We start from the raw sequence: 62881 nt of genomic DNA, 5'->3' as shown, positions 1-62881 counted from the left end.
GAATGGAGCCGCTGTTCCATGAGCGGGCCCACGGAGGAAGCACCGAGGTAAACGAGGCGGCATTCGGGTTCGTGCCGGATGAAGCCATACGTCCAGCCGTGGCCTTCTCCGTGTTCCGCGGCGACAGAACGGGAGGAGTCGGGGAAATCCAAAGGTGGAGGCGTCTGCCTCATGGTAAACAACCGCTGGTGTAATGCCAACAACACCAGATTCCTCTCCCACTCCTGCTCGCCGAACCTGGAACAGCTGACCATACTATGCCGTCCATTCTATCTTCCCCGGGAATTCAGCACGGTCATCATTACAGCCGTTTATATCCCACCGCAAGCGGACACCTACGCAGCTCTGTCAGACATCCCGACGCGGCTGTGGTGGTGACTGGGGACTTTAACAGGGCCAACCTGAAAAAAGTTCTGCCGAATTTCCACCAACACATCACGTGTGCCACCAGGGGAGAAAGAACTTTGGACCATTGTTACACTCCTTACAAGAAACGGGATACAAGCCCGTCTCGCTCCCTGCTTTCGGGAAATCAGATCACACCGCGATCTCGCTGCTTCCTGTTTACAGGCCTCTGATCGCGCGGGATCTGGTGATGACGAGGAAAGTGAAGTGGTGGACGGACCAATCGGAGGCTGCGCTTCAGGACGCTCTGACTGACGTAGACTGGGACATGTTCCAAACAAGTTCAAGTGACGTCAGCGAGTTTACGGAGGTTGTAGTAAGTTTTGTAACTACGCTCGCGGACGAAATCGTTCCCACGGTGAAAGTTCGGATATTTCCAAACCAGAAACCATGGGTTGATAAATCCATCCGCTGCGTTCTGAATGCTCGCACGGCCGCTTACAACGACGGTCTTGTATCTGGAAATATGGACCATTACAAAGCGGCGTCGTACAATCTGCGGAGGGCGGTGAGGGACGCCAAACGGACGTACAGAGAGACAGTGGAGCTACAGATGGAGCGGGGGGACACCAGACGCTTGTGGGAGGGGCTGCGAACAATAACAAACTACAAGAGCAGCTCCTCCCCAGCCACGAGTGTGGACGCCTCCCTGGCCAACGAACTGAACTCCTTGTATGCGCGGTTCAAGTCTGGCAGCAACACCGCTAGCTCGCCGGCTAATTGGAGTTACACCGCTGGGGATGAGCGCGCACTCTCAGTGTCCGTGCACGAGGTCAGGAGGGCTTTGATGCGGGTGAACACCAGGAAAGCTGCGGGTCCAGATGGCTTATCTTGGCGAGTACTGAAGACCTGTGCTAACCAGCTAGCTCCGGTGTTCACCACAATATTCAACATCTCCCTGGCTGAATCAGTGGTCCCGTCCTGCTTCAAGAGGTCCACCGTCGTTCCTGTGCCGAAGATCGCCTCTCCTTCCTGCCTGAATGACTACCGTCCGGTGGCCCTCACCTCGGTGGTCATGAAGTGTTTCGAGAGGCTGATTAAGGATTACATCTGCGTCTCCCTTCCCCGCACCTTGGACCCGTTGCAGTTCGCGTACCGGCAAAACAGATCCACGGATGACGCGGTCTCCCAGGTACTGCACACCGCGCTCATGCACCTGGATGGCCAGAAGGGGGCCTATGTGAGAATGCTGTTCATCGATTATAGTTCAGCTTTCAACACCATTGTCCCCACCAGACTGGCTGTCAAGCTGAAGGAGCTCGGATTGAATGGTCCGCTGTGCACCTGGATCCTGGACTTCCTCACAGGCCGCCCCCAGGTGGTCAAGGTGGGGAAGCACATGTCCAGCTCCCTCACCCTGAATACAGGATCCCCCCAGGGCTGCGTCCTCAGCCCCCTACTGTACTCCCTGTACACCAATGACTGTGTGGACAGGTCCAGCTCCAACACCATCATCAAGTTTGCTGACGACACCGTGGTCGTGGGCCTGATCACCGACTGCGATGAGAAGGCCTACCGCGAGGAGGTGGCTGACCTGTCACTCTGGTGCCAGGACAACAGCCTACACCTGAACGTCAGCAAAACCAAGGAGCTGATTGTGGACTTTAGGCGTGGATCACAATCGAGGACGCACGCGCCCTTGTGGATTAATGGGACTTCTGTCGATAGGGTGAGCAGCTTCAGATATCTGGGAGTCCACATCACAGAGGACTTAACATGGACTGTACACACGGACACTCTGGTGAGAAAGGCGAGGCAGCGTCTGTACCACCTCAGGCAGCTGAGGAAATTCCGGGTCTCGGTGAGGATCCTCAAGTCCTTCTACTCTGGAGCAGTGGAGAGCATCCTGAGAGGCAACATCACTGCCTGGTTTGGGAGATGTACTGCTCAGGACAGGCAGGCCCTGCAGAGGGTGGTGCGTTCAGCTGAACGTACCACTGGAACTACCCTCCCCCGCTTGCAGGAGTTATACACCAGGAGGTGTAGTAGCAGAGCCCGTAGGATCATGAAGGATCCTCATCACCCCAACAACGGACTGTTTCAGCTGCTGCGGTCAGCGGCAAGCGCCTCCGCAGTCACACAGCGAGAACAGAGAGACTGAGACGGAGTTTTTTCCCGCAAGCCATTAGAACTGTCAATGCTGACCTCACCAGGGGTCCTAACTGAGCCATACACTAGGCTCCACTACCTACTGTACTGTATGTAGCATACTGTACCGCATACTGTGTCACTGTTCAGGGTTGTTCGTGATGCCGTATTGCTGCGCCGTACTGTTGTATACTGTGCTGTATTATCCCAAACACTACCTCACTCTATTCACATTCACATGCCACTTTAATTCACATGCCACTTTAATTGCACATATCTGTACATACATAGGCATATTCCCTCTATTTATTCCATTTTATTTCATTTTATTTTTATTGTATTTTATTCCATATATTTTTATCTTATTCTATAAGTATTCAACTTACTGTATAACGTTTTAGGAGTCAGTTAGTCGGTCTATTAGAAAGGAATTCTTTACTTTTTTTTCTTTTTTTCCTAGGACATATTGTGTGCTATCACCGGGTGCGTTGCATTACATTTCACTGCATATATGTATGAAAGTATGTATATGTATGTGACAAATAAAAAATCTTGAATCTTGAATCTTGAGAACCCAGAATTGCGATTGTGGCGCTGCCCCTTGCGGCCACCTGCACGAGCACCGCATGTCGATTACGCACATTTGAGTATTTTTCAAGCTTATAGAGCTTGTGCGTAATCATCGGGTGTCATAACATTTCACTGCATACATGTACGACCATATGTGTATGTATGTGACAAATAATCTCTTGAACTTGAACTTGAATCAGAGGCCGCGTTTCAGGACGATCTGACTGACGTTGACTGGGACATTTTCCAATCAAGTTCCAGTGACGTCAGTGAGTTTATGGAAGTAGCTACAAGCTTCATAGCTACGATAGCTGACAGCATCGTCCCCACGGTGAAAGTTCAGATATTTCCAAACCAGAAACCCTGGGTCAATAAATCCATCCGTGGCGCTCTGAATGATCGCATGGCCGCTTACAACAACGGCCTTGTATCGGCAACATGGACAATTACAAAGACAATTACAAATTGAGGAGGGTGGTGAAGGACACTAAGCAGACATACAGGGACACAGTGGAGCTACAGATGGAGCAACAGGACGCCAGACGCTTGTGGCAAGGGCTGCAGACTATTACCAACTTCAAGAGCAGCCCCTCCCAGCCATAAGTGTGGACGCCTTCCTTGCCAACGAACTGAACTCCTTTTATGCACGGTTTGAGGCTGGCAACAATACCGCTAGCTCGCTGGCTAATAGGAGTTACACCGCTGGGGATGACTCTCAGTGTCTGAGCATGACCTCAGGAGGGCTCTGATGTGTGTGAACTCAAGCAAGAACTTGTTCATAACTCATTCCTAGAACAAAATAAAAAAGCAATAAATTGATCTATCCATAATAGCCTATTATCGTATTCCAAAAGTCCAAGAGGTGTTAATCCAGTGAAATAATAAATTGGGCGGCTGGGCCACTCAAGAGCTGCTTTCATACATGAACATGACAATATCCGGATAATCAGGACCGGACATTGTCCAGAGTTGCCCTTTTACATGTGGAGCACACAACCGGAGATTGTCCATGTCAGACACGTTTACACTTACCTGTAAATACTCTGCTTGGTTCAACCTCTGGAGCAGGTTTTCATCAAGGATCTTTGGTCTTGGTCTTCAAATTCCCACAGAACACTTCAGAATGTCTACTGTACCCAGGTGTGAGATTAATCAATAAAATATTGAATACAAAACAACTTCTTGTTTGAGTTTAAGTTTATTTTAGATGTTTGCAGCCAACGGAGACACAATGCTCACAGAAAGGTGACGCGGAGTATCTCAGCCTTCTGAAGTATTCACGGCACCTATATACACAGACCTTTCTTCCACATAGATCGGACCAGACTACCACTCTCAAGACGGCCTTGAGAGCGTCATAAATTACATGAAAGGGAGCCTGTCACTATCGGAAGGAAGAGATACAGCAAGTTTTTATGTTCGTTCTCTGGCACTTCAGGCTGAGCATGACCTCAGAAGGGCTATCTCTATATAGGGCTATATCTCAGGCAAGTAAGGACCCTGTTAGTTAGAGTAGGGGCCATTCTTTTTTACTGGCACTTATTTCTCTGCCAGAGCTTAACTTAAAGTGCAAAACCGTGATATATGAGGAGATGAAAGAAAACAGGAGATAGGTATTAAAACATGAGGTATTTGACATTGTTGATTATACTGAAGCAGTATCTATGAATATTAAAGTAATATCTTTAATTCTAAAGTAATATCAGTATCTATGATTATGAAAACAATATCTGTAGTTCTAAAGTAATACAGGTACTCCTCACTTAACACTCCTCACTTAACACACCTATCTGTTTAGCAACTGTTCAGTTCTTACGACCAGCTCTCTGAGCAGTCTGTATTGTGTGCTGCGTACAATAGCGTGGTGTCTCAGCATCAAGCATCTCATCACGCATCACTGTTCTCAGTCTCAGTCTCGTTCCCACAGTCTGTCAGAATTCACTACACTAGCGTTTGCAATCGCCACGCCCCCTTACTGTGAAATAACACGGGTCCTCGCTTATTGACCAATTAATTGAATGACCTGGTCCTAGGAACGGCACTCGGCCGTTAAGTGAGGAGAACTGTATCTATAATTTTCCACAGCAGTACTTTGTTGCCTCCATCATACCATCGATCCTGACGAGTCTCCCAGTTCCTGCCACAGAAAACCCCCACAGTATGATGCTGCCACCACCATGGTTCACTGTTGGGATGGTTTTGGCAAGGTGATGAGCGGTGCCTGGTTTCTTCCATACATGCTGATGGGCATTCAGGCAAAAGAGTTCAATTTTGGTTGAATCAGACAAGAGAATCTTGTTTGTCATGGTCTGAGAGTCTTTTATGTGCCTTTTGGCTAACTCCAAGCAGGCTGTCATGTTCCTTTTACTGAGGAGTGGCTTCCATCTGGTGACTGGCCATTCTACTATAAAGACCTGATTGGTGGAGTGCTGCACAGATGGTTGTCTTTCTGGAAGATCCTCCCATCTCTACAAAATAACTCTACATCTCTGTCAGCATGTCCATCGGGTTTTTGGTCACCTCCCTGACCAAGACCCTTCATCCTCGATTGCTCAGTTTGGCCAGGCGGCCAGATCTATGAAGAGTGTTTTTGGTTCCAAAGTTCTTGCATTTAATAATGTTGGAGGCCACTGTGTTCCTGGGGACCTCCAATGCTGCAGACATTTTTATATCCTTCCCCAGATCTGTGCCTCGACCCAATCCTATCTTGCATGTCTACGGACAATTTTTTCGACCTCATGGCTTGGTTTTTTCTCTGACACGCACTGTCAACTGTGAAACCTTATATAGGTAGGTGTGTGCCTTTCCAAATCATGTACAATCAATTGAATTTAGCACAGGTGTTCTCCAATAAAGTTGTAGAAACAGCTCAAGGATGATCAATAGAAACAGGGTGCACCTAAGCTCAATTGTGAGTGTCCTAAAAAAGGGTGCAAAACGTAGGGTGCAGTCTGGAATGGGAGCCCAGCCTCGCAGTCAGGAGCGAGTGAGAGGTGAAAGTCCACAGCAGATTTTCGATACTTTGCTAATGACCTCAATCTCCTGCTGCGGCACCCACTTCTGGTTGCCAGAGCTGGCTCTCCCTACCTGCAGATGCCACCAAAACTACGCCCTACTACCACATACCCCTATCGCCTGGCCGACAGCCAACCCCTCCCACTCCAGTAGTACTGGAGAGTGCTGACTGTCCACTTTACCACAAGGCATTCCTTCTCCACAGTGCTGTAGTTTGTCTCCCTCTGGAGAGCTTGAGAGCTTCCTACTGATGTACAGCATAGTCGCTGGCCACAGTCCATCTCCTGGGTCAAGATGGCACCTACCCTCCATTCGAGGTTTCTGTCTGCAGGACAAAGGGAGCACAAAGTTAGGTTTAACCCTCAGCCAGCTGGCATGGCTCCGTCCACTGGACTGGATCTGAGGTAGCCCTTCGGGTGAGCGTTGTTAGGGGACAGTGCTGAAAAGTTTGGAATAAAGTGTCTGTAATACTGTGAGGGAAAAATGATTACGATCAACTATTTTGAGTGAGGACAAAGGCCTCTACCTCCAAAAGGGGGTTTGAAAACATTTGTCTGTCTTCCCAGGAACACCCCAGAGTTCATGTAAAGAGAAATGTCTTGCTCCTACAATGTCAATTCTAATATGAAAGAATCAGATCACACGTGGCCTGTTTACCTTCTATAGAGATGGGGGACACCTGGAAGTGCATTGTCATGCAACCCCCATTCAGCCAGGTCAAGGTTGCAAGTACCCGTTATTTACATTCTAGGAAGCCAGGAAGCCAGGAAGACAGTTAGGGGGAAGGCAGACTCGTCTGAGACCTCTGACCCAAACCACACCTTGTTTCTACTGTATAAAGCCTCCTGTCTTTCTCTGTGATATCAGATTGATCCCAGCGCTGCTTTGGAGCAGTACTGAATCTTTCTCTTTATTCTGCAGAATAAATAATCTTGGATATTCTCAGTTTTGTCTTCTTGTAGAGGGCAGATTAACCTCACCGATCATTGCGGAAGAATTTCCTTAACAATTTGGCGTTGTCGGCAGGATCTCTGCTTGCCTCTGTTGGACCTCTTCATGCCCAGGTTGTGTGCACAACGGCAGGCAGGAACTGACCGTGGAGACATCCGAGAATGGAGTCGTCTGGCATGACTGGCAGATCCAGCAGAGAGCAACACGAGATCTTGGAACAAATTAAGGTGAGGACTAACTGAGATATTGTCGATCGAGACGATCGAAGTAGAAGCTATTGTGAAAATAGCCCTGAGTAAATGATGGGTTTTTACTCAGAAACCATACCCCTCATATAGACGTATGGCCTGTTGCGTGCGGCGTAGTCAGGAAGGGTAGTGGATACATCGGTATAAGAAACCGTGGACGTGGCCAATATTGTATCAATCGAGATGATCGTGGTTTTTAATTTTATTTTATTTTTTTTTTGTTTGTTTATCTTGTTTTGTTTATATATATAATCCAGCTATGCGACTTGCTCTCTGGCTAGTTTTCAGTGGGTTTTGGATAGTTACGAGGAGAACGGAGTTCAAGGGCCCACTGTGTGACTCTAGTTGCAGTATAAAACACTTTCACATAAATCCTGTGTGATCAAAGTGGTGTCTGGCCGATTGATCACTCTGGAACACGTATGGAAGTTATGGAGGTTATAGACGTTATGGAAAGTACAGAAGTTATGGGAGTTATGAAGGTTACAATGAAGGTCATGGAGGTTATGGAGGCCATGGAGCTTATGAAAGTTATGGAGGTTATGGTGAAGGTTATGGAAGTAATGTAGGCTATGGAGGTTATGGAAGTTATGGTGAAGGTTAGGGAAGTCATGGGTGTTATGTAGTATTTCTAAGGTTAGGAGTATGGTGATTTTTGTTTTTTGAGAACTATTGTTGGTGCTTTGTTAATAGAATTTATGGAAAAGCATTCCAAAATTGGTTGGTTTATAAAGAGTCATTTATTGATTTTTTTTTTTTTTAATTTACTTTATTTTTCCCTTTTGTGTTTTTGTGTCAAAGTGATCTGCTGGTTGAGATAAGATAATCCTTTATCTATCCCACAGTGGGATAGTCTGCAGTGTTACAGCGGTAACAAATTGAATGGCACAAATACATTAGTAAATTGGTAATTCTATATCAAAGGATATGATAAATAACTAAATGGTATAGATTGAACACTATACATTAAATCATGATTTTGCATGAGTGAATTGTTAGTTTTGGTGTGATATACAACTGTGTTCGTATGTTTCAAATCCTTACAGGTTACTTTTTGTTTTTCTCAGTAGGGCTGGTGATTTTAAGTTGATCGAACGACATTATTAATACTATTCATTTTTATTTTTGTCTTCCTCTAGAAGTAATCTCGATTTGACATTGAATAAGGTAGATGTTGATATACAGTATAACATTTAACAACTAGTTTAACAAAGAGGAATAATTGTTTTGTTTTGTATACCGGAGAGGTAATAGATTTTGTACTTTGCTTACTAAAAATTTAAACGCTTGAATAAATGTCAAGTACGTTGGCCATTTAGATGTTATTTATTTATTATTATTATTATATATATATTTTTTAATTTGGACATTCAAATTTTTTAAGTTTAAACATGAAAATATCTTGTGATTCGAGTATTGTTGTAATTATATATTGATGAATTAACCAACCCATCTATTCAGTGTTTTATTTCTGCAGTTTTAAGCAGAAATCCACTGACTGCATTTTTGAGTTTTGACCAGTGCAGATGTAACAGCGTCTGATTGAGAAGACTTGAGGGACTGACAAAGAGATCAGATCAAAGAAAATTGCTCTACAAATGAGTAAAGGCCATAACATGTCCAGCATTCAAAGGTCCTTGTACATTATTGATGTTATTACTATTTGTATTTAACTGATTTGCAAATTTGATTACTTAATAGGCTCAATAGGAAAATTTGAGATGATATGCATGCAAGTATATACAAGGAGAGACCTTGATTGAATTGAGCTCTATATCCCATATCGAGCTCAATCGTTAAAATGTATAAAAGCATCAAATATTATAGAGTGCATTATACAACCAGAATAATTCTTGATTAGTTCTTATTTTAATATGACATTCTAGTTGTCTAGTCTAGTTGTTGAAACAACTTCAGAAGCTAAGTTAAGGAATCCAGTGTTAACACTCAGGAACACTCTTGTCAGAGCACCCTGGAGTGATTATCTCTATGACACTGCTTCTTACAGTGGTAGACTTTTCCTTTCATCTTATGATAATGTATGAGAACAATACATTAAGCACCTTAAGGGTTTTTCACACGAGACCAAAAGCCTGATATCCTGCTGAGAGACTTGCCTACTCCTGCATTTCCGAGAAGATCTGTAAAAAACCTTGTAAACGAGATCCAGTTTGGCCAACGTCAGGCTGAATAGAAAAAGAAAAAACTTGGGACATTTTCTGAACAACGAAAAAGCTTCTGTTATGGAAAATCAAATGCAAGCGTTGACTCCTGCTGATCCTCCCCTCCACCAACGAACATGAAGTGTTTGGCCTCCAAGTTCAGCAGACGCACAATTGGAAAATATGTTGTGCACAGTTGAGGAGCCTAATCAACTGTGCTTCTTTGGAACTGGATTCAATGATGTCACTGCATCAGACACGATGAAACTGAATGACTGCAATTGGAATTTCTTCTCCAGCTGAGAGCTGTGGAATGACTGAGCACCTGAAGTCCTGCTGGAAATGATATCTGTGTGATTACCATAAAGACTGCTTCTGTGTTTTCTCAGCCATTGTTTTCTCAATCTGTCTATCCTGATAATACACAGATTATTTCTAAGAAATACTACATTCTACTAAGAATATTGCCAAATTTAAATTAAATAATTTTCAAAAATTTTAGGAAAAGGTTTTGAATAGTTTGTAAATTCAATAATTAAGTAGAGACACAATTAGGCACAGATTATAGATGAAAGTGATTTTTTCATTGATTGACAAATATGTTATTAATAGCCCTTCAAGGTTTTAGATGGTCTCAATTTGAATGCTGGCTCTGTTATTGTCATATATTTGTTTTAAAAAGGTGTTAACTTGATTGGAATGCCAAATAACCTCTCCATTTTTTTTTCCTAATCAGACTGCAGAATGATGGGACTTATAGTTGATTACTCTCTGTCCAAAAGGTAAGACCAGCAGTTCAAAGCTTAGCACATAATTATGTAATTTTTAGGAGTTGAGTAACATAAATTAACCATGACAAATCGATAGTTGATCAAATGTTTTATCAACGTCAGTCAGGCTCCTATTATATTGATAATGTTAGGGTTCTATTAGATTGATGACTGCTGACATCCCAGGCTTATTGTTTGTGGTTATTAACTGTACCTATTAAATTAAAATGGGAATATAGTATTGAGTGCTAAATATTCAAATGTTTTAGTATGTGAATCACATTTTTTCTTTACCCTCTCTAGTTGCTTAACTCGTTGTTGAAGTTATGTGGAGCCTCCAGAATTTCTTTTCTTTTGCCACATTACGGATATTTTATTTTGACTGATTTTGAATTTATCACTGGCAGCACACTTATTAGAATATTGTAGTTTATTGATCTACTTGTGTCATAGATACACAGGAATTCCTAAAATACTTACAACAAGATGTTTACAGTTTCTATTTTTTATTTATTTATTTTTATTTTTTATTTTTTCCCCTTATAACTCCAGCCGGCACAAAAGAACGTTCATTATTTGAGTCATGACATTTATTTTATTTTATTTTATTTTGTCTCCTCAGGGTCGCACCCTGGCATGGCCTTTCTTGGCTGTTGTGGTTATTGTTGTTTTTGGATCATGGAACGAGGCAATGCTGGCCAAGCCATTACACGGTAGAACCTTTTGTTGTTTTTTCGAAGTTTTTTGCACCAGCTCCATGTTGGGTTTGCTGGATTACTTTAACTGTGGATGAATACGATGGTTTAATGTTAGCTGTGTTGTTGCAATCTTATGGAAATGAACTACGTCTTGTTGCATACTATGCTCGGAAACTCGGTGCTGGGGTCATTGGATTGATTACATGCTGTAGCCTTTATCTTGCTACGAAGCAAACCGGTTTGTTTCTCTCAGACATCTCCTCTCAATCATCGACATGTGCAACTTTCACTTTGCTTACTCCAACTTCTCTTCTTCACTCTTATGGAGATTCACATGATTACTTGACAGTGATAGCTCTTGTGGTTTTGCCCAGATCTTGCTACTGAAGTTCTTGAAAAGTTCAACGACAATTATTTTGAACTCATGAGTACAACAAAAGGAGGGTTTTTTGTTTTGGTTTGTTTGTCCGTCATCTGTTTTTTTGTATAAAACAGTCTGTCTATCTTTGTACAACAGGTTGTGTTTGTGTTTCTATCTGTGGTAAACTATTTTTTTGTTTTTATTTTTGATTGCATGAATATGTACAGGCAAGTGAGGTGTACCTGTTTGATGAGACATACAGAACATCTGTTTGATGTCATAAACCCCCCATTTTGATCTTCCTATTTGTGTTGTTTACATTACATACATGTACTTGACCCCATCTCTATAGGAAATGTTGGAGCCAATGCAGCCAACAAACCCGCCGTACCCAATTTATGCTCTGTCTAATGATGGTTGTCTCCTCCACAGATGAGGACACAGGCTCACTAACTTGTTTTCTTTTTCCTTTACTCAAAGGCATCCTGCACTAAATTATTGGAGTGGCAGAGCCGCTTGGTACAGTATGTACTGAGCTGTATTTTTTTCCCACAAGTTTTTATTTTTTTCCCCATTGTTTTACTTGTTTGACATATGGTAGGTACCATTTGTCAAAAAGGAGGGATATAGTTAGAGAATTAAGTAAACATAATGATTGTGCTTAGAACAATGCAGGAACCTCATGATGGACTTATCAAGCTGACGCTTTGTCATGATTAAAATATTGTTTGGTGATAATTGACATGTTTTCAGAATGGAATCCCAGTAAAGGTAAGCTCTACTGAGTTTTCATTCCTGCCATTAGTGATGATGGGAATGCGAGGACAATCACATGGTGCGACACGACTGTCCCTGCATGAATTTCTGACCAGGAGACCAATGCGGTTAAGTATGTCTTCTGTCGACAAAAGAATCACGTAAACCAGTAGTGATCACATTGTCCAGTTTTAGTATTTATCATTGTTAGATTAACTTTATTAATGGATTGTGTCAATGGGATTATGTTCAGACAACATTCGAGAAATCGTTCTCGGAAAATTTGAAAAGCGTTAGTTTGATAAGCATAATTTACACACTGTCGGTTGTTTTGTAGCCTAATCGAGATTCTATGGACATTATCTCCTACATATTAGACATTGTGATAATATTATTGTTGTCACACTAGGGTGCATACATAAACCTTTGTGCGGAGTCTGTAGTCGGTTATTCAACATAACTGTTTTGAGAAATTACAGAATTATTCCACTTACCCTCTTTTACATTCATGGCACTAGACGAAATAATGTTGTCAAAATGTGTGTCTCTCACCCAAGTGTTTAAGTCTATGTGCCCAGGTCAAAGCAGCCCTACCCATCCCACTCGAAGGACCACTACACCACCTCTGACCAGGTAACTGGGTAGCGACTGCCGGAGGAAAAGCTGGAACTCCGCCAGATTCCTGGGACCGTTCCAGATCCTCCTCACCATCGCAGTGGCAGTTAAGATGGCAGAACGACCAACGTGGGTACACGCATCCCATTGCAAGAAAGTCTGCAACCTTCCAGAGGACCAGATCAACGACAACAACGGAGGATCATCGGACGTGAACTGAGATCCCGATCCTTGCGGGATATGTGCTAGTAACCTCTGTCCCGTGAAGAGGATATGCCAATACAGTATTTCTACTTGAAAAGGATGATGCCCCATCAACAGGAAAATATTGGACACGCCTGTGTGATCATCTGTTTTTCTATGCCAATTGAATCTGTATGTATAATCTTACCAAGGCCCATCAAGATGTACGTGTAAGACGATCAGGAACATATATGTCCGTAACATCGGTTCCAGCTGAGTATAGGATTGTAGGTGGAGCAGAACAATTTTTACGTCTATATTAGCGCCCGTAGGTACATCTACATCTTTTAAGTGGTTAAATATCATACATTATAGGTTGTTACTGTTCATTAGCAGAAGAAGCGGTTAAACAAAAATTAACTTCGATCCGTTTGATAATTCTCCAGAATCGCATGGTAGCAGACATAGTGAGTGAGGCTCAAGGAGGTGTATGTGCTATGACAGGTGAGTCATGCTGTACATACATTCCTGCCAATGATGTAGAATCAGGAAAATTTGTCTTTAGCCATACAAGCTATGAAGGAGTTACGTGATGATTTAATGAACGATCAAGCTAACACTTGGGATCCATTTGCTTGGCTAAGAAATGCACTGGGGCCAGAAATTTCATTATGTATTAATGAAATCTCTATGTTTGCTTTGTTTATTACATTATGTGATTCATGATAAATTTCCTTCTGTGTGTGTTTTCTAGTTAGAATTGTAAAATGGCCACACAGGATTTTTCCTCTGTATGACCAGGGGTTTTTGTCCTGTGCGTTGTCATAGTATAGTAGATAACCCTTACTGGTCTTTTACTTTTCTCCAGCCAAATGTGAGAAGAGAGGTTTGGCCAATTTGAGGTGGAGATATCCTTGAATTATATCTGGAATTGGTTACGAGTTCATGTAGTTAAATTTAGTATCAGATGCGGTTATTTTTCTAGTAGATTCCAATAAGATAGAATTGAACGATATCTCTGAAGTATAATTGTATTGTATCCAAATTACATTATATGGAATTTTAGCATTATTACATTTTTCCTTATGGTGTTGTTCCAGTAGGAACAAGAGGAGGAAGTGTGAGGGAAAAATGATTACGATCAACTATTTTGAATGAGGACAAAGGCCTCTACCTCGAAAAGGGGGTTTGAAAACATTTGTCTGTCTTCCCAGGAACACCCCAGAGTTCATGTAAAGAGAAATGTCTTGCTCCTACAATGTCAATTCTAATATGAAAGAATCAGATCACACGTGGCCTGTTTACCTTCTATAGAGATGGGGGACACCTGGAAGTGCATTGTCATGCAACCCCCATTCAGCCAGGTCAAGGTTGCAAGTACCCGTTATTTACATTCTAGGAAGCCAGGAAGCCAGGAAGACAGTTAGGGGGAAGGCAGACTCGTCTGAGACCTCTGACCCAAACCACACCTTGTTTCTACTGTATAAAGCCTCCTGTCTTTCTCTGTGATATCAGATTGATCCCAGCGCTGCTTTGGAGCAGTACTGAATCTTTCTCTTTATTCTGCAGAATAAATAATCTTGGATATTCTCAGTTTTGTCTTCTTGTAGCGGGCAGATTAACCTCACCGATCATTGCGGAAGAATTTCCTTAACAATACCCTGCCATACCCAAAAGTCTCACCTGCTTTTTTGTCCTCAACTGTGGGCAGACTGCAATCGACACTGTCTTGTCTATCTGAGGACGCACCTGCCCACCGCTATGGATGATGACATCATACAGCTAAGCAGCAGAGAATGTGCACACGCCGTTGGTGATTAATGGGGCTTCTGTCGACAGGGTGAGCAGCTTCAAGTACCTGGGAGTCCACATCACAGAGGACTTAACATGGACTCCACACAGACACTCTGGTGAGAAAGGTGAGGCAGCGTCTAAACCACCTCAGGCAGCTGAAGAAATTCAGGGTCTCGGTGAGGGTCCTCAAGTCCTTCTACTCCGGAGCAGTGGAGAGCATCCTGACAGGCAACACCACTGCCTGGTTTGGGAACTGTACTGCTCAGGACAGGCGGGCCCTGCGGAGGGTGGTGCATTCAGTTGAACGTACCACTGGAACTACCCTCCCCTCCCTGCAGGACTCTACACCAGAGGTGTAGTAGCAGAGCCCGCAAGATCCTGAAGGATCCTCACCACCCCAACAACAGACTGTTCCAGCTGCTGCGGTCACGCAAGTGCCTCCGCAACCACACAGCGAGGACAGGGCTTACACACTACAAGCACCAAACAGCCTCCATGCAATTAATAGAAAATAAAAAACTTTTATATCAATGCACTGTTTTTATTTAAGCAATTTAAAATTGATATTCCGGAGAAAAAGCCATCTACTGGCTGCGTCACTGCAGTGCAAACTCTGGCTGCCACAGCAGACGCACACGGTGGAGTCGGCTGTTTCTCATTGTTAACCTGTGAACAGGTAAACAATGAGAAACAATGAGAAAGAAAGAAAGTAAGAAACAATGAGAAAGTTCATTCTATGACAAAATGGAGGTGGGGTTTATGCTAATTAGTACTAGCAAGCACACCCCTGTCAATACAGAATGGTTCAGATTTATCAACATACGTACGTGTTTAGTGTAGAAATGTGGCCAGTACGCAAGTGTCACAAATCCGGTGCTGACTTTGCATATCTAGCTCTTTCGCACACAAAGTAAGAACATTTCTACCCGCATATTCATGAATGAGGCCCATAGTGAGGGAAGTACAAGAGGCCGTAAACAAGGCGGAGCAATGGTCTTTGGGTTGGCAAGTTGTCAGTGGAGAGAACAATCATTGCTTTCTTTGCACGCAGGAAGATTGGAGAGGAAGTCAAACTTAAGCTGTATGGAACAGACGTGGAGAGGCTGAGTGTGGTCAGGTTTTAAGACTCACACAGAGCACACATTAAGAAAATAAGTGTAAGGTCATGAGCTGTCATGGTGAGTAAGGACTGGGGAGCGAATATACAATATATAGGATTGATGACGATCAGCAGTAACAGACGTGACTTACTCTCAAAATACAGCACTCAGGGCAGGGAATTTACAGGTTCAACCTGTACATTACAGGTTCAAGTAAACACCAGTAAAAGTGAGGTCAAGGAAATAATTATAAATGACATTGAGCAGAAATGGGCATATTGCACACTGTTCATGATTAACAAACACACAGACAAAACAACCAGGCTGGATGGAGATGGACGGGCAGCCTTGGTCGACAAGCGGAGACAGGCAGGTAAACCGGGCTGGCTGGATTTGGAGATACAGACTGGGTCAACAAGAGGAGACAAGACAAACTAGGAACTAGAAATATGCACTAGGAACTTGGAAGGGAGCCAATAGCGATACAACCCGGGTAAGCTAGTTGACGGTGACTGGGAAGCTGGGACTAAATACTGTGCAGGTAATTGATCCCAGGTGTGTGCAATCGGGCTTGAGTAGGGAGCTGCAGATGGGGCAAGGGCGGCCTCTAGTGGCGGTGGGAGGCCATGGGCCTAACAGTACCCCCCTCTACGGACGCCCCTTGGCGGACACCTGGAACCGGAAGGGCGCGTTCGATTGAAATCCCGGATGAGGGAGGCATCCAGGATCTGTCTCCGGGGGACCCAGGAGCATTCCTCCGGACCGTATCCCTCCCAGTCCACGAGGTACTGGAAGCCCCTCCCCGGCGTCGCACATCAAGCAGGCGCAGCGATGGTGCGGGGGGGTGGTGGGGCCTCGGCGGGGAGGGAGAGGGCTGGAAACCACCGGCTTAAGCAGGGATACATGGAAGGTAGGGTGGACACGGAGGCATACGGCACAGGGGTTGATGATTGACTCAATGGGGAAGGGGCCAACATACCGGGGAGTGAGTTTTCAGGAGTCCACCTTGAGGGGCAAGTCCTTTGTGGAGAGCCATACCATCTGTCTGGGGACGTATGTGGGTGCGGGCGCACGGTGCCGGTTCGCCTGCCGCTGGGACCTGGCAGAGACCTGGAGTAGGGCAGAGCGGGCCCTCCTCCACGTCCTCCGGCAGGGACCACTGTGGGCCTGGACGGAGGGTACGGCGATGTCAGCCTCCTGGGCAGGGAACAGTGGGGGTTGGTAGCCCAGAGAGCATTGGAAGGGCGACAGGCCGGAGGAGGCATTCACCAGGGTGTTGTGGGTGTACTCGGCCCATGGCAGCTGGTCGCTCCAGGAGGTGGGGCTGATGGTTGTCAGGCAGCGGAGCATGGCCTCCACCTCCTGGTACGCCTGCTCCGTCTGGCTATTGGTCTAGGGGTGGAAACCGGAGGAGAGACTTACCTGTGCCCCCAGGGCCGAGCAGAAGGCGCGCCAGACCTGGGGGGTGAACTGGGGTCCTCTGTCCGACACCATGTCGGCTGGGATGCCATGTCGGCTGGGATGCCATGGCGGCGGAACACCTCGGCCACCAGCAGGTCTGCGGTCTCCCTCACCGATGGTAGTTTGGGCATGGCGAGGAAGTGGGCCGCCATAGAAAAGCGGTCCACCACCGTGAGGATGGTAGTGTTGCCCCGGGATGGTGGAAGACCGATGGTGGACAAACAGGCAGTTAGGGGGTCTGGTACCTGGGTCGGGCTGGTGTTCCTGCGCTTGGGTGATGAGGGACTCGATCTCCCAGGTGTGTGTGGCGGCAAGGCACAGGGGTGGAAGGATGGGTTCTGGATCCCCTGTCTTCTCCTCTGGCACGAACACACGGGACAGGGCATCAGGTTTGGTGTTCTTGGTTCCTGGGCGGTAGGATAGAGAGAAGTTAAACTGGCCAAAAAACAATGCCCACCTGGCCTGCCGGGAGTTGAGCTGCTTTGCCGTCCGGATATAAGCCAAGTTCTTATGATCGGTCCAGACGACGAAGGGGTGGATTGCTCCCTCAAGCCAGTGGCGCCACTCCTCCAGGGCTAGTTTGACAGCCAGTAGTTCCCAGTTACCCACATCATAGTTGCGCTTGGGTGGGGTGAGCCTGCGGGACAGAAAGGCACAGGGGTGGAGCTTACCATCGGTTGAGAGCGCTGAGAAAGTACTGCTCCTACCCCCGTCTCTGAAGCCTCCACCTCTACCACGAAGGGAGGTTGGCGTTGGGCTGGGCCAAGACTGGGGCCGACCAAAAGCGGCTCCTGAGGTCGAGGAATGCGGGCTCGGCCGCGGGGGTCCACTTGAAGGCCACTGCGGTGGAGGTAAGGGCTGCAGCGCCGGTAGAAGTTTGCAAACCTGAGGAACCGTTGGAGCTGCTTCCTGTTGGCTGGGGTTGGCCACTCCAACACGGCGGCCACCTTCTTGGGGTACATCTCCAGCCTCCCTCGGCCAATGATAAATCCTAGGAAGGAAATGGACGGAACATGAAGACACACTTCTCGGCCTTAACAAACAGACGGTTCTCCAGGAGGCGTTGCAGCACCAGGCGTACATGTTTTACGTGGTCGGAGAGGGATTTGGAGAAAATCAAGATGTCGTCGAGGTACACAGACAAATGAGTTGAGCATGTCCTGGAGGACATCGTTATTTAGGGCCTGGAAGACCGCTGGGGCATTTGACAGACCAAAGGGCATAACAAGATACTCGAAGTGTTGAACGCGGTCTTCCACTCGTCCCCTTCGCGGATGCGGACCAGGTGGTAAGTGTTGCGGAGGTCGAGCTTGGAACACTTGGTGGCCCCCTGGATGGAGACAAAAACTGAAGCCATCAGGGGCAAGGGGTACTTGTCTTTGATAGTGATGTCGTTAAGTCCCCTGAAGTCAATGCAAGGATGGAGGGTCTTGTCCTTCTTAGCCACAAAGAAGGACCCTGCGCCGAGCGGAGAAGACGAGGGGCAAATAATCCCGGCATCGAGAGAGTCGGATGTAAGTTTCCATGGCCTCCTGTTCGGGCCAGGAGACGTTATACAGGTGACTGCAGGGGAGGGGGGCGCCTGGTTGGAGGTTGATTGCGCAGTCGTAGGGGCGATGAGGTGGTAAGGATAGCGCACCCTGCTTGCTGAAGACCGGGGCCAGGTCCAGATATTGCGACAGAACCAAAGGCAGGTCAGGGCTCTTGGGGACACCCGGCGGCACACCCGGCGGCACACCCGGCGGCAGGGTTGAGGCCAAGCGGAGGCAGTGGGCATGACAGTGTGCTCCAGGAGCTCACGCTGCCCGAGCGCCAGTCCATCTGAGGGTTGTGGGTCTGGAGCCAGGGGTACCCCAGAACCACGGGGTTCAGTGGGGAATCAATGGAGAGTAGCAGCTTGAGGGGAGCTGTCTGGTGGGTAATCCGGGTCAGATGTGACCCGTTCAGCCCCTTGACCTCGAGTGGTGCGGGGAGAAGGACAGGTGTCAGCCCTAGCTGGCGTGCTAGTCCCTGGTCGAGAAAACTCGCATCTGCCCCGGAATCTATGAGAGCGGAGGAAGAGAGTGTTATATCTCCCCACGAGAGGGTAACTGGGAGCAGCGGACGGGAGAGAGGGTTGGCATGCGGCGTGCTCGCTCCTCGGGGGAGACCCGGGAGCGACCAAGTTGCATTGGCTCGGCATCGGAGACAGTCGGGGGACTTCTGAGGCGCCCAAGAGTAGCGGGCGCTGGAGACTGGGGCGTGGCCGCCCAGGCAGGGGGCACGGGCTGGAGTCTAGCCCCCTCTCTCTCCCGCAGCCGGTTGTCCAGGCGGATGGCGGTCTCCACTAGTTGGTCCAGGTCCGTGGGCTAGTCCCGCCGCGCCAACTCGTCCCGCAACTCATCGCTCAGGGCGCGCTGAAACACGTCCTGCAGGGCTCCGTCATTCCAGCCGCTTTCTGCGGCTAGAGTCCGGAACTCGACGACGAAGGAGGCGACGCTACGGGAACCCTGGCAGAGGGAGAGGAGTCTTCTGGCGGCCTCCTTGCCGCAAACTGGGTGGTCGAAGATTCTCCTCATTTTGCGGGTGAACAGATCGTAGGAGAGACTCACGGGGCCCCCCTGACTCCAAACCGCGGAACCCCAGCCGAGAGCTGCCCCTCTCAGGCAGGAGATGAGGAACGCGATGCGGGCACTATCGGAGGCCTACGATGGCCGCTGTTGAAAAACCACCGCGCACTGCACGAGGAAGGCGCGGCAGGTGCCGAAATCGCCGTCGTAAGGCGCTGGAGCCGGAAGGTGGGGCTCAGGGGGGACGAAAGAGGCGCTGGGAGCCCTGGTGGGGGAAGAAGGGCGGGTCGGAGGAGCAGGGGGGGCCAGAGGACCCTGCAGGCTGCTGACGGCCACCGAGATCCGGAGTTGTACCGCGATGTACCGGAGGGCCTGGTCATGTTGCCCAAGCAACACTCCTTGGTCCCGGAGTGACCTGCGGAGCCTTTCTGTGTCGGTTGGGTCCATGTTTTCCTGGCCAGACCGTACTGTCACGACCAGAACTGGGAGAGACCCAAACGCACGACACAGGGAGACGGAAGGCAGGCAAAGGATGTTTATTAGCCTGGACGGTGGAGCTGGCCGGGGGGACCCGGTCGGGTAGGGATGGAGCAGGGCAGGGCAGGGATGATGATGACCAGGAGACGGGGTCCAGGATCCGGGTGGAAAGACGGGGAACCAGGCTGGATGGAGATGGACGGGCAGACTTGGTCGACGAGCAGAGACAGGTAGGTAAACCGGGCTGGCTGGATTTGGAGAGACAGACTGGGTTGACGAGAGGAGACAAGCAGGTAAGGGGAAGACAAGACAACGAGACATAAACTAGGAACTAGAAATTTGGAACTTGGAAGGGCACCAATAGTGATACAACTCGGGTAAGCTAGTTGACGGTCTGGCAAATAATGACTGGGAAGCTGGGACTAAATACTGTGCAGGTAATTGATCCCAGGTGTGTGCAATCGGGCTTGAGTAGGGAGCTGCAGATGGGGCAAGGGCGGCCTCTAGTGGCGCTGGGAGGCCGTGGGCCTAACAGAACCTTTAATTATCACGCAACACACCACACTACAACACTGCACACACACACACACACACACACGCTTTGATGGTGGCCGGTGAAATGAGGCCTCTGCATTTAACCCATCTTGGCTTGTCCTTCCTCCGGGGGCACAGCCAGGAGCAGCGGGAAGCATTCATCGACGAGTGTCCATCGCTGGTCAGGCAATGATGTGTGCATGTTTTTGGTGGGGGTCCTTACTGACCTTAGGTGGAGGAAACACCATGTAAGTACGGGGAGAACATGCAAAGAAAGGCTCAGAAAGGCTCCTGTTTGGGAGATAACCCGCCCGGAGCACGGTGCCAACAGCGCCCCAGGCAGGAATCAAACCCAGGACCTGTTTGACTAGTAATTTCTCATGACGGGTAAAAATACATTGTTACTGGTAAAACAAAAAATGTTACTAGTAACAGCAAGAAAAGTCACTAGTCACTAATGAACAATAGTGACTAGTACAATTCAAATAGATACTAGTAACAATTAGAATTGTTATTAGTATCTAATTAATAAGTACTAGTACCTAATACATTTTCACTAGTGAAACTAAAATAGTTACTAGTAACTGTTGGAATAGAAAATAGTAACTAAAATACAAGTACTAGTAACTTTTAAAAATGTACTAGTTCGTCCTATGGATTAAATGTTAAAACGGTTTGCCGTAGATACTTGTAGAATTTCTCAAAACAACAGAACTGTTCGAGGGTAAAAAGCTGCAGTTTACACTCCAGACCAGTGAGTGGCGGGCCCGCACACTAAAGTTGTTTGCCAAGCGCGAATTAAAAGGAGGAAGAAGAAAAAGTAACTACGACACCAACGAAGAAGATAATTTTCTGACGACATGGACTGCTTGTGGTTTGGCGTCACACGAGCGTTCTGTGTGTTTTCTCGTATTAGTTACATCACAGTCGTCACGTCTATTGTAAATGTAGCGTTGGCGGAAGTTTTCAACGTGTAACCTTCCCGCAGACTACACGGAAGGGATTTTTTTTAATTTACTTTGGATTTCAACTTCCTCCATAAAGGTCGATTTTCAACAACATTTAAATTATATTTTGTATGAAATAGTACGCGATAAGTACCTGAAATACCAGCGTAGTGTGCAATATGTGCACTGGTATTAGCTCATCGGATAATAAATAATAACTTCGGACGGCGTTCATTCCGCAGTGTGCTGGACTCGAAGGCTCCAGACAACTGGACTTCATTTGACATTGGTATTAGTTAGTTGACGGTGATAATAGTGACTGGTGAGGCAAAAATAAAGCTTTGACATTACTGCAAAGCAATATGCCACGAAGCGATGAGATGCTTTGGTCAACATAGGTTGAATCAAATGCAGTGGATATTAATACCGTTTCCGTTTCCAAACATAAGTAAAATACACTACAAACGTAACAAAGCTGCTGTAATTTGTCGGTAATCGACTTTGGGAGATCATATTTTTGTTGTTATAAGGATAATGGCAGAACTTTGATGAAATTTAATGTGATGATCTTGTAAAAGAGATTATGAATATCAGTGAAACTAACCTGGTAATATAAAGGTGAAATCAAATAATTATATTCTTGAGTGAGCAGACAAGGGACATTTCAGCATACTGATGAGTAGACCGGTAAACAACAGCAACAATATACTCACATTTCCTAATGCAACGTGAGCATGATATCAACTGGCCACAGACTCAACGTCTGAAGTCCCACCCTCCCACAATCTGATAAGAACAAAGCTACCATTTTCATTTTTATCGTATGTTTCAAAGTAATACTTCGTTTCCCTGTGTGTGTGTGTGGCTTTCTGTCTCTATACAGAGAAAATGAGGACAGTTGCGGTGTTGGGAGGGGGAATTGGGGGATTGGCTACAGCTTACTATCTAACTAAGAGTTCCCAAGTCGCCAAGGTAATGCACATTTACGAACTTTGTACTTCATTGCATCGTAAGTCTTTCATTACACTCTTTGTTTAAACTTAATGTTGATAGGCCCTTATATTCAACTCCTCAAATATGTGTTCATAGTTATTATTTATTTTTGATCTCTCCAGTCAAAAGGAGGAGAAGGGAAGGGAAGGGAGGGAGGGAAGCCTCAATTCACAAATTAATAGGATTTAACATACAGAAATGTCTTGTGTACATAAAAAAGCCCGCACTCTGATACTATATATATATATATATATATATATATATATATATATATATATACTGTATAACAGTAGCACATCTACTTTGTAATTCGTGTTAAAAATATAAATAGAATAGAAAATATAATTTAACATCCACAACATTTAGATTCATATTTGCATTACTTGTGACTTCTATGTGTTCTCAAGAAGAAAAAAATGTAGTGAAAGAAATGAAACATTAAATTAAGTCCATGCATTGTTCATATTGTCCCTTTTTTCTTTAAAAAAATGTGTTTGTCAGATTTGCATGTTTGTATGAATTATGTATGAACGAGGCCCATCGTGATTAGTCAAAAGGGCTAATTGTTTCCTAACATAACATGGCTGTAGTGACTAAATTGTTGATTCTTGTGTTTCAATAGATACAAAAAAATATTTCTCTGACAACTTCCTGTATCTGTATTTGCCTCTACCTTTAGGTCATTGTATTAGAAGGCAGCAGTCGATATGGTGGCTGGCTGTGTTCAACTAGGCGCGCAGACAAGGCGGTGTTTGAACATGGACCCAGAGGGATACGACCTGCTGGAGCAGTAGGATTGAACACACTTAATATGGTAGGCAACATAGTATACATATTGGACACCATATTTTGTTTCTTCAGTGTGCAATCTACAACCACTTGCTGAATCCATAGATTGACAGAAAGAACCTGGAATGACCCTGTACTTTTTATAACTGTAGATGTGTTGATAAAGGGGAAGTCGGTTTCATATTTGTATATCATCTAAGTATTAAAGCGATCAACCGTTTTCTCTATTACCCAGTGACAACTCTCTTGTCGTTGTGGGGTAAGAGGTGGAACAGAATACCAGACTGTACTGGGCGTTTGTCTTTTCAGACAAATGATCAATCAAACATCCAGTAGCTTTTAAAGACTCTGCTAAGTACCCCAATCTCCAAAAGCTGCGTCCCCTGTCGATTGCTGGCTCCCCTCAACTGCAGATGGTGCCAAAACCACTACCACATAACCCACGCACAAAAATGTGGTTATTACCAAATTGACGACTTCCAGAAAACCATGTTGTCTGTAATAAATTTTCTTCCATCAAATCCGCTAATGAGAGTAATTTTTATCTATTTCATCACTACCTTTCATCGTCTCTCTCTCTCTCTCTCTCTCTCTCTCTCTCTCTCTCTCTCTCTCTCTCTCTCTCTCCCTAGGTGGAGGACATAGGCCTTAAGAATGAAGTGCTACCAGTCCCCTACAGTCATGTAGCTTCCAAGAACAAATACCTCTACGTCAACGGAAAACTACACAAGATGCCATCGGGAATTGGGTATGGCTGGTCAGAATTTATTCATGATAACCGTTTATGTTTACCTAAAGGCACTATGCATGCCAGGATTTGAAAATGGCCTGGATTTCCATCCAACCTCTGCTGAACTCAGAGATGGAGATGACACTTTCGGGCTAGTTATTAAATCCATTAAGAAAAAAAGTCATATTAAAATGACATTTTGTGAAACATTTGACTCTTTATTTTCCTTATCTCAGTCCATATACTGCCACTCATACTAGGTTCTGTGTTAGCTTATAATCTACACAGTGGTTACCAGCTGCTGTGAGATAAATAACATCTCTCAATAAATGGGGGGGGTCTCTCTCTTGCTCTCTCTTTGATTCGTTGTTTCCATTTTTTACTCCCCCTCTCCTCTGCAGTGGCGTTGTGCATACAGTCCCTCCATTCTCTCGTCCGATCCTGCAAAGCATCGCCATGGAGATGCTGGTAAAGAGAGGCAAGGAAGAGGACGAGTCCATTCACTCGTTTGTCAGTAGACGGCTGGGGCAGGAGGTGTGGTCATGGGCATGGGTTATCCAAGTTTGGATCTCAGTGGGGTAACTATAGATGAAAGTGGATCTGATCGCAGTAAAAGACAAAGTGCTGAAAGAAAACGGCACGGCTGTATGACGATGTAGTATGTCTCAGAAGCCATCGTTGATTTTGTCCCGCATACCAAAGTATGCTGGACAATAGTAGGACCATTTAGTGTGTAGTACGCGTTTTGGGATGTGGGAAATGGGAAATCTAGTGGACAAGGCCAGAATCAAAAAGTCACATTCCAGGTATTTTCACGAATATTCAGTAGATTTAAGTGAAAAATTTCCCCCCAGGATTAACAAAATGTTACCTTTACTGTGTGTGTGTGTGTGTGTGTGTGTGTGTGTGTGTGTGTGTGTGTGTGTGTGTGTGTGTGTGTGTGTGTGTGTGTGTGTGTGTGTGTGTGTGTGTGTGGGGACAGTTGGCTGACATAGCCATTGACAGTTTGTGTCGTGGCGTGTTTGCGGGGGACTGCAGGAAGTTGAGTGTGCGCTCCTGTTTTCCATCCCTGCACAATGCGGAGCAGCACCGAGGTTCCATAGTCCTGGGCATGCTGTTCGGGTCAGGTAAACACTTGCTGCTTCTTCTAGCATACCCACTTCAGGGATGAACACACGCGCCTATGAGGAATAATATTAAAACGTATACTTCAGGTTTAATATTCGTGAGTATGCTGCTGGGCACCTACAATTTGCCCTAGTTTGACTAACATCAAATGGACCTTGACAATTAAAGCACAGAAAGTAATCTTCACCAGGTAAGGCTCCCTCTAGTGGTTGAAAATGACACATTGCAACTTTAAAGGACATCTCTGGAGCTATTTGAAATTCCTGCTTTCCCCATAATTCTTTCGACAAATGAAATATCAGCGTGCAGTTAATCAAACATAGTTGTAAATATGAATTGGTGTATTGGCAACAAAGCAGATTCTCTGCAAGATTAGGCTACTAGCTGGTGTCAATAATGGAGTATGAAAGTGAACGTGGTGACTCGCACAGTAGACTTGTCTTCAAAAGTCTGTAGTCGATCATTTACGAAAGTCACAAAATGGTTTTATTTCACAGTGAATGCTGGTGACTAATAATGTAATTTGTTCCTGAATGAAAAAATTGTTTTTTTTTGCCCTTTTTTACCCTAACCCTCAGATTTTGAGCTTTCGAATACATTTTTCGGATTTTTGTAATCAACATGGCGATAACTGCAGAATTTATTTATTGCAAAGGGGAGTGCCAAAAAACTGGAGGTGGACTTGAAAATGATAGGCATCACCTTGTTCTCGGTTCATTCAGAGTATACCTGACTTATATTTGAATTATACAAAAGGGGACCCTATACTTACCTCTAGCTCAATAAAAAAAACAAAAAACAGTATTATATTCACTTCATCAACTCTCCCTACAGTGCTGTATTATAATATACTATGATTCAATAATGGACTGTAGAAAAATGGATGAATGGATTGCTAAAATTGGGCTGATTTCGGGGCTGGCCAAGTGTTTGGTAAAATCAAAAAGTGCCATATGTATCATATTTAAGCACATGGTGAATTTCAGTGAGTTGCGGGCGATTAAGCGTGCCTGTTTATATTTATTGGTATGATACTACGATTAGACATGTTATCTAGTTTCAGTCAATATGGCATAAATAATATGACAGTACACAGTAGTATTGAGTAATAGATGTGTGGGTTTCCAGGGAAATAATAATTATAACCTTTATTTATATAGCACCTTTTATACACAACATGTAACTCAAACACTTACATTAAAAGAAGGCCACCAGATAGTGACAATAAAAGCAAAGCAAAATGAATTTACAAAGTATAATAATAAAATAATTAAATTCATTAAAAACAGGGTGAAAACAAGCTAATAAAAGTTGATATTCAAAATTGAATTTAATAAAAAAAAGGTAAATATTATACTTTATACCAAATAAAATAAATCCTATATTTTTTATCATCATTAAATAGACGACTGCTGTTATCCTTAACACCAAACGATGGCTTGCACTCTACGACCATCTTGCAATAAACATGAAATAATTTGAAACAAGCATTTGTGCAGGCAATCTTGTCTGTATTCGGTGGATTAAACATACAACTCCAGTGGTGTATAATTCCAATAGATATTTTCTATGTAATCCTGAAGGTCAGGGTCCCGTGGTCCACCCAGGTACGTTGGCCAAGAGGTCTCGTAAAGAGTCGTGGGCTCAATGGTCTCTACGTGAGGGCTTGGAGTCTTTCCCAGAAGCCATCACTAATTGGCTGTCAAGAAGTGAAAGAGTTGAACTCCACAGATCTGTTGTGGTCAAACAGCTCCACCCCTCTGCCTCAGGATGGAAGGTGAGCGAGTCCAAATCAAATATACCCATGCTGCTTTTTGTGCAAGAATGTATTTATCTTGAGTCTAGGTTGTATCAGAACCACAGACAGGCTTTCCGCTGTCTTGCCAAATGGTCTACTTCAATGTGCTTCACTCTGCATGACATGGAGAACATTTCATTACCATTGTGTGCTCGGATTTATACACGGTAATGTGTTTTGGTACATTTAGTGGCTTTGTGTTTGCAGATTCACTTAGAGGATGGAAGCCTATCTGCTGACCATGTTATCTCTGCATTGCCAGCAAAAGGTAAATATTGGATTGTACTGAAGCCTGAACTTAGCTTTGTTGGCACCAAAATTGATTACACCTTTGGTCACTGTAGTGTTTGCAGCCTTGTGAAGTCAAACCTTTGGTGCAACCGTTAGTGTTTGTATGTGATATTAGGACGAGTTATAGCCTGATCAGCAATAAAGGAGGCGGTGAATGTTCTATCTACTCCTCCAATAGTGTTAGGCATCTCAGCAATGGACCCCCTCTTTGTTATAGGGGAATTAGATTTATTATATATTGATATATTTTGTTGATGTATATGGATGGTACAGCTCATTGAGGCTTGTAGCTGGGAAGCGGATGGTGGAGGGGACTTTGACATAAGGTGGTCTCCGGTTGGAGTGGTTGAGTTTCCAGGTTATTACATAAATAGAAATGATCAACAGATCCTGGTGATCTTTAAAAATGCCCTTGACAATATCCTCCAATACTGCATAATATGCCATCGTCACACCTCCTTGGAGATTAGTCAAGTAAAGTCACACTTTATTTATAGAGCGCATTTAATACCAGCGCAACACAATGCGCTTTACAACGAAATACAAAAAAGAAAGAGAGAACGTAGTTGTCAGCCGGTCATTACAAAAGAATGCCCCTGAAACAACAGCAACAACAAAAGCAACAACAAAACAACAATAAAAGCGACTCCAACCACAGTGGCAACAACAGCAACAGCAACAGAAAACAACAACAACAGCAGCAACAACAGCCACAGAAACAACAACAACGGGAGCAGCAATATCAACACCAGCAGCAACAACAGCAGCAACCCACACGCAAAGACGTCACTGGAACTGGAAGTGGTAGCTCACACCAGAACCAGAAATCTAATCTGTATTGAGTCAACAGTTCTCAGGGCAGCAATGCACAGCAAAGACGTCACCGAAACCGGAAGTGGCAGCCCTCACCAGACACTGATATTTCAACTGTGTGCACCATCTCATCTTAATCCAGTCAGGGTGGATGGTTAAGTTTATGTATAAGGTTAGCAGCAGCAATGACAATAACAGCAGAAACAATAGCAGCAACAGAAAACAGCAGCAGCAATAGTAGCAGAAATAGCACACAAGCGAAGACATCACCAGAACTGGAAGTGGTAGCTCTCACCGGAACTAGAAATCTCTTCATCTGTATTGAGTCAACAGTGTGCACCATCTCATCTCAATGAAGTAACGCACAGCAAAAACATCACCAGAACCGGAAGTGGTAGCCCTCACCGGAAACGGGAATTTCAACTGTCTGCACCATCTCATCTTAATCCAGTCACGGTCTTTTAATTAGGTCAAGTGTTTCATTCTGACCTCGGGAGGGAGATCCTTTTGACTATCTCTCCGAAAACACACCCTTCTTATGATCCTCTCACTGTAATATCACAACAGAAACAACAACAGCAACACAAGTAGCAGCAGCCACAAAACAACAACAGCAGCAGCAACATCAACTCCAGCAGCAGCAACAACAAAAAACAACAGCAAAAAAGACAACAGCAACTCACACGCAAAGACGTCACCGGAACCGGAAGTGGTAGCTCTCACCGGAACCGGAGAAGTCACTCAGGTTAGAGACGGTTACGTTGAGGTATAGGGTTAGAGATGCTTAATTTTAGCCATAAGGTAAGCGAGGGTTAAGCTTAGGTATAAGGTTAGCAGCAGCCCCAGCACCAGCACCAGCAACACAGACCGACATATAGACGGACAGACAGACAGAGACGTCAGTCAGTCAGTTAGTCAATCATAGACTATAGCGAACAGCAAGGTTTTTAACCTGCTTTTAAAAGTATTCAGTGTGGGGGCCTCTCTCAGGTCCCTCAGTACGGTGTTCCATTTACTTGGGGCATAGATACAGAAGGCAGCTTCTGAATTCAGATTAATGTCAATGTTTTATAGCCTGGGTGTGTAAAGTTCACCAACTGAGTGCATCGATGTGTTGCCTCGCCCGAGATAAAAAATTTGAAAAATACATACTGTGTATATACAAAAGAAAACATGATATTTTTTTTAGTCAGTGTTTTTCATTCATCAAAGTACATTTTTGCCATGAGTATACTTGCACCTTTACATGGAAGACAGTTGGAAGGGGGAAATCCCGGTATCGAGCTGAATATTTCAATTCTTTGCATTCCATGTACCCTATCTTTGCCTTTTAGCCTTGTCCTCAGCCCTGCCTCAAGCTCTACAACCCCTCATCCAGCGGCTCCAAGAAATCCCCACGGTCACAGTCGCTGTGGTCAACCTGGAGTACGAGGGCTCAGTCCTCCCTGTTGAGGTGAGATCACCCTCGGAGCATGCAACTTCTCCTTCTCTTCCTTTCAAATGAGGCACACTGACCTTAGAATTCACTTTTTGGCTTCCTTTGTAAGCGGAGCGGACCAATAGAATTCAGAGTGGATCTCTTGAGACCTCTGTTAAGACCTATTCCGGACCGATGGCATTTGTTCCTTAGGATGCCAGAGGGAGTCACAAGGCCTTTGTCCATTACAATTTAGAATAAATTACCCGCAGTCACCTGAAGTTTTCATGCTGCAAGAGGTTCTGAAAAGCATTTTCTATGGCTAAAACCATTTTGTCAAATTGACATGACGCTCGGAACTTCAACGCACGTTGCATTGTGATGGTAAAGAGGTGAAAATTACCCGGTCTACCCAGGTGTCATGTTTCCATCACTGCGGACTGCTGGAGCTGATTAAAAACCTGTGACCATTGCAGGGTAATTTGTCCCACGACTGACTGCCGGGTGTAACCTTTCCCACTAAAGAGAAAAGCAAGATGTTAGTGGGTTTTTCGTGCAGTGGAAAATAGGTATTAATAACACACCACCTTGACTTCCTTAAGGATGCAGGTTATTTAATAGCCATAGCAAGCAAGGGAAGTTCCCTATCAACCTGTTGTACAAGCCTTCAACAAATCAGTGAGTCATCAGTGAGTTTGATTGCTCCTGGAAGACCCATATGGAAAATATGGCAAGGGAATCGCTTCAATATATTCTTATTCATTTACCAAAGCTGAGTAGAGTTTCCAACCACAATTTAACGGTTCGTTTTCAGGGTTTTGGTCATTTGGTTCCCTCCTGGGAGGATCCGGGTCTCCTCGGAGTGGTCTACGACTCTGTGCCGTTCCCCCAACACAACAGTCCTAACAGAGTCACTACCAGATTGACGGTACACACTATTTTTACTCTATATATAGAAAAATGTAGCAGATGCATACATGTATAACTACTAATAAATGAATTATTTTGTTACTGACAAACTTTTTGAAGGGAACGTAATTTACGCTTTTGTTGCACTCCCTTTTGTTTACTTCCTTTTGGGTATATCGTTGAGTAGGAGTTCGCTGTTAAAGGCTTCTGTAGACTGTTAGTTTTGCAATTTAATTTTTTCAAATGTATACGATATTCTGTTGATATGGGCAACGAAATAAGTCTAAAGTGAGCTCTGTTGTTCACAGCGGAGCATAACTTTTCAATTAAATCGTGCCATTAAAGTGCAAATAGACAACGTTTTTGCTCTAACTTATTATTATGAAGTAAATGTTGATTGCACAGTTTAATGGCTATAGAATAATGACGCTAACGGCATTTAGATATGTTTCCTATAAGCCTCGCTTTCACTATGTAATTCTGTTTGCCATCGGGTAAGATCTGCGGGCAATTGAAGGCTAGATCTACGGCATGAAGAAAGTGCATCAACCATTGCGCAACCAAAAGAGGAAGAAGATAGCACTCCAAATGACTGTCCCAAACCAGACAAAGTGGAATGCAGTCTCGCAACTAACTTGTAACTTTGCTTTAACGACTAAATGAGAGCGATATCTAGATTAACCAATGTTATCCTTCGCGATTTTGAACAGCGGAGAGAGGGTCCAAGTTGCGCGTGCCACACAACTTACTTTTTACTTTTTATTCACTTTGTGACAATTTTTAATTTACCACTTCATTGGACATGCTTCTTTCTTCTCTCTTATTTCCAAAGTTGTGTTGCTCATTTCTTCATGGAGCTAGGCTCTGAGGAAAACGTAAAGCGATCCGGTTGTCTTTGTAACAGCGGCACCAATAATAATACCACTTGGAAACGCTAGGGGGGGAAGTTGAAAAGTTGTCTGTTTCCACTTGAAATAATATTATTTGATTTAATTGATACTTTTTTTATGTTGGTTTTACATTCATTTGGCGATTTAGTGATGCATTTGGTGATTCTATCATGTTTCTCATCAAATGATTACAATGTTGAGGGGAAAAACGGGCAACATATAACTTGTAATTTCACTGCAATTAATCTCTACTTTTAAATGAAGGCCATTAGAAAAGTTCTTTTTGGCACCACCACTGGTGATGCAGAGTCTCAAGGATAGCCCTTTTCACAGTGAGAGTCCTCCAATAAATTCGAAAGAGAAGACTTGCAATGCATCGTGGGTAAGATGTCCACAATTGACCATGGAATGTACACTTTCGATTTTTTTCCACTTGGCAGTTCCCATGGTTTGGAACCTCACGTGGCAAGGTTGCCAGAAAAATGCTGTTCAATGTGAACTATGGGACAATTGGAATGTTCCCCATGTCTCCTAGGTGATGATGGGCGGGGCCTGGTTCCAGGAAGTATTCGGGCCACCCGAGAAGGTGTCTGAGGAGTTTCTCATCACAAAAGCCACTGAGGCCATTCGTAGCCATCTTGCAGTATCTGTGATGCCAATCTGGAGCAAACTGGCTCTGCACAAGGTGTGTGTATGGGTGCGGGTGTGTGTGCCTGGGGGTGGGGGTGGGGGTTTGCATGCAAGCCTCACTGATCAACCTCATTCTAGCTCTACAGCTCTAAAGTGAAGGCACCACCGCCTCTTGAGTCATCTAGATGATATACCCATCATCTCTTCAACTAAAGAATGGGGAAAAGAAGTTAAAATGGGTGCAGCATTAAAATAACAAGATATTAGTGGGCATTATAAAATGGTTCAAAAATGTATTGTGTAAAATGTTTTTTTCACAAACCAAAAGACTACCAAACAGTGCACAAACAAATCAAAGCTGCAGAAAGAGGCACACAGACGAGGCACACAGAGGAGTCCAATTACTTATTTGTATTATGTTGATGTGGTAATGCAGCTATGAAAAGTGTGTGTGTGTGTGTGTGTGTGTGTGTGTGTGTGTGTGTGTGTGTGCGTGTGCGTGTATTACACACCATGCAATGATCTGAGGTGACCGCATTCATTTTTTGAAAAGATGCAGATGAATAGAATGTTAATGAGGTGAATTTCCATCATAACTACAGGGGGTACTCCGGGGGAAAAAAAATGTTAAAAGATATTGGTTTTATATAATATAAAAAAACACATGCAACGCACATACAGTACATCAATTATGTTCATTTTCTTTTATTTACTCCCATTGCCAGTGAAGGGGGTACTCAGCTGAAAAAAAGATCTAAGTGGGGGCACACTACGAAAAAGTTTAAGAACCACTGTATTATTGCAAATAGGCGAAGACTTATAGACATGTATGACAATTAATCACCAACTAAAACTCGTCACATGATCGTGAAAGTCCTCGTGTTGACAAGCCAGTTACAACAATGTCCGTGTAGGCCAGGGGTGGGCAAACTTTCTGGCTCAGGGGCCACATTGACTTTTAAAATTTGACAGACGGGCCGGGTCAGCACAAGATGCACACATATCAAACATAAACAGAAAAAAAGCATTACAGTGTTAATACACTTACCTTTTAGTGGGAACAGTGTTGTTGATCACCCATTTTTGCCTGTGCATCGAAGTCTGGTGTTAGTTTTGTTGTGGCAATTCTCAAAATTCTCATCACTCAACTCGGATCTGTGGGGTGCTTTGTTGGTGTTCATCACACATACGTAGGGCCAAACAACACCAGCATCCTCTGTGTCATCTTCTGGATGTTTGGAAATTTGGCTGCGCTTAATGAACCATAAAACTCACCCAGTTTAAGAGAGTTGAACTTCTCCTTTAAGACGGTGTCACATTGGAGATCAATCAGTTCCAACTGCAACTCCTGTGGTGTTGTTTCAGGGTCTTGTGAGTAGGGACATGACACCAGCTGATGTGACTTGTCAATTTTTCCAAAATCAGAGAACCGACAGCAGAATTCTTCATGCAGGTCATCCAGTGATTTCCTGTATTTTTTCACATGTTGTGGGGCCTCTTTCAACGTAGCCAGTGTGGGGAAATGAGCCAATGACTTGTTTGGCATTTGCTTTGAGAATAAAGCTAGCTTGGTTTTGAAGGCTCTGACGTTTGTATGCATTTCATGCACAAACTGGGCTTTCCCTTGTAGCTTCACGTTCAGCTCATTCATGTGTGTCAGTATGTCCATAGCAAAAGCTAAATCACAAATCCAATCTGTGTCACTCAGCTCAGGAAACTTGTCAGCGTTCTCAAGTAGCTCCAAAAATTAGATAATCTCTTGTTTGAGCTCCCACACTCGTTGACATACTTTCCCCAAACTTAACCAGCGGACATTAGAATGGTAAAGCAAGTCCCGGTGATCAGCGTCAGTTTCTTCAAGAAACTTAATAAACTGACGATGGGGAAGTCCCCTCGATCGAATAAAGTTAACAAGTTTTACAACTGGCTTCACCACGTGGTCAAGCTGCAATACGGATTTACACAGCGCTTCCTGGTGAATAATGCAGTCTAGGAAAATTACCTCCTGCTCAGGGTTTTCCTCTTTCACCCTCTCCTGGATTCTTTTGAGCAGTCCGACGTTTTTTCCCGTCAGATTTGGCGATCCATCTGTGGTAACGTTGGCGAGTGTACTCCAGGGTAGCTTGTGCCTCTTGATGACCGCCGACACACTGTCATACAAGTCCTCTTCCCGTGTTTTCCCTATTAGGGATTCCATGGCCAAAAACTCCTCCGTTTTCTCAAAATTGTCATTAATCTCTCTGATAAAAATTAAAAGCTGAGCGGTGTCCTTTATGTCATTACTTTCGTCCAGTGCCAAAGAATATAATGTAAATGACTCCGCGTTTTTGTTTAGCTTGCTAGCTAGGTCTTCATCAATTAATTCAACACGGCGAGTCAGTGTCCTGCGTGATAAGCTAATTTTTTCAAATTTGTTCTTGCTCTCAGGACACAAGATACCTACTGTCTCTACCATGCACTCTTTGAGAAACTCCCCTTCGGAGAAAGGCTTGCTGGCTTTTGCTAATTTGAATGCCAGCAAATAACTTTCCTTCGTGCTTGATTCTTGGATGGCAGTTTGTCGGATAAAGGTGTTTTACTGAGCCTGCAAGCCAGCTGCCAACCTCTGAGCGGTAGCCGTCCGTTATGCGTTGATTGGTTGTTAGCGTAATTTGCATGCTTGGTAGAAAAGTGAGGGCTGATGTATTCCTTTAAAACCGCAATCGTTTCTTGGCAAATAAGACATACAGCCTTTGACCGACCTAGGTAAAAAAGTATTTAGTTGTTCATTCCTTATTTAACACTCGCCACTAACTGTCAACTTTTCTTTTCTTTGGCCCACTCATTGTTGCAGCTGGGTTTAGAGTAGTAGCAGAGCAATAACAGAGAGTAGCCCGGGCTCCGCAAAATCAAGTCACTGCGCCTAATGCGCCACCTGGTGAAACGCCAGGCATTACAGGTCAAGGTCAAATGAATGCAGTCATAATTATGAATTCTGTACCAATCTTCGGCGGGCCTGATTAAAAAGACCAACGGGCCAGATGTGGCCCGCGGACTGTAGTTTGCCCACCCCTGGTGTAGGCAATGCTACATTGAAACACATTTTGTCAGGTAGTGGGCTTAATTTTGACTAGTGCGTGGTCGCTAAGATTGGAGACCAAATTCTTAAAACATATAATTTATGTTAAATGTATAACAAATGTTTAAATGTGAAGATCCAAATCATGTAGGTGTCAAACAAATTAATTTCCTGAATTTACGGTCTATCAATAAAATACTATCTTAAATGTAAGCCTGAGACAAACATTTAACACAAAGCCCAACATGCCTACCCCCGAATCTAGTTTTGTTTGGAATGGGTTTTACAAAGTTCAGTACGTGACGTCAGATAGAGCTGCTACCGAATTTCTTCTCTTGGCAGTTATGAAACCATCATCATTTTGTTTAGTGGGAAAAATGCTAACAACTAAGATATTGATTTCCTCTATCTCGCCAGAACTGTATACCTCAGTATCATCTTGGACATTGGAAACGAGTAGGTGAGTTTCTTTTAAGCTTACAGGTAGATTTAACATTGTCTTCCCATTTAGTTTTAATCATAAAGAGGCCAGATCGTTGTTGCTTTGTTTTAATAGGTCCAACTGTTGACTTAACATAACAATGCTTACACAAATGAAAATGTATTTTTTTCTTGTCTGTGCCTACAGAGTACATGCGTGAGTACATAAGAAAGAACCTCCTGCCCCTCAGTCTGGCTGGCTCCTCATATGACGGCGTCTCTGTTAATGATGTCATCTTCAGTGGGCGCACTGCTGCCGAGGGGCTGCTGGGACAAAGAACGTTACAACAATGATTTATCAGAGCTAATGTATCGAGTGACAGTGGTTCTAGTCATTAGAAATCTGGCCCACCTCTGCCCGGAAAAGTATGGTGGACTGGAGCCTATGGACTATTATTGTGCAATGTTTTATTTAGATGTGTTTATGTACAATGTGCTTGTACAGTATATGTCACTGTGCTACAAGGAATGAAGGTATCCTGAAAATACTACTGATGTTTTTTGTGAAATTCATATGTAGCTTGCCTGTAATCATTATTGCGCATTTTGTGATGAAATTGAAAACACCGGCATTTGTCAGAATAAAGTGGAAAACGTCAATAAATAAATTTTTTATTCATAATCTTTTATTCAAATGTAACCTTGGAATATTTTGATGAAACACAGTGTCCCCCAAAATTGGACAGCAACATTTAGTTATCATTATTCACCATGTCCGAATAATAGTAAATATTTTCCAGCTGAGAGAATAGGGTCTACAAGATGGCTTGTGATCCAAGTCCCCGCCCTGTGACCCAGGCGGGCACCTGAGCCTGTCTGGGTGTGCACGGCGCGGGCTCCCCATGTGGTCTCTTTCGGTCGGGGGGGGGACTCCTGTCATCGCACCGGGCTGCCTGGGCACTGCCCTGCTGCCCCACTGCGTTGATCTGATTGTGCTTCACCTATCTCTCACAGTGCTAAAAGTCTTACTCCGTACATACACCACACAATAGGCCTAGAGTTTGCAGGATGGGTGGGGTGCGAGCTATGTGGGCAGGGATGTGGCGGGCAGCTGCGATCTTGCCTGTCATGCTCCTGCCCCGATGTGCTTCTCATGCTTCCTGAAATTTGAATACCACTCATATTATTATGCGATCCATCTGTGGTAACGTTGGCGAGTGTACTCCAAGGTAGCTTGTGCCTCTTGATGACCGCTTGATGATACGCTGGAGACACAGACGGCTGTAGTCCGTTCATCACGAACTGTTCCATCCTCTTCACTCTGCAGCCCCACACCTTTGCCTCCGAGGATGCCAGGGTGACGTTCGCCGTAAATCACCTGACGGGCCGCGCTCGGCTATGGGGAATGGCCGAGTGGGAACGACGCACACCAGCCTGCTCCTCCTTCCAGCCTTCGCCGCCGAGCTCCGCAAGGTGTTCGGGGTAACATCACGGGGTCCCGATGCTACTGGTGGTCTCCTGGGTCTCAGTCAAGGGTCCCGCTCCGTGGTCGATTACGCGATCGACTTCCGCACCCAGGCTCGACTGAGCGAGTGGAATCCGGCAGCCTAGATTGACGCATTCCTGATGGGATTAGCAGAGTACGTGAAGGAAGAGCTAGTTTCCCACGACCTGCCCACCTCTCTCGATGGCATCATTGAGCTTGCTTCCCGTATCGACCGACGCATCCAGGCCCGGCAGCGAGAGAGGCATCGGAGCCAAGTGGAGCACCGCCCAGCAACCCGTCTCCCAACTCTTCCGGGCTGGCAACCCACGAGTGAGGCCCCTCCCATGCAGGTTGGCCGGGCCAGCCTCACCCCCGAGGAGAAGGAGAGACGCCGGGTGGGGAACCTTTGTCTCTACTGCGGTCTAGCTGGACACTACATCTCCGGGTGTCCGGTAAAAGGCCGGGCTCGCCAGTGACGGAGGAGGTCCTGGTGAGCCACACCTCCAAACCCTCCTCCAACCCACGCCCCCTGTGTCAGGCTCGGCTGCTGCTGCCCCAATGCTCACATTCCCTCGCCATACTTATTGACTCTTGTTCCGATGTTAACATCATCGACGATAACCTAGCATGGCAGCTGGGTGTTGGTCGAGTTCTCCTGCCTTCTCCGGTTCCTGCCACTGCCCTGGATGGCCGCCTCCTGGGGACAGTCACCCATCAGACGGTGCCCATCCGCATGCTCCTGTCCAGCACCCACCACGAGAAGATACAGTTCTGCATCCTGCACTCACCTCGTCACCCTCTCCTCCTGGGGTTCCCCTGGCTCCGGCGTCACAACCCACACCTCGACTGGACCACAGGGGCTATTCTGGGATGGAGTCCTATGTGCCATCAGGTCTGCCTGAAGCAAGCCGCCGCACCTCAGCCATCCACCAGCTCCAGCTCCGCACCTCACATGTTGGGGGTCCCCGCCGAGTACCTCGACTTCAGGGAGGTCTTCAGCAAGGCCAAGGCGACATCCCTTCCTCCGCACAGGCCATACGATATTGCCATCGACCTCCAGCCTGGCTCCACCTCCCCCAGAGGCCGCCTGTACTCCCTGTCCGCCCCTGAGAGAGAGGCCATGGACGCCTATATCAACGATGCCCTGGTGGCGGGCATCATCCGTCCCTCCTCATCCCCGGCGGGGACGGGCTTCTTCTTCGTGGAGAAGGACAAGTCGCTTCGCCCCTGTATTGACTATCGCGGTCTCAACGACATTACGGTCAAGAACCGCTATCCCCTGCCCCTCATCTCATCAGCCTTCGAACTCCTGGAGGGGGCCACGGTGTTCACCAAGCTCGACCTACGCAACGCCTACCATCTGGTCCTTGTTCGAGAGGGGGACGAATGGAAGACGGCGTTCAACACTCCCTCCGGTCACTAAGAATATCTGGTGATGCATCTGTCTCACCAACGCCCCCGCCGTCTTCCAGGCCCTGGTCAATGATGTGCTCAGGGACATGCTCAACAAATTTGTCTTTGTGTACCTCGACGACATCCTGATCTTCTCCCAATCCCAAGCTGAGCACGTCCACCACGTCCAGGCGGTCCTGCAGCGCCTCCTGGAGAACTCACTCTTTGTGAAGGCGGAGAAGTGTGAGTTTCACGTCCCGTCCGTCTCCTTCCTGGGGTATGTCGTGGGGAAGGGGACCATCCAGATGGACTCCACCAAGGTCTCCGCCGTCACCACCTGGCCCGCCCCGGAGTTCTGCCAACTTCTATCGGAGGTTCATCCGAGGCTACAGCACGGTGGCTGCCCCCCTCACAGCCCTAACCTCCTCCAAGGTGCCGTTTCTGTGGTCCGCCGCCGCCAACGACGCCTTCCTGGCCCTGAAGGCATGGTTCACTTCAGCCCCCATTCTGGTATTGCCTGACCCCGAACGGCAGTTTGTGGTTGAAGTGGACGCCTCCGATATGGGAGTCGGAGCTGTCCTCTCCCAGAGAACCGCCTCCGACCAGAAGCTTCATCCCTGCGCCTTCTTCTCCAGGCGTTTGACCCCAGCCGAGAGGAACTACGACATCAGGAATAGGGAGCTTCTCGCAGTCAAATTGGCCATGGAGGAGTGGCGACACTGGCTAGAGGGAACCCAGCTGCCGTTCCTGGTGTGGATTGACCACAAGAACCTTGATTATATTCAGTCCGCCAGGAGACTGAACTCCCGTCAGGCCCGTTGGGCGCTCTTCCTTACCAGGTTCAATTTCTCCCTCTCCTATCGGCCGGGGTCACGCAATGTCAAACCTGACGCCCTGTCCCGGCAGTTCCAGGAGGAGGAGGAAGACGCTGCTGACCCTGACACCATTCTACCGTTCTCCCGTCTAGTTGCCACACTCACCTGGGAGGTGGAAGAGAAGGTCAGAGCCGCCGCCCAGGACCAACCTGGACCCAGCGCATGTCCGCCCGGCCGTCTGTTCGTCCTGCCTGACCTCCGCTCCGAGGTTCTTCAGTGGGCCGACAACTCCCGACTCACCTGCCACCCGGGGATCCAGCGGACGAAGGAAGTCGTCCAGCGTCGCTTCTGGTGGCCCTCCCTGGGTGAGGACGTCCGAGGGTTCGTCAATGCCTGCCCCACCTGTAACCAGCACAAACCCTCTCTTCTTGCTCCTGCCGGTCTCCTACACCCACTGCCGGTTCCTCATCGCCCCTGGTCTCACATCTCCTTGCACTTCGTCACCGGTCTGCCACCGTCTAGCAGCAACACTACTATCCTGACCGTGGTGGACCGGTTCAGCAAGATGGCTCACTTTGTGCGTCTACCGAAGCTCCCGTCGGCCAAGGGCACCACCAAGCTACTGTTGTATCACGTCTTCCACCTCCATGGCATCCCGGTAGATGTGGTATCCGACCGGGGTCCTTAGTTCGCCTCGGTCTTCTGGAGGGAGTTCTGTTCGCTCCTGGGGGCCACCGCCAGCCTGTCCTCAGGATACCACCCCCAGTCCAATGGCCAAACGGAGCACAAGAACCAGGAGATGGAGACGGCCCTGCGCTGCATGACGTCTCAACACCCGTCGTCCTGGTCTGAGCAGCTTTCGTGGGTGGAATATGCCCACAACACCCTGACAAGTTCGGCCACAGGCCTCTCCCCCTTCCAGTGTGCCTACGGCTTCCAACCACCTCTGTTCCCGGCCCTTTAGAGGGAGGCTTCCTGCCCGTCCGTCCAGGCCTTCATTCGCCGCTGTCGCAGGACCTGGACCCGGGCCCGGGCCGCCCTCCTCCGAGCCGCTGGCCGCAACGCCTCTGCCGCCAACCGTCGCCGCTCCCAGGCCCCGGAGTACCAGCCGGGCCAGAGGGTCTGGCTCTCCACCCGGGACCTCCCCCTGAAGGTGGACTCTAAGAAGCTTGCTCCTCTGTTCTTCGGCCCATTCAAGATCGAGAAGGTCGTCAACTTGGTGGCAGTGCGGCTCAAGCTCCCCAGGTCCATGCACGTCCATCCCACGTTCCACGTATCCAAGGTCAAGCCAGTCCGGGAGAGTGCTGTGGTCCCCTTGGCGCCTCCCCCGCCTCCTCCGCGCTTCATTGACGGGGGTCCTGCCTTCTCTGTCCGCCGTCTCCTACGTTCCCGCCGGCGTGGGAGAGGCCTGCTGTACCTGGTGGATTGGGAGGGTTATGGCCCGGAGGAGAGGTCCTGGGTCCCTGCGAGGCACATTCTGGACCACACCCTCATCAGGAAGTTCCATCAGCGCCATCCTGACCAGCCCTCCAGACCGGGTCAACCCTCCCGGCCACAGACCCCACCACCTCTATTGTCTGCGTCCTCCAGCGATGTTTCAGAGGCGGAGGATGTCGACCCTGGGGGTCCCTGCTCCGATGAGGACGTGGCCCATTTAGCAGAGGACGAGGAGATGGACGGGGTCTCCAACTACTCCGATGATGATCACGTGGCCCATTTAGCGGAGGACGTGGAGATGGACGAGGTCTCCGACGATACAATACACACATTACTGTGAGACCAGGTCCGGCTCCAACACCATCATCAAGTTTGCTGACGACACTGTAGTGGTGGGCCTGATCCCAGACAATGACGAGAAGGCCTGCCGTGAGGAGGTAGCTGACCTGTCACTTTGGTGCCAGGACAACAGCCTCCTCCTGAACTTCAGCAAAACTAAGGAGCTGATTGTGGACTTTATGAGAGGAATACAACTAAGGATGCACGCACTGTTGGTTATTAATGGGACTTCTGTTGACAGGGTGTGAGCAGCTTTAAGTACCTGGGGGTCCACATCACAGAGGACTTAACATGAACTATACATACAGACACTCTGGTGAGAAAGGCGAGGCAGCGTCTTTACCACCTCAAGCAGCTGAAGAAATTCAGGGTCTCAGTGAGGATCCTCAAGTCCTTCTACTCTGGAGCAGTGGAGAGCATCCTGACAGGCAACATCACTGCCTGGTTTGGGAACTGTACTGCTCAGGACAGGCAGGCCCTGCAGAGGGTGGTGCGTTCAGCTGAACTGGAACCACTTGAACTACTCACTCACTGCAGGACTTATACGTAAGCCAACGGACTGTCAATGTTGAAGTCACCAGGGGCCCTCACTGAGACACACAAATAGGCCCCAATGCCTTGCTGTACCGCACTGTTGTATAGCTGTACTGTATATCTAAAAACACATTACTTCACTTTATTCACATGCCACTTTACTGTACATATCTGTATATACATAGTCTATTCCTCATATTTCTATTTTGTATTCCCACCCAGTATATTTACCTTTTTGCTCTTATTTTATTCTATTGTGTCAGTTAGTACTTATAGTGCATAATCTCCGGGTGCATTGTAATGACATTTCACTGCATATATGTATGCTCGTATGTATAAGTTTGTGTTAAATAAACATCTTGGACCTTCAAATCTTGAAAAAAATGACATGTACATGTAAAAATGTAAACATCGAAACATCAGATGGCAACATATATCCACCAAATATAATTAATTAAGTCCAGAAAAATTGGAACAGCAATTTGGCATGTGGCTTCTTCCTGTGATAGCTATGGCCCTAAATGAGGGAGAAAAGGAGAGGGATGTAATCAGAAGGGTTTTCGGAGGTGTGTTCAAAGCAGGTGCGTGTGTGTGTGTGTGTGTGTGTGTGCGTGCGTGCGTGCGTGCGTGCGTGCGTGCGTGCGTGCGTGCGTGCGTGCGTGCGTGCGTCCGTCCGTCCGTCCGTCCGTCCGTCCGTCCGTCAACCGGTGAGTGAACAGGACTTGTCCCAATTAGTTCAGGTGTATGAAGTCGAAATTATATCACAGCACCTCCAAGCAGCGGAAAAGGCCCTGCAGCCCCTCCTGAGTCCCGCAGCCGTATAGACACTCCACAACTGCAGGAAAGCCCAGTGCACCATGCCATGCAGCCACAGAAGACCTCCCAGCTCCCAGAGAAGTCGGGAGCACGCCAAGCAACACCCACACACGGTCCTGAAGAGCATAAACCAGTCCCAGAGAACACAAGGAGACCCTGCACCCCCGTAGCGCACGCATACAACCCACCCCCAGGTGTAGGCATAAGACACACCCGTAGGCGAGCCGCGGGGACCCCATTTCCACCAATGACCTGCACAAAGGTGCGGCCTGCCATACTGCAACCGACTAGGTGCCCCATCCAGCCACAAGCAACATGTAGAGGATATGTTTTTCATGGGAATTTATTCCTCTGATATGCTCTGCCATTACGCTGTCAAAAAGGCTAACCATCGACACAAGTCTTAGGAAGTTACGATTGTTGTGCAATGTGTGAACAACTTGTCAGTGCTTCGACAAAATGCCATCTGCTGACTCTAACTACCTTAATCAGCATCGGAGATGGAGACGATGAGTCGCTCGGTCAAGGTTTGGTGGTGATGAAGTCCCCGTCCGGGAACTCAGAGTGGGAGGATAGCTTACCTTGGATAAGCAGTGATGTGGAACTACCTGCTGCCCAAGGGGAGCAATATGAATTGCATGGGCCGGGTAGCTAGCCGCTGAAAATTACCCAAGTGTTCCAAGACATTTTAGTACAGATGGGACCACAACGCAATAGTCTTATGTTCGATACTTTTCCCTGCGCACTTTACTGAGTCACTCCAGGATCTCTTATTGACACTAATAAGGCATCTGCATAAAGAAGCAACTTGCACTTCACTGCTACTGCTCTTTACATGTCATTAATATGTAAGGAGGGGCAAGGATAGACCCCCCACTAGTCAACTCACTAGTGTCCGATATTAACATCTCCTACATTAACCTAGTCAGATAAGATTTTAACCACTAGGCTGAGACGTAATTCAGTCTTAAATGTCTGAATTTCAGCAATATGCTATCATAGTCTACTGTATGAAGCGCCTTCTATACCTCTAAAAAAAACATTCCTGCATATTTACTGTACCTCTTTCACTTTTAATTGACAAACAAGTCTTTAAATGCACATTTTTTATTCAAATGGACGAAAATCCCATTTCTCTATGCCACAAAATAACTGAGAGGTGAAATTAAAGATTATACGTACGTGTATCTTTGTCATGTACCCTTGCTGCCCTCAAGTGGCCGAATATAAGACGTTCTTCCCAGATATTAAATGCCTTTCTCATGTCTGTGTACACCGATCAGCCACAACATTAAAACCACCTGCCTAAAATAGTATAGGACCCCTTGTGCCGCCAAGACAGCCCTGAGTTAGTTAGTTAGGCCTTTGTATTCCTTTCAGAACATAGGCCATTGATGAATTGCCTCCACCCTCGTCTGTCTTGGGCCATCTTCTCCAGCTGTTGCCATGTCAGCCCCTCCTTCTTGAACTCTTGCTCTGAGCTCCTTCTCCAGGTGTTCTTGGGACGACCTCTCCCACGTGTGACCAATCCAGATTCACTTTCTGCTTTTCATCTGTACTTCTATTGGTTCCTGGTTGGTGCGTTCCCACAGGTTGACGTTGTGTTTGGCCAGAAGATCCCAAGGATGCATCTTAGGCAGTGGTTCATGAATGTCTGGAGCTTGCTTATGATGGTAGTGGTGTTTTTCCATGTTTCGGATCTGAACAACAGTACGGATTTGACATTGGAGTTCAAGATTTTGAGCTTGGTCTTGAGAGAGATGTTTTTTGCTTTCCATATCTTGATTACGATGTTGAAGCTTTTCCAATTCTCGATTTTACGTCTTCCTCTGACCCTTCGTCCACAGCTATCACACTTCCCAGGTAGGTAAATTTGTTGACCTCTTCGAGAGAGTGGCCCTCGAGTGTTATGGAATTCATGCTTTTGTTGTTACCCGCATGAGTTTGGTTTTTGGCCCATTTATTTTGAGTCCAAACACAGCTGCGGTTGTTTCCAGCCATGTTGTCTTGTCCTGCATCTGTTGGTGTGTATGTGAGAGCAGTGCGATTTCATCTGCGAAGTCGAGATCGTCAAGGTGTTCTGTCAGACTCCACTGGATGCCATTGTTTTTATTGCTGGTTGTTTGTTCCATGATCCAGTCGATACAAGACAGTCCTGACCCACCTAACAATGTTTTACGTAGGTGGTACATGTCAAAGTAATATCCACATGAATGCCAGGACCCAAGGTTTCCCCGCAGACCCAAGGTTTCCAGTGGCACCGTGCAACTGTTGTGGCACGGTGGCACGGTGGCGCAGTGCATTACACTGCTGCCTCACAGCAAGAAGTGGGGCGCTGTTGGCACCGTGCTCCGGCGGGTTATCTCCCAAATAGGAGCCTTTCTGTGTGGAGTTTGCATGTTCTCCCCGTGCTCACATGGGGTTTCCTCCACCTCACGTCAGTAAGGACCCCCACCAAAAACATGCACCCATCATCGTCTGACCAGCGATGGAAACTTATCACCTGGTCCCCGGGCATGTCCACGTATGCTGCCCACTGCTCCTGGCTGTGACCCCGGAGGAAGGACAAGCCAGGATGGGTCAAATGCAGAGGATCCATTTCATTTCAGTGTGGTGTGTTGCGTGACGAATAAAGACTGTTTCTTCTTTTCTGTTTCAGAACATTTCCCAGAGCATCACACTGCCTCTGCCAGCTTGCCTTCTTCCCATAGTTGTGTCATCTCTTCCCCAGGTAAACGATGCACACGCACCTGGCCAACCACATGATGTCAAAGAAAATGTGATTCATGAGACCAGGCTACCTTCTTCTCTATGATCCAGTTCTGACACTCATGTGCCCATAGTAGGTGCTTTCTGAGATGGACAGGGGTCAGCATGGGCACTCTGACCGGTCTGTGGCTACACAACCCTATATGCAACAAGCTGCAATGCACTGCGTGTTCTGACACTTTTCTGTCATAGCCAGCATGAACTTCTTTTAGCAATTTGTGCTACAGTAGCTCAGTACTGTAGCTGTGGGACCGGACCAGACAGTCTAGCCTTTGCTCCCCACGTGCATCAGTAAGCCTTGGGCACCCATAACCCAGTCACCAGTTAACCAGGTGTCCTTCCTTGGACCACTTTCGGTAGGTACTAACCACTGCATACCCGGAACATCCCACAAGACCTGTTGTTTTTGGGGATGCTCTGATCCAGTCATCTAGCCAACACAATTTGGCCATTGATAAGTTGCTCAGATCCTTAAAATTGCCTGTTTTTCCTGCTTTCAACACATTAACTTCAAGAACTGACTGTTCACTTGCTGCCTTATATATTCCACCCCTTTACATGTGCCATTGTAACGATAGAAGCAATGTTATTCACTTCACCTGTCAGTGGTTTTAATGTTGTGGCTGATCGGTTTAAAGTGGAGGTGTGCCAGTGAATACATACATTAGACTGTGTAATTTACAATGGATGTACAAGTGGCCAGAGCATGTGTCATCCATAAGATCAGTAGCTTATTATTGCTGGTTAGGAAGCCTGATGGCCTGAGGATAAAAACTGTTTGTGAGTCTGGTGGTTTGTGTCTGAATGCTCCGGTAATGTCTACCAGACAGCAGCAATGTTCATAGCCCTCGTGACTGTACTCGTTTATGATTTTCCGTGCTTTCCTAAGGCATCGTGTGTGGTAGATATCTTGCACAGAGGGGAGAGGGCAGCCGATGATGTGCTCCACTGTCTTCACCACCCTCTGGAGGGCCTTGCAGTGGAGCAGCTGCAGTACCAGGCAGTAATGCAGCCAGAGAGGATGCTCTCAATGATGCACCTGCAGAACTTGGTGAGAGTTTTGGTAGCCAAACTTCTTGAGTGTCCTCAGGAAGTATAGGCCTTTTTTGTCAGTTTTTACCGCAGAGTCCGCTTGCCTGCAACAGGTGGGGTCATCTTTGATGAACACATCGAGGAACTTGAAGCAGGAGACTCTCCCCGCTTCAGCTTCATCAATGTGAATCGAGGCATTACCCCTCCCCTGTTGCTTCCTGAAGTCCACGATCATCTCCTTTGTCTTGCAGACATTGAAGGAGAGGTTGTTGTCCTGGCACCATGTTGCCAAGACGCTTATTTCCTCTTTGTAGGTGGTCTCATCGTTGTTGGAAATGAGACCCAGAATGGTGGTATCGTCTGCAAAGTTGAGAATGATATTGGAGCTGTGTGGCCACACAGTCATATGTGAACAGGGCGTACAGGAGGGGACTGATAACTCAGCCGTGAAGGGCTCCGGTGCTCACGGTCAGTGCAGAGGAGGTGGAACGTGGACCATGAGGAAGTCCATGATTCGGTTGCAAAGGGAGGTGTTAAGACCGAGGATCCTGAGCTTGGGACAAAAGCTCAGTGGTGCAATAGTGTTAAACGCTGAGCTGTAATCTACAAACAGCATCCTCATGTATGTGTTTCCCTTATCCAGGTGGGAGATGGTGGTGTGTACCGTCAGGTCGATGGCATCATCCATATAGCTGTTGGGGCGGTGTTGCAAATTCAGGGGGTCCAATGTGTCAAGAAGGATGGAGCAGGTGTGGTTTCTTACTAGCCGCTCGAAGCACTTCATAATGATGGAGGTCAGTGCTACCGAATGGTAGTCACAATGGTGGCCTGTTTGAAGCAGGTGGGGACTGCAGACTGGTTTCACGGACAGGTTGAATAAAGAGGTGAATACCACCGCTAGCTGGTTGGTCTTAAAAAAAAGTCAACAATTATTTTAATGTTTCATGTGATGTTTAAATCAAATGTTTTTATTAAATAATTACTTATAACATTTATTAAACAATGTGAATAGGCACTTGAAGACCCTGTGAGCTACTGATGAAAGAAAGTGACCCTAACCACTTTTATTGCATCCTGTTGTCATAATCAAAATTAAACCAGCTATTATGTTCAAATAAACAGACATCTTTTATATTTGGGGTCAAATTAACCCCAGCAATTTTAACCTACGAAAAATGACTAATTGAAAATGTTACCCAAGTTTACACTTGAGATCAGCAAGGAACGCAAAGCAGTTGGTCAATAATGGAAAATACACCAATAAAAATGATATAAAAACTCAATAAAACGGTGTGTCTGCCAACCTCCAGGATAAGGCCAGACTCATGAGAGCAGCAGAGATCGGCTGTGACCTGTCCACCCTTCAGGCCTTCTATATTTCCAAGTCAAGAAGAAGGGTGAAAAAGATTATCAGTGACCTGTGAAAGGAGAAATGACCCCCTCTGAAACCTGGATTGACGCGTTGAATCAGATGTCTGTACAAGTCTTTATTCCTTACACATGTACATGGAGAGAGGACTCACTACATGAGAATCATCACACCTCACTACAACTCACTTATCAATTTATTCATTAATTTTATCAAAATAATGACTTGCGGTGCAATAACCATACTATTTTCCTCTAGGGTTAAAACTGTCTCCCTCTGGCCAGGGTGAACTCTGCTTGGAACAGGGTTTGTCCTTGGGTCTCCAGGATTTTGATGATAATCTGAAAAAGAGTTACAAATTATCCAATGATTCCTTGTGCTGTCCTAGACTGTTTCCAGAGGGGTTAAAGATTGATCAGACTAACCCTATAATAACCTCCCATTTCTCAGTAAAATTCTTGAAAAGGTAGTTCACAAACATTACACTATTACTTATCCACTAATAATATCTATGATGTTTTACAAAGCTCTCACTGGCATGGCACCAAATTATATTTCCATCAATGTTTGTCAGCTATGAGCCAGTCGGTCCTCTGGCCTTTTACACGTTCCAAGAGTTAATACTGAAGCAAAGCGGCAAAGCAGCCTTCTGTTTTTATGCTTCCATGTGTTGGAACAGCTTCCTAGTCCATCTGTGATATGCGGCCACAATTTCTACCCTATATATGTATTTATATATATATTATTTTTTATTTTTTTATTTTACCGGTTCATTCTTGATTGTTATTTTAAGGTGACTTTAACCAGTAACACACATAGCCTACATTATGAGCTAGTTTCCCAGACCGTGATTAAGCCAGGTACTACACTACAGATGGTTAGTTGTGGTCAGACCTATTGACAGAGGGGGTTGCCTGTGTATAATCTTCGATATATTAAAGCTTGAGAAACAACATTGAACAAAACCTTAGAAAATCAAACAAACTTTTTAAAAGATCCTTAGACTCCTGCCGCATGCGCAATGCAGATGTTCATGCAAACTTCCGCTGCTGACGTCACGTGATTTCCTGTCGACCTACGGACGTGCCTCTTGCGGATATCCTCAGTTTTGTCTGCATCCAGGCACTTCTCCCGGGATACGCTTGGCTCTTTGGTGATTGAGCGCTGGTGTGAGCGACGCCTTTTTCAAAACTGACAATATACGGGAGTAGAAAACCATCCTCCGTATTTAAAACGCCGTAAAAAAGCATGCATTTTTCACGATTAAATTGCGCGTTTTCTACGACTTGTTTCTGTAGGGTAAACGGGCACTTTCTTCTAGCAGTAAGTTCAAAGATTCTGTAACCAATCAGTGAAGAGTAAAACCAGATCGACGCAATGCATCGATGAAAAGTGCTGTCATTGTTTGGTTGTAGATCTGTGCAGTCTTTATGAATTGTACAGGACTCACATTCAGGATTATGTGACAGCAAAGAAGCCTCCCTAAATGCCATTCAGCAGTCGCAATCACATAAATGATGATAGAAACCTCAGATCTAGTTTGGGCTGGATCAATATTACCATTTCTTACGTTGATGAATTCCCATTTCATTGATGTAAGTTGTGAAGGCAGAAGACTACCTTTTATAGTGGTACCTCGACTTATGACTGCATCTACTTATGACTAATCAAAGATACGAGTAGCGATAGTCGCGGAAATTTGTATCGACTGCTCCAAGATACGACCGTGGAAATTTGCAGTTGGCACGTCGGCAGCCAGTCAGCAGTCAGTCAGCAGGCGATCTACATTGTGTTTGCATGTAGCTCGTGGCTTATCAATATTTTTTCACATTTACTGTGTTTGTGCTGTGTATTTTGTTTATCACCCTTCATGATTTCATAATTTATATGGGAAAAATTGCGTCGACATACGACTTTTAACATACGACCGTTCTTATAGAATGAATTACAGTCGTAAATCGAGGTACCACTGTGTCAACCAGTGGTTAAAGTAAGGTCTAGCAGTACTTGCAATAAGTGGCATTAAATACATTGTTAGTGTTTTATTATGAACATGGAGTAATTATTAAGAGTCGGCCAACCCCTACTGCAGAATGTATGTATATGTACACGACAAATAAACCTCTTGAATGGCACTGGATTAGGAAGAAGTTTGCTATTGCGTATTACTGGTAGTGAAATAAGCAATTTGAATTACAAAAGTCAGCATAAGATAAATAACTTTATTAATCCCGAAGGAAATTCTTGTGCCAGAGATTGTACAAAAACATGAATAGAAAATGACATGTAAAATGCATAATGAGTAAATGCTAAGAAAAACAGTGCCTAATGGAATAAACAATAACAATAATACATGATTAAAATAAGAAAGTAAACTAAAAATGGAAAATTGCACATGATAAAGCATGATTTGATCCTGGAACGCTTGAATGTGTAGTCTACCTCAGACCAGTAGGCTATCAGCAGTTACATGTGATGATAATTGGCTCTTCAGTGACAACAACTACAGATCATTTCAAAACAAGGTAAGGTAAGAAGGTTCGATTTAATCCCATGAATCCTGAAAACTACAATTCACAATCGTCTTGCAATGAGTAAAGACAATTGGTTCGCTATTGCCTAAAGGTTCCCATCTCTTCAAATTCAAGAGATTATTTGTCAGACGACCCAATACAATTATATTTACACTACAATGATTAACACAGGCTATTTTAAAACACAATAAAGGCAGGCAAGGTGACACACACACACACACACACACACACACACACACACACACACACACACACACACACACACACACACACACACACACTCTTTTCTCATGTTTACCTGCATGGCTTTGGTATGTCAGAGTAAAGCAAAGAAACTGTGAAAAGATAAATTATTGCTAAAGAGATCAATTATATTATAAAATGGCCTGGACAAATGTGTTGGTAGCCTTAACCCAATATTTTGTAATATTTTGTCACTGCAATCAAGCGATTTCTGTAGCTCTCAATGAGACTTCTGCACCTGTCAACAGGTAGTTTGGCCCACTCTTTCTGAAAAACTGCTCCAGCTGTCTCAGGTTTGAAGGGTGCCTTCTCCAGACTGCATGTTTTTTTTCTTTCAATAGATGTTCAATTGGATTCAGATCAGGGCTCAGAGGACCACTTCAGAATAGTCCAATGTTTTGTTCTTATCCATTCTTGGGTGCTTTTAGCTGTGTGTGTTTGGATTATTATCCTGTTGGAGGAACCATGACCTGCGACTGAGACAGAGCTTTCTGACACTGGGCAGTACGTTTTGCTCCAGAATACCCTGATAGTCTTTGAGATTTCATTGTGCCCTGCACAGATTCAAGGCACCCCGTGCCAAACACAGCAAGGCAGCCCCAAAACATAACCGAGCTTCCTCCCTGTTTCACAGTAGGTATGGTGTTCTTTTCTTTGAAACCTTCATTTTTTTCATCTGAACATAGAGCTGATGTGACTTGCCAAAAATCTCACGTTTTGATTCATCTGTCCAAAGGACATTCTCCCAGAAGCATTGTGGCTTGTCAATATGCATTTTAGCAAATTCCAGTCTGGCTTTTTTATTTCAAAAGTGGAGTCCTCCTGGGTCTTCTTCCATGGAGCCCACTGTCACTCAAAAAGCAACGGATGGTGTGATCAGACACTGATGTACCTTGACCTTGGAGTTCAGCTTGTACCTCTTTGGAAATTGTCCTTGGCTCTTTTTGCACCATTTGCACCATCCTTCTGTTCAATCTGGGATCGAGTTTCCTAATGCGGCCGCGGGAGGTTGGCTACAGTCCCATGGACCTTAAACTTCTCAATAATTATTTGCAACTGTAGTCACAGGAACATCAAGCTGCTTGGAGATGGTCTTATAGCCTTTACCTTTAACATGCTTGTCTATAATTTTCTTTCTGATCTCATCAGACAACTCTCTCCTTTGCTTTCTCTGGTCCATGTTCAGTGTGATGCACACAATGATACCAAACAGCAGAGTGACTACTTTTCTCCATTTAGATAGGCTGAATGACTGATTATAAGATTGAAGACATGTGTGATACCAATTAAAGAAAACAGTTCATTTGAAATATCAAAAATATATTATAAAAATGTATAATCTTTTCTAAGAGGTACCAGCAAATCTGTCCAGGCCATTATAGAATATAATCTCTTGAGCAATAACTTATCTCTTTTCACAGTTTCTTTGCTTTACTCTATGACATACCAAAGTCATGCAGGTATACATGAGAAAATTGCTTTAAATTTCATCACTTTTCAGGAGGAATGAAGCATTGTTTCAATGAGCTGTAAGGGTACCAACAAATTTGTCTACATCTGTATATATTTATTTATTTTTACTTTTTCCTTTTGCAAATCATTGGCTGGACCCATTACCGTGAAGTATTGCAGCTTTTTGTAAATTACAGAGGGCTATCATATGGATTCCGTTTTAGACTATCTAAGCTGTTTTGTTTTTTGTTTTTTAATAATGAAGTGCCATCTAGTGGATATAATAGAGTGCCGTAGAAACGGTGATACGCTGCTTGTTAATAGTTGGTAGCATAGGCTACAGTCGTCATCAATGTGATTGTGAATGCTCAATGGCATTTAGGAAGCATTTCCAAAAGAAGGTTCTTTGCTGTCACATAACCCTCTGAATAGTACTCGTACTCACGTACGTACTGTACAACTCATAAAGACAACACAGTTCTACATCCAAACGATGGCAGCACCTTTTATCGATGCATTGCTTTGGTCTGGCTTTACTCATCACTGATCGGCTCTTAAAACTTAATGCCACAAGGAAAGGCTCATTACCCTACGGAAAGCACCTTGAAAAGCGCGCGTTTCCATCTATTATTATTTAATTTAATTGTTTTTAGATAAAGGTGAATCATGCACTGAAGGCATACCATAGTGCGACAAGTTACCGGTAGTGACGTCGGTCAAGGTTTTATTAATTGTGTTTACAACCACAAATCTCACAACAGAGAGAGAATTAACACACACACACACACACACACACACACACACACACACACACACACACACACACAGTGGGAAAATAGTCAATAAATATATATTGGTGGTTCGGCTTCGGGCACGTATTGGGGTTGAAGGGAAATAAACAAGTAGATGAATCGCCCAAGCAAGCTATTTTACAGAGAGGTGAGACATGTGGCAATTAAACAGTTGTAGGAATTTGTGCTCCGGAATGTTGGCAGCCGAACCAAAAGTCGGTACAAGAAAGTAAATACAAGAAAGTATATTATTTTTGTGCGATGTCTGTCAAAGATTTTTTTTATTTATTTGAAAAAGTCCGACCGTGGAGTATAATTTTGGTGTGTGTTCGGAGTAATACAGCAGGTGGCGCCAATGCGCCAATAGTGCTGAACGCCAACGGTCCATAATACTCCAGAAGAAGTAAAGGGGGCGGATCCTGCGTGCCCAGGTCGTAACGAGATACGCGTCAAAAAGAGCTTGAACGCCAGCGATTCCATACGGAACAAGTGCTACTTAGAGCGGCTCTTGAACCAAGCCAGCATGAGACCAGGTAAGGTTCACCATGCACTTTGTAGAGCGGATGTATTGCTTCATTTCCTGGGATTTGTTTTGTCCGTGTGGTATTTTCTGGAAACGTGTAGATGTTTAGTGTTTCTTGTAGTTGGCCCTCCACGCATGTCGCCCGTAGGTTGCGGAAGACTGAAGGTCCGTAAACAAAATCTGTCCTGTCGTGTTTTGGACGAGGTAATGTTCCATTTAATTCATGGTTTCATAAGCAACCGTGTAGTTAATCGCTCTCGTGTGTTTGTTTACACTTAACGTTTGATTAGTAGACACAGACAGGAGTCCCAGCGCAGCCACGTGGTCGCCGCAGCCAGCACGTGTTGAGCTACTTGTGCTAAACCTATGGCGCTAGCAGTCTGCGCTTATGTTATGACGTTACGACGGACGTTTAATCAAAACTACAGTTTCCAACGTTCCAACACCTACGTTTGTTAAAATTCATAGAACACGTATGTGTACGGAAATAAAATATTATCTGGATGTTAACTAGTCAAAATATGGCAGGTTTACTTACACGGCCCGTTGCCCTGGTGGGTAAAAGTTTGGCCTTATTTAAACATCAGCGCTGCAGTTTACCGTGAGAGCAGTACACTTAATCCCGAGTATAATGCTGTGTTACATATAACAGAATTACCACCCGGTTTAAACGAACCTAAGCTATTATGGCCAGAAGACAATCGAAACTCTTAGTCCATAATGTCCACACATGACGCGATGGAACTGGGGTTCCACAAATTACGGCTCACTTGACCCCAGTCCTTTGAAACTAAGTGGTAGAATACTGTTTTATATTTTTTTCTGGAACGGATTGTTGCTCTGGTCGTTTTAAAGGGGGCCTATTATGCTCCTTTAACACAAGTTAATAAAGGTCTCTGAGGTAGATGAAAGTGGCGACGAGTCAGAGGATTTCAAACGAGCGTGGAGAAGTTTGGGAGCGTCAATCGGCAGCTCGGGCCAGGCCCCGAAGATTCGGTCAGGTAGATACCGATCGACCCGGTGCCATAGTGGTACAGGGCAGCGCGACAATGAAATACGATTTTACCCATTTTAAATGGTTAAAAAAATCAGTATTGTGTGGGGCTGGATCTCACACATGCAGGCGGAGACCCTCTCTGAGTGGCACTGCGAGCGCCAATTACGCCCCATCTCCACGTGTAATGCAAAATAAAGCAGTGCTAATTCTGCCCTTAATTTGTTTTAGTTTCTCTTTAAAAAAGAAAAAGAACGATAAGAATACCGTTAAAGTACAGGATCGATAAGCAGTATCTGTAGGAGTAGTGGAACCGTTAAAATCGGAACAAAACCCATCCCTACTATTCCCAGTTCCACAGTTTTTAGTTATTTTATATGGAGGAACGGGGCACATCTCTCTGTGACCAGGGAGCACTGAAAGCTGTGTTCGCCCAAGCACTGACGATTCACACACACACAAAAATACATTTATTCCCTTTATTTATAATTCCTCATTAGAACGTTATCCCTGTGTATTTTGTTAGCTTCTCCCTGTTTTATCATGTTGTAATACAAACTGACTGGGGGGGGGGGGGACTATTTTAGGGCTTTCGGGGGCAGCCCTTACGGTATGTGGCGGTCAGTATTGATATTGTGAACACTGCGAGAGGCTCAGCCCTCCATTGCACTCTCACACACACACAAACAAATTCCCACTCCCTCTGTGTTTCACACAATATGGGATGATGATTAGAAAAAAACGGTTTGCATATTTGCAAGTGACAGCCTCAAAGCATTGGTTTTTTGGGTTGGTGGTACCACAATACACAGAGGGGTAATGCCCAGCACCCATTTGTAGTAGTGTCTTGTCACTTGTCCCCGCTCAACTGCTGTGTTCTTAACCCGTGTTTCTGTTTACCACAGGGTTCAGTCCTCGTGGAGATCGCGGTGGAAGAGGAGGATTTGGAGATCGCGGTGGAAGAGGAGGATTTGGCGCTCGCGGTGGAAGAGGAGGATTTGGAGATCGTGGTGGGAGAGGCGGATTTGGCGCTCGTGGTGGAGGCAGAGGTGGTGGATTCAGAGGAGGTAGAGGTGAGTATCCTTGAAATTGAATGTGCCTCACAACGATAAGTAATCTGGAATCTTTAATTTCTCAGCTTTTTAAATGGTATCAAAACTGACCAGTGATGAAAATCGCTCACTATAAAAAAATATTTTCAGAGATATTAGATTTCTTAATTGATCCTAATTGGTGATTAAAGGGGAGATGCAGATGGTGTGCCGTATCTTTTGGAATAGGCAAAGATAATATATACAATTTGGTTTTAAATCTTAGATCTTCATATGTGTTTTCATAATGGCCATGTCAAATTATTTGATTCAGAGCCATTTTAATTTCATTAAATGGTCTGCTCTGCTGTCCTACAGGAACTTCAATGAAAGCTGAATGGGGTGGGGAATGTGAAATCATCATACTTAAACCTTTTTTTTTTTTTTTTTTTAACTTGCCCCAAGGTGGTTTCAGGTCCCCGGAGGGTGGATTCAGAGGGGGGAGGGGCGGTGGCAGAGGTGCACCAAGGGGAAGGGGAGGGTTTGGTGCAGGAAGGAAAGTCTTGGTGGAGCCTCACAGACATGAAGGTAAGGTCTGATAACGCATCATTTTTTTTTTTTTTCCCCTTGCATACCTCAAAAAGCTGTCTTGTGTATTTAGCTGTAAACTTCCTTTGCCGGGTTTTGGGGGATTAATGTCCCCCGGTTAGAATTGTGTTTAGACACCCCAGATGGTGAATGATGGCCCAGGAAAATTGGTTAATTCTTACCCATGATAATAACCTCAAACACGTTTATACTGGTCCCTAATGTCTAAAATTGTCATGTTTCTTTTACTGTGGGTTTATTGATATGTGTGACTTCTACTGAGGTCTGCTATTAAAACTCTGCTCAGTCATCGTCTTGGGGGGGGGGGTGTGGTTGTGTGCCCATTTATCCAGGGGTGTTTATCTGCAGAGGTAAAGAAGATGCTCTGGTGACGAAAAACATGGTTCTTGGCGAATCGGTTTACGGAGAGAAGAGGATCAGTGTTGAGGTAATGTGCATTTGTCATGGCTTTGCGATCATGTGAGTAACATAACAGCCACTGAATGTTGCTGGTTGTGTTGGAGCAAGTAACAAGTCAAAGCATTTTCAGGTACGAATCTAGTTTTTTGTTTTTCTTTAAATCATTTCCAGACCATATGTGGAAACGGCAAACTAGTGCATTTCACAACTTTTACAGCAGCGCGGTTGTTTTGTTTATTTATGAGAAATTTTCTGTTGTAGATGATAAAACTAACTGCGGTAGTGATGTTGTACTATTTAAACATAATTCGTAGGAAAGATTTCTAGATTTGAATCCAACAAAATGAACATCTGAGTTTTGCTAATTGTAGCATTTAATGCGGCATTGCAGAGATTGTGATCATTCACAATCACAGGTTTTAGTGTTGTTCAAACCCTATTGGCTGCTTGGTTGCCATCTTATTAACATTACAACAGGTACATTTTCCATTTAAACAGTCATATTGAGAGTTCATGTTCTGGTTCCTCTTTTTTGTGCTTTTTACCAGGAGGCGGAAACAAAGATTGAATATAGAACATGGAATCCCTTCCGTTCCAAACTGGCTGCAGCTATATTGGGAGGTGTGGACCAGATCCATATCAAGCCGGGGGCAAAAGTCATGTACCTTGGAGCAGCTTCTGGGACTACAGTGTCCCACGTGTCTGACATTGTTGGACCGGTTGGTATAAGACTACAAATGTTATAACATATAACAAATACCAATAAAGCTCAAGTTTTATTTTTAAAAGTAGCTGTAAAATTGAGTGCATTCGCAGAAAGCAACCACTGTTTCAGTTTCTATCGACATTTCCCGAAGCCATTTGCCAAGCAGGGAGTCAAACATCCTAGATATGCTTAGTGTCTAGGTCTAAAATGCTTCAGCCTATTTTATTTTTTTTTAAACTTCCCTTTTGAGACCAAGTCAAGGTGAAATGAAACAAGCTAACATTAGCATAATGTAGGGCTAGATCAACTACTGTTAAAAGTAGTTTATTTTGACTTCAGTTACTTTTCATTTGAGTTTATTTTTAAGGCATCGTTTTACGTAGTGAACATTTTCATGTGATTGGCACTCCTTCAGTCAATCCACTGTATTTGTGTCCAAGTACCTCACCCCAGTACTTTGGAATGTGACGCTTTCCTCCAACTCAATGCTTTTTTCTATTCTTCAGCTAGGTGACTTATCATGACAGCTCTTTTTTTTCTGATGGTGGTTAGTCAAGCATGTATACTTTGGAAGCATCTCACAGCAGCACACATTTATATTACTGCAAAATCTCAATCGGCGGATTTTTTTTGCTCCATCTGCCAACAGGATGGGCTAGTTTATGCTGTGGAATTTTCTCACCGATCAGGCCGTGATCTTCTCAACGTGGCAAAGAAAAGGACCAACATCATTCCCATTATAGAAGATGCCCGCCACCCACACAAATACCGCATGCTTGTTGGTAATTAAGCAAATGTTTGTTTTCTATGGCATTGTTTACATCTGGTATTAACATGTCTTGGGTGATCCGATCACAAGTGTACGTCTGTTCACCACTTGTGATCTGATCTCACTTTCTCGCTCTATATGCAAATAAACACATACATTACTGTTCGCAAAGAACAAATGTGAAGCCTGTGGCGTGGAGACAAACTCAAAACAATACACACTGAAATTTTCGTGCCATGTACTGTATGCAGCGCAGGGTATAGGCTGAACAGATTCACACCCGTATGGAAAATTAAAAACTTGAACATAACTCAGAATTGGAGTGGAGTTTTCTCCTATTTGTTTCCGACTTGTATGTAACAATTTTTACACATAACTAAGGCACTGTCCCATTACGTGTTGTATCATTAACGGAGAGGGTGCGATCTCTGGTCCACTGGGCGTTACGGTTCCCATATCTCCAAACAAATTAAAAAAATTTATATATATATTTTTTCAGAATTATTTGTTTGCCTCCATTTCCTAATTGAACGAAAACAAAAAAAAGTTGTGGTATATGCTTACGTAGAGGACGTCAGGTCAGTAGGCGGTCCTTTGATGTGGCCCAGGACACATTTGCATACACACTGCTAAAAGAACGTGGCTATATGCCAGACCACCACCGATCTACGTGATAGAATCTCAATTCATCTTGGACACGGCACAGGACAGTGGGGACGCACGTCTTTTTGGGGGACAGGACAGTCCGCAAGTAGGAAACAAACAAAAATAAATAGATATAAAATAAAAACACAGGAAAACTGGCATGACAGTCGGAACCGGCAGCACACAGCATGCTGCTGTCTGGGGGGGGGACTCCACTCCAATTCTGAGTTTGGTTTACGGATACAAAATAAATCAATCTTTCAGAGATGAGACTAAAAGACAAACTGTAACATTGGTAAACATTTTTTAATTAGTCATTTCTTGAAATTTAGTCTTAATGTTTAAATCTTTTTTTAGTATGAACAAAAGTACTTTCACTTGTGACGGTACGTATTTGAAATGAAGCGCAACAGTGATGGCATGTTTCTCTTTAAATAATTATTTTTCTTTGCGGATACAAATTCTTGAATATCGCCTAATGCAAGATCTAATCGGTTAGTTTTATTGAACCGTATAGAAAGAAGAAGAAACAGACTTTATTTATCACGCAACACACCACACTACAACACATGCTTGCACACACACACATGCTTTGATGGTGGCCGGTGAAACGGATTCTCTGCTTTTGACCCATCCTGGCTTGTCCTTCCTCCGGGGGCACAGCCAGGAGCAGTGGGCAGCATACGTGGACGCGCCCGGGGACCAGATGATAAATGTCCATCGCTGGTCAGACGATGATGGGTGCATGTTTTTGGTGGAGGTCCTTACTGACGTGAGGTGGAGGAAACCCCATGTGAGCACAGGGAGAACATGCAAACTCCACACAGGCTCCTATTTGGGAGATAACCCGCCGGAGCACGGTGCCAACAGTCGGCGCATTTAAAATATGATTGTTATTGAAGAATGTGGTAACGTTTCATATGGCTCTTATGATATATGCAATATTAATTACCAGCAAGGAGGCTGAACATTTATTTTTGTTTAAAATCAAAAGCCCTCTTGCATTTCATACACTGGTCCAGCCATATAGGTTGAGGTTAATTCTAACAAGGCGCAGCTCACGAGTGGAGTTATTTTATTTATTTATATATATATATATATATATATATATATATATATATATATATATATAAATATAAATAAAAAATTCTCCTTTACCTGCAATTAATAAAAAAGATCAGCTAAGTGTCAACGAATGTTTGGTTGACTATTTGGGGGCAGCCCTAACTGGAATGCTGTTGAAGTGAGATTAATAATCTTAATAGTTAATATATTAGTTAATTATATATTGTGGTTAATAGATTATAATTTAATGGTCAATAGTATCCAAAGTGTTGCTTGGTACCAAAATATTGGAAAATCCCAGTCTTCAGTCTTCTTCACTGCAGTAGGATAATAGGACTTAACATTTTTGGTGACTTACATTTTGACCAAAATATCTACAGTGAAGACTATGTACTGTGTGTATTTCACTTGGATTTTCATGACTTTATTTGCTCCTTCTGCCAGGTATGGTAGATGTGATCTTTGCTGACGTGGCCCAGCCGGACCAGACGAGGATCGTTGCTCTAAATGCTCACAACTTCTTGAAGAATGGAGGACACTTTGTCATTTCCATCAAGGTACGATAAGACAAACCCAGCCCCCAAGATCTTCCTAGGGAAGATTGGGGGTTGGATTTTGTGGGTGGGGGAGCCCCCCCCCCCCCCTCAGGACTCAGATGTCTAGTGAAAAATCTGCAGGGAGTGTTGAAATGGAAATTGTGTTGTCACAGTACTGGAATTTCTAACTTGAATACAATACCTTGAAAAAAATCCATATTCCATACCATTTCCGGTGCCACGGGGAAAAATTCACACGTTGGGGGCAATTCTTTTTTTTGATTTTTATTAAAAGATAAATAACGTGACAACGAGGTACGTCTTTTCATATGTAGTAGCAGAGAACTACAAAATGGCCTTGGTAAATATTAACAATTAATGAAAATAGTGTTCTTCTTGAGGTAGTATACTTTTTCAAAAGCCTCTGAGATGTCATACGTTCATATCTCTACTTTCATAAAAATTGTATATTGTCTGATATTTCCTTTTGTTTTGACATTTCCCTATGGCCATATCCAATTATTTGATTTTTAAATAAGAGAAATAATTAATATTTTTTTGATAATTGTAATTAAATACATTTAATAAACAAATGTATTTAAATATTTCAATAATATAAATAAAAATTCCATGTCAACGTTTGAGTTAATACTAGCGGGCCAACAAGCTAGCATTAGCTTTGGCATGGGTTTCCTATAGATTCCCTATGGGCTGGACAGCTAGAATGGAACAGAGCCAGCGATGGACATCGAACTGCCACAAGTGGTGGAGCAAGAAAACAACTTCGCTGCTCCACAAACCAGCACTTTGTGACGAAAGCCTTCAGCCCCCCCCGACATGGAGAAGCGGAGACATGATGTCCCCTTCCCTATTAGCTGGAGGCCTAGCTTGCTCCACTAGTCCCACCAGAACAAACTACAGCGAATAGACAAGTGACAAGAAGAGGACAGCACTTGAGTGAGAGGAGGCACTGCAGCGCTGTCAACTTGCTGTCGGAGAGAAGAGAAAGCGGGGAAAAGAGCAGCTGCTACCGGTGTATATAGAGTGTGGAAAATGAGTATTGAAACAGTTTCAAATATTCAGAATCTATGTCTAGAAAATTTTACACTTAATTTTTTACACTACCCTAACTGCCACAGGTTGAGGACCAGTTGACTTTCTTTCCCATGTTTCACTGTGCAGCCATGGGTTAAAAATGATCCCCCACCCCCTTTCTCTCCCCTCTTCGGTGCTTTCGGTATCGAATGTATAATTAATGGAGATCGTATCGTTTTAAACACGTATCGAAAAAATATCTTAAGTATTTATACTTTTGACAGCCTTAGTAGGAACCATGGTCAAATAACTATGAAAGACATGTAGCAGCTTTCCATGGTATATCAACCTCCTGTTAAAACAAATCTGCTTTTATTTATTTATTTTTATTTTTTTAACCCCATTTCTTGTTCAGGCAAACTGTATTGACTCCACGGCAGCTCCAGAAGCCGTCTTTGCCTCAGAAGTGAAGAAGATGAGCTCCGAGAACATGAAACCACAAGAGCAGCTGACGCTAGAGCCTTATGAGAGAGACCATGCTGTAGTTGTAGGGATCTACAGGTAAATCAGCACAGTGCTACTTTCTGGGGCCAATTTATTTGAACAGGATAAGTCCCTTGTACAAGAGGACCTAAATATTTATGGTCGTGGAGCCAAATTAAGCTCCAACAAATTGTAGACAAAACAGGAGAGTTGTGTAATTGTTTATTGAAAACCATTTTGATTGGTTATAAGGGTGTTTTTACACTCAATCACATCCTGCCTGAAGTGAAACTGGTTCCATCAGAGCCTGGTACCATATATGAAGTGATGGAGTTTTCTTTTTGGCTTTTTGACTTCCATTCTGCCTGACTAAAAAAAAAATAACTAGCTAACTGCTGTTATAAGTAGCTTTTATGCTACAAAGATTATTGCATTTATTAAATCTAGCTTTGATCACTGTGACCATACCACAGCATTTAAAACTTTTCTGTATGTTTTAATCTATAAATTGATTTAGGTTTAATGTTTTTCTTTTTTGGTGTAAATGATTTGTCAACGCAGTCTTGTTGCCTTTTCCCACAGACCTCCTGCCAAACAGAAGAAATGAGTTTTGAAGATATGTTGACATGACATTCACAATCCCACTGACACATCACCTCCATCATGTCCGTCTGCTCTTGTTTTTGCCGCACCACCAGATGTCATCAGGGTCCTCGCTGCTTTCCACCAGATCCTGGGCTGTTACAGCCACATACATATTTATGGTCAAGTGATACCAAATTAATCTATAGTCAGAATATTTTCTCTTCTTAAAACCATGTAAAAGGAATGTGGCTGGCACTGCACTCATTGGACAAAGCAGGATATCTTAGTTATGTCTTTTTATTTTTTAAGTATTGTAAACAATTACTTTGATTTGATGTCTTCAATTCCTGTCAGGTGGATTTATTTTGAGGACTTCATTTTTTTGAGTAGTGATTTTTTTATTTTTTTGGCTTCTTAAAATAGCTACAGGCTGTTGAGAACTGACTTAATTTCTTGTTTTTTTTCCTATGAATCTGCTATTTCTGGGTCCCAGTGTATAAAGAATCCTATTTGAATTACAGAGTGTTAATTTTTTACACTGAATGTCATGTATTTCAAAGGGCCTGATCACATTAGAGTTGTCTACAAATGGGGATAATGAGCCCTCCAGTGTTGTCCCTTTAACCTTGTAATCTAATTTCATGCAAACCATGTTTAAGCTGTTAAATTAGAAATAAAGCAAAACTTTTTTTTGTATTTATATTATCTAAAACATTATTTGTAAACTGGTTCACTAATAATCCCTCGCCTGGAGCACAGTTGGAGCTGAAAACGCGCACGACGTGGAGGTACCGGAGTTGCGGGTGCCAAAATATTGTGCCTGACCATCTTTGTAAGTTATCTTCTCAGAATCTTCAATCGTGAAGAAAGTCTCGAATGAGTGGCTTTGAAACACTGTTTGCAAATTGCGTATACAGTAGATACGTCGATGTATATAACATT

General features: G+C 44.8%; 2 protein-coding genes across 5 annotated transcripts; both read left to right on the top strand.

The window, feature by feature from the left end:
• Window positions 1-21604: 21604 nt before the first annotated feature.
• ppox (protoporphyrinogen oxidase) lies at window positions 21605-36199 on the top strand. 3 transcript variants are annotated; one of them, XM_080006180.1, is made up of 13 exons: window positions 21605-21781; window positions 22568-22656; window positions 23357-23491; window positions 24099-24214; window positions 24598-24664; window positions 25179-25323; window positions 26908-27101; window positions 27330-27390; window positions 29561-29679; window positions 30458-30571; window positions 31978-32127; window positions 35548-35590; window positions 35759-36199. In XM_080006180.1, exons 2-13 carry the CDS (start codon window positions 22573-22575, stop codon window positions 35902-35904), a joined length of 1374 nt encoding a protein of 457 aa, XP_079862306.1. In that variant the 5' UTR covers window positions 21605-21781; window positions 22568-22572; the 3' UTR covers window positions 35905-36199. The 3 variants fall into 3 exon arrangements, with proteins under 3 accessions (XP_079862306.1, XP_079862307.1, XP_079862305.1); XM_080006181.1 differs by having other exon boundaries at window positions 24598-24730; window positions 35548-35613; window positions 35759-35909; XM_080006179.1 differs by having other exon boundaries at window positions 21606-21781; window positions 24598-24730.
• Window positions 36200-53003: 16804 nt separating this feature from the next.
• fbl (fibrillarin) lies at window positions 53004-62639 on the top strand (the record flags this gene model as incomplete). Of its 2 annotated transcripts, XM_080005005.1 has the most annotated exons (9): window positions 53004-53092; window positions 54982-55149; window positions 55573-55695; window positions 56049-56143; window positions 56664-56834; window positions 57471-57603; window positions 59745-59857; window positions 61287-61432; window positions 61937-62639. In XM_080005005.1, exons 1-9 carry the CDS (start codon window positions 53083-53085, stop codon window positions 61959-61961), a joined length of 984 nt encoding a protein of 327 aa, XP_079861131.1. In that variant the 5' UTR covers window positions 53004-53082. The 2 variants fall into 2 exon arrangements, with proteins under 2 accessions (XP_079861131.1, XP_079861132.1); XM_080005006.1 differs by lacking the exon at window positions 61937-62639 and having other exon boundaries at window positions 61287-61436.
• Window positions 62640-62881: the final 242 nt, after the last annotated feature.

Source organism: Zeus faber, assembly GCF_960531495.2.
Source record: "Zeus faber genome assembly, chromosome: 8".
NCBI lineage: Eukaryota > Metazoa > Chordata > Actinopteri > Zeiformes > Zeidae > Zeus > Zeus faber.
This window is presented reverse-complemented; position numbering and strand designations above follow the sequence as displayed.

Excerpts from the sequence above, each read along its gene's own strand:
- ppox (XM_080006179.1), top strand. The coding sequence starts at position 22,573 with ATGAGGACAGTTGCGGTGTTGGGAGGGGGAATTGGGGGATTGGCTACA. Across the intron at positions 30,572-31,977 it reads GAGTCACTACCAGATTGACG|GTGATGATGGGCGGGGCCTG; the intron begins GTACACACTATT and ends CATGTCTCCTAG. Across the intron at positions 32,128-35,547 it reads GCAAACTGGCTCTGCACAAG|AACTGTATACCTCAGTATCA; the intron begins GTGTGTGTATGG and ends CTATCTCGCCAG.